The sequence below is a fragment of the Nanorana parkeri genome, unplaced genomic scaffold (genome assembly GCF_000935625.1).
Source record: "Nanorana parkeri isolate BGI_ZX_2015 unplaced genomic scaffold, ASM93562v1 scaffold364, whole genome shotgun sequence".
Lineage (NCBI taxonomy): Eukaryota > Metazoa > Chordata > Amphibia > Anura > Dicroglossidae > Nanorana > Nanorana parkeri.
Genome location: NW_017306632.1, coordinates 271,075 through 343,163, shown reverse-complemented (window position 1 = coordinate 343,163; position 72,089 = coordinate 271,075). Strand labels below are relative to the sequence as shown.

Sequence of the window (72,089 nt, the reverse complement as noted above, 5' to 3'; positions counted from 1 at the left end):
AGTAAATAAAAATTGACAGAAGTTCTAACCCTTCTCCTCTCTGCCCAAAGCTACACTATTTGTTTTTAGGAATCCCCTGCACTTGATGCAGACTTAACTAAAAGTGGAACTTTAACCCATGTTAAAGTGTAACTGAAGCCAAAACCTTTTTTTCTAGTCTCGGATAGAGTGGAGAGGGATTAGAACACCAGTCAGGTTTATTTTGCTGTCTTTTTACTCGTTAGGGAGATTCAACCTCTCTGTTTGTCACAGTGACAGTTACCACTGAAAGTCAAAGTAAAAGAAAATCCAACATTTTGGGTTAAACAGGGATAGGTTGTAAAGCTGAAATAAAAGTCAAAAGCTGATTTTGGAAGTAGAGTTGCAATCGCTCAACTATTCTGCAGTCTGGACATTTGACACGTACATGAGAAGTGTAGGATTTGGACAAGCAAATGGAAGAGGAACTCAAAAAGAAAAATGCATTACAGTCAATTGAGATGAAAAGGGCTGTGCCAGTATGCCATGCAGAGCTGTCTCTTGGCAGAGCAATACCCTGAGGAAAAAGCGATATCACTGATATACATTGTCTGTACTATTGATTGAACATTGTATTGCTGGTTAAAGTGGAACTTGAGTCAATAACAGTCTTTAAAGATTACAATATATTTGATTTAAAATGTTTTATTACAAATTTATATTTACATATGTTTCAGGTCCTACAGTATAGGTCCATGAACACCTTCCTTCCCATGTCCAAAGTTTCCTAGAAGTCACCATTTCTTTTTTTCAAATACAGAAGCAGGCAGAGAATTAATTTTCTGACTTCATGCCTTTGACCATGTATCAATTACTTGTGAAAAAAGGTTGCTATGAGAACACTCCTACACTTCCCCTGTACCGGGTCTTTTGAGCACTGCCTAGATCATGCCTGCCCTAAACATTCCCTGTTCTATGTCTTACCTGTGCTACCCTGCTGCATATCTCTCCAACACTGTCCTGTTGCCTGTCTCTCCAGCACTGCCCTGCTACTTATCTTTCCAGCACTGTCTTGCTACATGTCGCTCCACCACTGTCCTGCTGCATATCTCCAACACTGCCCTGTTGCCTGTCACTCCAGCACTGCCCTGCTGCCTGTCTCTCCAACACTGCCCTGCTGCCTGTCTCTTCAGCACTGCCCTGCTGCCTGTCTCTCCAACACTGCCCTGCTGCCTGTCTCTCCAGCACTGCCCTGCTGTCTGTCTCTCCAACACTGCCCTGCTGCATGTCTCTCCAACACTGCCCTGATGCATGTCTCTCCAACACTGCCCTGTTGCCTGTCTCTCCAGCACTGTCTTGCTACATGTCGCTCCACCACTGTCCTGCTGCATATCTCTCCAACACTGCCCTGTTGCCTGTCTCTCCAGCACTGCCCTGCTGCCTGTCTCTCCAGCACTGCCCTGCTGCCTGTCTCTCCAGCACTGCCCTGCTGCCTGTCTCTCCAGCACTGCCCTGCTGCCTGTCTCTCCAGCACTGCCCTGCTGCCTGTCTCTCCAGCACTGTCCTGCTGCATGTCTCTCCAACACTGCCCTGCTGCCTGTCTCTCCAACACTGCATGTCTCTCCAACACTGCCCTGCTTCCTGTCTCTCCAGCACTGCCCTGCTGCCTATCTCTCCAACACTGCCCTGCTGCCTGTCTCTCCAACACTGCCCTGCTGCATGTCTCTTCAACACTGCCCTGCTGCATGTCTCTCCAACACTGCCCTGCTGCATGCCCCTCCAGCACTGTCCTACTACATGTCCCTCCAGCACTGCCCTGTTGCCTGTCTCTTTAGCGCTGCCCTGCTGCATATCTCAGCAACACTGCCCTGCTGCATGTCTCTCCAGCACTGCCCTGCTGCATGTCTCTCTAGCAATGTCCTGCTGCATGTCTCTCCAACACTGCCTTGCTGCATGTCTCTCCAGCACTGCTCTGCTACATGTCTTTCCAACGCAGTCCTGCTCCATGTCTCTCCAACACAGCCCTGCTGCATGTCTCTCCAACACAGCCCTGCTGCATGTCTCTCCAACACTGCCCTGCTGCATGTTTGTCCAGCAATGTCCTGCTGCATGTCTCTCCAACACTGTCCTGCTGCATGTCTCTCCAATACTGCCCTACTGGATTAGTCTCCAGCACTGCCCTGTTGTCGGTCTCTTCAGCACACGCCTGCTGCATGTCTCTCCAACACTGCCCTCCTGCATATCTCTCCAGTACTGCCATGTTAGCTATCTCTCCAGCACTGACCTGCTACATGTCTCTCCAACACTGCCCTACTGCCTATCTCTGCAGCACCACTCTGCTGCCTGTTTCTTCAGCGTTGGCCTGCTGTCTGACTCTGTCTCTCCAGCACTGCCCTGTTACATATTCCTCCAACACTGACCAGCTGAATGTCTTTCCAGCACTCCCCTGTTGCATCTCTCTCATAAGGTGCCCATACACTGCACGATTATCGTACGATAATCGTATGCGATCGGTTTTTCGTCCGATAATCGAGCAGTGTGAACGGAGACGTGCGACCGTTTCTACTGTACGGTCGCACGTCTTCTGTCGAACCAGCATGTTCGAAAACCAGCCGGGAATCGTACGATTCTCGGCTGGTTAGAACGGTGCTCGGAAGACAAATGCCGAGCGGGCCAGCATTGCGGTCATCAGAAGCCCGCCCCTCAGGCTTGCGATGATCGAGAGTGCGATCTGCCTGTCCAAGATAGGCAGATCGTACGTTTTTTTAATCCCTGTACAACCATCGCAAGACTAAAGTCTTGCGATGGTTGTAGAGTGTATGGCCACCTTAAAGCTGTCCTGCTGCTGTTCTCGTTAGCACTGACCCACTGCATGTCTCTCCAGCACTTACCAGCTGCATGTCTCTCAGCACTTAATTGCTGCATATTTCTCTGGCACTGACCGGCTGCATATTTCTCCAGTACTTACCCGCTGCGTGTCTCTTCAGTATTGCCCTGCTGCGTGTCTCTTTACTGCCTGACTGCTTTTCTCTGCTGTTGTGCCTCCTTTGTGTGTCTTCTGCAAGGTGCATTTCTTTCCTTACTGTGCTGCATAAGGATAGATAGTATCACATACAGTATATTTTCATTTTTTGACTAAAGTCCTGCTTTAAGTTTTAGCAAACAATTAAGCAGCATTTAAAATGATGGCCATTATAGTTTAGTAAAGAGGAGATATGGCAGCTGGGTGTCAGTTTGGACTCATAAAGAAAGAAGAACTGTATGAGTCCAGAAATGTCCTCAGGTTTATTATTGCAACATATGCATTGTGGGCACTGTAATCTCTAGCTAGGGGAGACGATATTAAAGAAAAGTAAACCACTTTTTTTTTCAATGAATATATCTGTTTTTATGATTTTGTTGTAAAACATGTGACACATATTCTGCGCTTTTCACCATTTCTAAAAGTAAAAAATCTGAACGTTTTAGAGCTCGAGTCCACAATGATATTACTCTTTAACATAAACTTAAACACATTAAAAAGATGTCTGCAAGCATGTTTTTGTACATCAAGTAAGCAAGATGATTGTACATGCACTTTGTACATGCACTAAGGTACTAGGAGAAAGCAACCCTTATTACAGCTATGTTTACATCATTTACTATAACAGTGTACACCATGCTTTGGCCTTTGCTATTGCATAACTTCTATAGTGGGTTAGGCAAGTCAGAGTGATTTTCATGTTTTACTATCTTGGCTCTACATGTTACTCACTTCCCAGAAGTTGCCACTCCTTTTCCACACGCTGTGTAAACATACAGGAAAAAATAAATCATAGCTCACTATGACTTATACAGTTACACAGTCTTAGCTGGATTGTACTGTAGAGAAGGGTCAAGTATTTTTTTGATTCACAATTTGGATGTGCTAACTATGTAAAAAAAATTGCCAAGATGCTTTCCAGCATAATTTTAAAGGAGCCTCATGACATTGTGTCTTCTTCTACATGTTGATCTACCTTCTTACTTGAAAAACATATTAGTATAGACCTGAACAAGTGGGTTGAGCTTGTAATACCCTATGCAATACATTATACTAATATTATACAGCAACTGAGCCAAAAAGATTCCCATTTTAAAGCAGAACAACAGCAGAATTTGTTTTATTAACCCTTGCAGTGCAGGGGGGCACTGCAAGAGTTAGCTGCTCGTTTGTGTCTAGTTGTACAAAAAACAAAGACCGGCTTCTTCTTAGACCGGTCCCTGGAATGTGTCTCCCCCTCCTCTGCAGGGGTCTAAGGTCCAGTAAATCATCACATCTATACACTGTGCATAGAAGCAATATTAAAGTCAAAAGGTTTTTTAAGCTATTTCAAATACTGATTAATTCACTTACAATGGAAGCTGCTCCTTGATGTTTAAAAGTTTTAGTTTCCTGTAGAATACAAACAATGTAAGGAAGACAATACAGTCACAATACAAATCAAGCCAAGATGGTAAGGAGGGCCCTGCTCATGAGAGCTTACAATCTAATAGGATTTATGTATATATTTCTTTACATCAGTTTTATTTTAACTGAGAGCTTGAGTGAATGATTGACTGCCTGACTGATTAGGACACTGTAGCATTCTGCACAACCAACATGGCAGAAAAAATATTTTTATCTCACTTCAAACTGAAATTTAAAAGAAATAACTATTGATGCAATTGACTGTTTAAGTTGATTTATGGTTATATTTATGTTTATGTTAGGGGGAAAAAAACATACACACGCATTGTCATGTGTATATAATATGAATTAAAGTAGTATTAAGGTCTGGGCGTTTTTTACCTTAATGCATTCTCTGCAGTCGTAAAAACTGCCCAGAACCTTTTTCTCCCCCAGTCCCCCCACACTTACCTGTCGGCGATGCTCGTCCCCGCCACCGGTCCCGAAGTGATTCTCCGGTCCCTGTACTTCCTGGTTGCAGGGTGAGGATACTGATGGCAGAGGAGCCATAGGCTCCTTTTGCCATCAATCAAAGTGTTGGTCAGAGAAGGGGCATGGCCTGCCACAGGGCTGTGTGTGTCTATGGAGGCACAGCCACTGCGGCCATGAGCGAGCACGGGTGTCTCCGTTAGCCGATGGAGGCACCCGTGCAAGGGGCGAGGGGAAGAGCGCTGTGGGGACCCACTTGAAAACAAGAAATTTTAAACTTTTAAAGAAAAAGAACAACATCCTCAGGCAAAGGTGGGTGTCGTAATAGCAACTATTTAAAAAAAAAAAAAGAAGGTTTAATATCGCTTTAAGGACAGACTTTGTAAGGAAATTCTGTTGATTTTTGACTGCACAGGATTATTGTGCCACTCGAAGGATAAGCAGCAAAGTCCTAAATCTCCTAACTTTGCCAATAAAACGTTTGGTTTTACGTCAACCTCAGACACACCAAGTAACTAAGGACATTCACTCTGACCGTACTTAAAGGAGAACTACAGTAATTATAATGATTTTACACACATGCATAAAAGACATCAGCCTTTCAAGTTTAATTAATGTTATGGTAAGGGGACATTTATAAAGGAATATGGATACTACTATCCGCACTCCAATGGTCACCGTAGTTTTTACTCCACACTGTGCCTGCATTTTATAGTTCATTCATAAAATGCAGGCCTAAATCTTGTGGTTTCCATTGCAGTGCACTCTGCATGAGACAGGTCATGTGACTGAATTCTGCTCCTCCCAGCATGTTTTTGTATCCATTCATAAAAATGAATAGGGCTTCACAGTTCTGTGTTTCCTAAGGTGGCATTTTTAAAGCAGCATTTTGGTCATGGCAAAGCCACACTGCTGCTTAGTGGCCTATTTAAAACCGAGGGTTGATATAGCTGGGCACCACAGTTTGTACACTGTGCCTGTATTTTAAGAGAATTTCATAAAATGTAGGCTGCATGACACTTTAGAGTACGTTGGGGAGGGGGGCCAGTCATTTGATTTTAACAGGTCATGTGACCAGGCTCTTCTCCTCTTGGCACTTTTCTGCCATTGATAAAAACACATGGAGCTTTGCTTGCTTCAGGACAGTGCTGTGTTTTATAAATGTGTGTTTTGTTTTTGAAGTGATATTAAAATCAAAAGGTTTTTAATCTATTTCAAATGCTGAATAAATAACTTGCAATGGACGCTGCACCTTAATGTTAAAAAATGATAGTTTCCTGCAGAATTAATTGGTCTCCTGAGCACTGGCCCTGATATCCTGTTTTAGGGTGACTCATTCCTCTTGCAGGGTAATATGGAGCCACCCTTGTGTGTGCTAGTAAGCTATGTATGTCTCCACATACACACAGGCTCAACAAGGCAAGACGCTCTCTGATCCCTGATCCCCTCTTCCTTTCTCCAAGCTAGTAGATGGTCATCTGCTGGGGATTGTGCTATCACCTGTGATCTTGTACTGGACAGGAACTTCAGGAAAGCCGAGCTGACAGAGTTGGAGCCAGCTGCTAAGAAACATGATGATTGTAAGTGCTTGGACAAAAATGTAAAGAAATACTTTGCTGGACAATGTATATTTCTTTGATCTGGATTCATTATTGGAAAAAAAAGTATGAGAGTTTAATATTACTTTAAAGCAGTGCTAAGGCCATACCACTGCTTTAGAACTGGGCCCCTTAGATTTGGAAGTCATGACCTTAAACATGCAAGTTCTAATGTTTAGTTTGCCTAGTCCATGGTAATAAAGACTGTTTCACTTTGTTAAGCCAAGTGGGAATGTGATATGCTGCTGACTTCCAGCCCTGGATACTGAACTTAGGTTTTCATGTTCCAACCCATTCATTCCTTTCAGCTTTTATCCCAGTGCCAGTAGTTTACTGTAATATCTTTTAGTTTGGGTGTAGATGTATTTTTCCAAAAATACTTTCTTTGTGACATAATCCTTTGCAAATAAGGACATGCAACTAAAATGACTTCTGTGAGTTTCCAACAAATTTCCAACAAATGGATACAGATATTCAAAGATGAACTCTATTAAAAAGAATGTTTTGGGGGCTACAGCAGCAGTCACATAAGTTAACTCTAATGAAGAATCTCCTATATCCTGCTGACAGCTAAGTTACTGTAAAAATATCACTTCAGTGACACCGGATACTCCCCACGGCTGTGATCTTCCGGTGCTGAATGATGTGAGGTGCGACTGTGAAGGGATCACATACAGTATATGCCCTCCCCTTCCTTTTTCCTCACCCATTCACAAAATCCCTTGTATTGTTTTCCCAGACTGCAAGGCATTCTGTGAATGGACAAGGATCTTGTCATTCTTCAGCCCCTGGCCCATTCACAGAACAACTTGCCCACTGAGAAAATATAAGAGAACTTTGTCAAGTTTTTATTGCCATCTCTGCTGGGGAAAATTGCCCCTTAGTTTTGTCAATAGAACACCTGTTCTTAGGCAGGAATTCTTTTAATTAATCCTTGATTGCGGTAGCCCCACCGCAAAAGTTAAAGGAGAACTGTGGGGTTAAGGCTTTTCCCCATAGTTCTCCTTAGGGTAACGGGAGGACACAAACTAGCGTCCTCCCGTCACCCTAAGCTCAGTATACCGCAAGCTGTAGCTCGCGGTATACTGAGACGCCGCAGTATACCGCAAGCTGCTGCTCGCGGTATACTGAGGCGCAGCAGCTGAAGCGCATCCCGACAATTATGTCTGGATCCGCCCAGCTGCGTGACTGACAGCTGGCTCTGCCTATCTAGAGGCAGAGCCAGCTGTACCCGCCCCCTCCCTCGTCCGTTCCGCCAGTCGGCGCTGGCGGTGAAAAGCACTCACCTCATAGTTCTCCTTTAAAAAAATAAAATCCTGGAGTTCTTCTTTAAAGCTGTGAATTCTGTTTGCTTTGGAGAGATTTCCTCTCATTTTCTGTTACATCTACAGGAGAGGAAATGAAGGGAAATCTCCCCAGTGGGGCACAGGCAACAAAACATAACCTGATAGGAGCTTTAACCCTTCCTTACTCTTTCTAAAACACCTTTCTTTTTTCTCTACATACACTTTAAAACAAATTAATAAAACTCTTCCACCAAAACTCTTTCAAATTGTGACTTGCAACTGTGCATTTTGCTGTAGCTCCCATAACAAAATTGCCAAACTATTTCAACAATTGTATTAACGTAACACAATCAGTGAAAAGGGAAAGTCATCATCAATTACATCAGGGCATAGTGATACAACTACGCACCTTGCTTGGCAAGTTAGAGTTTAAAGTCACCTGTTTCTAGGCTCTGTTTACTGGAAAGAAGGATATGGAAACAGAGAATCTCTAACCCTTGCAAGAACGCACTTGTAACATAATGTAATGCATTATAGCTGACTTTTATTACCTGTCAATGATTTCTCTGAATCGGTCGATATTTATACTTGCTGCTTACGCATAATGGATTTGTCAGGCTGGACTTTCTCAATTCTTTTGCGTAAGGAAAATGTTTAATTGGCAGAGCCATTCCTCCATTTTTTTAAAAACAATATATACCATAAACTATTATTATACAAGACATACTAAAGTAAGCACTGCACTAATGATACATCCATTTATTGGTACTGTGGTTTGCAGTGCATTGCCAATCCACCTTGATGCATTTCTTGCTATGCAGATGTGTATCCTGATACACTGTCTGACGGAAAATGTGCTTCCAATCATTCTTCCAGCTAGTGATGTACAGTATATTATGAGGCATTACCTGCCAAACAATTGTTTATCCTGGCACAATGTCTCCTGGGACTCGGAGAAAGTGTTTCCTAGTGGTATTCTAACCAATGATATGTGTTGAAAAGCATGACTTGCTTAACATGTACAGTATATTCTGACACACTGTTTGCTAGGTAGATGTGTATAGTATCTTCCTGCATTTCTTGATCGATAGAGGTGTAACATATTTTTCCCCTTGCCAGATGGATGGATATACATACACACTATATGTGTGTTGGATTGTAGAGTTGCATACCCTACTGCACTGCCTTGCAAGTGCTTTATTGTTAATATTATCATGCAGCTTGGATCAGATAAAAGTCATTTGAAGCATAACTAGAACCGCAGCAGGTTCCTGTAACATGTATCTTAATGCATATACTTGCACATTATGGCAGACTTACCTCCTAATTTGTCCTCCTCAACAATGCAGGGTCTGCACTCCCCACTGCAATGTTCTGCCCCCCTTTTTCTAGCCCTGCATCTTCTACCGTTGCCCATTGGCAGGCCACTGATGATGTAACTTCTGTGCACGGACCAGCATGTGAATATATTTCACTAGGAGTGAATATATTTAACCAGGAAAGCAAATCATGGCATGAACAACACCAGTAGAGCAAATCTGCCACAATTTGCCTTGTTCTTACTAACCTGTTTAGATCTTTCTTAAAGCCTATTTCCAGACAAAATCTGAAGTCCTCCCTCCTGCTGTCATGTAATCCAGTGTAGCACCTCTTCTAAGAGTAATGCACAGTTAAATGTGCTGCATTCCTGGTCCCCCCGTAAGGACCAGTTATTTTGCTACCCCTCTTTGTGATATCATCACACCACCACTGGAGTCTTTAGGACCTGTAAGCACCCCACCTATAGATAGCTAGTGGGAAATATCCACATCACCAGGGAGCAAAGTGGGACCCCCAAAGAAGGACCGCCCACTGTGTAGTCCATTTTAACAAATGTAACTATGGTATTAGCTAGAAGGACTGTGGATAAGGTAAACTTTATTAGGTGCATTATTTATTACAGGTATGTGTATAACACCAACAATTTACGCAGCACTTTATATACTGCACATTCACATCAGTCCTTGCCCTATCTAGGTCTAACGTCCCTATCTCATATACATTCAAACTTATGACATGTTTCCTTAACCAGATCCTCGCTAACCTGTAAAGTATACAACATAAAGTGCTCCATACTTATATGTTGCCTAAACCATATTCATACTTTCCTCTGAAAAGTCCTTCCCTGTCTATCAAAATAGGGAGTGGTGTTTAATTGCATACAGCTCCAGAATTGGGGACTTCATCATCTCAGAGGCAGCCTGAGAAGATGCGCTATTAGCATAGCGGGGAAGCCGGCTGCGCATTTTGCATCGCCACCGCTATGCTAATAGCGTATCTTCTCAGAAGCTGCACACTGCGCGCGCCGGTTTAAGTAATAACCAGCACACTCTGTATGCAGCTTCTGACAGCGAGGGAGACGGGAGGCTGGGTTTGTCAGTGGATCCAGGGATCAGGTGAGTATTAAAAAACAAAAATGTTTTATTTTATGTACCCGGGGACATGTAGGGCTCATTCACACTGGAATTGGCCGGCATGCACAGCCGTATCGGGCAGCTCCCGGGAAGGACAGGTGCTGCGTGTGATTAGTACGCAGCCCCTTCGCCACTGAGCCATAGTCAAATAAAATTGTCATGTCATGTCCAGCATACTGCAAAGAAAGCATATTACATAGAAACCATTAGCATTAGCTGGCAAAAATGTTTTAGTCGAACATTACTGTATTCATACTTTTTTTTTACTATTCCATATCGCAATTTAGATTTATTGCAATTAATAAAAACAAATAATCTCCACCTATATATAAATTTAGAAGATTAAGAATAGAAGATTATTGATTTAGGAAAGTCTCACTTATGAAATTGTTGGGCAGTTAGACAACAATAAGAGAATAATCTCTCAACAATTACATATGTTTTTAACAATAGACACGCTTTGAAACATTTTCCATATTTATTAAGCCTGTTTTGTTTCAAATGTCAATATATGACATACTTCCACTTGTTGCCTTGGTGGAATCTACAGACAGCTATACTCTTCAATAAGACACAGATGATGGATTCAACATAGCTTTACTTACAATAAGTACAGTACAGAGGAAGTTTTTCAAGTCTTTTGAAGTGTAAGAAGACAATGTGAAACTATAAGGAACAGCATAAGGGGCCAGAGTGTGTCTAGCTAGGGACTGTATTAACTACCGTGTTTCCCCGAAAATAAGACACTGTGTTATATTTTTTTGGGCTCAAAAAAACACACTAGGTCTTATTTTCGGGCTAGGTCTTATTTTTTCTTTTTTTTTAAATGTACAACAATCCCCACTTATTCATGTAGACAAATATGGTGATCAGGGCAATCATGGGTGCCGTACCTTTCCAAGAGCAATTTGCTAACCAATCGCTGGCCAGAATGAGCGAGGCACACTTTCACTATCGATTCCTCACAGGCAGAGTGCATTTGGTATCACTCCACCTGTGACATGAGCCGGCGCTATAGAGGATGCATCGGCCTCCAATACCGCCTCGCTTCCTCTAGCGCTGGCTTCATTGGCACCGCTGATTCTCTCCCGCAGCTCTTCAAGTTTCCCCTTATGCCACCACTGGCCCTGGGAATGGTCACAACTAGGTCTTATTTTCGGGGTAGGTCTTAAATTTTAGCAATTCCTCAAAATAGTACTAGGTCTTATTTTCGGGGTAGGTCTTATTTTCGGGGAAACAGGGTTGTACAAAATGGGAAGGGGAACTGGATGCTGTGGGAGCACAAAGACCATTTAAAGGCTGGATTTGCCTGTGCACTTACTAGCCTGAGGCTTATTTGCTATAGTCCATCGAAAAACTATGTTACTCATTATACTCATAAAATATGAAATTCAGGTCTCAGTAACATTCACCATATTCATAATACAGTAAATGTTACCTCTGCAGGTCCCAATCCGTTTTTAACATTTACTGTTGTCAGATGGCAAGTGATTGATTTTAGCAATAATTCACTATTGATTCCAGTGGCAGGCCTGCTTCCCACATGCTCATTGTCAGACACGTTCACTGAACACTCACATTTTCTTTTGCTTATGCCAGGATTTAACCCTTTACACCCACTGCAAAAAATAAGGGCTAACACATGAGGTTAAATGCAAAGCACAATATGTAATTGGGTTGGGCCTTAGTTTAATGAATATTCCTCTAGGAGATTTGTTTTCAGTTTTAAACATTTAAAATGGCCTGTGTTTTCTAATCTGAGGAAGCTCGGTAATAGTAAGTGATGTTACATTGGAATAGAATGCATTTATTTTTTAATCTCTGGGTAATCAAATGAACATAAGAAAAGGGATACATTCACATAATGTACAAGTATTTCTTAAAATGTGCTAGCAATACTGCTTAAATTGGTCAGGACTAAATACAAATCAAAAAATATTTTTCCTAATTTTTTCAGTCAGGTAAATACGAAATATTTCATTTGGATGTTTTGTATTTTCTATTTCCAGCCAGCAGTTGGAGCTCTAGACCTCTATTTATAATTTACAGCCTCCTTAGCTACTTTGTTGAAAGTAAACCTTTTTTGTATTCAGGGCTCAACAAAACATACACAATCATCTAAATTACTTAAACTGACTCTATCCCCTTATTGCTCTGTTCAGATAGGACTGTGTAGCGCTCACAGTCCTATCTGCCACTGGCCCGTTTCCTCAGCTCCAGCAATACCAACACTTCTAGGATAGAACAGCCTCAAATTGTAGGGTCTTTTTATTATTTATTACTCAGTAATAACTCAGGAGAGAGGATTACGGTTGCAGGACACCCAAAGAAAAAAAATGGAGGACTGTGTCTTCACTAGTAGCAACAGATAGCAACAGGTCCTATGAGAGTGACCAAAAATAGATAGTAGCACCAGAGAGCAGCCAGGAACAGTCTATGACTCTGAAGGAGAACAGTCACGGGACTTATAGTACACTAACCGGCTTCTCTTCTGTGTAATGTCTGAGTGTAGGGTGAGGGATCTCTTACAGGGTCCAGACGGCAACTCTCACCAGCTCCTCTGTGACACTCCTCAATAAACAGATTCTTCCTCCAGCTCAGCGTTCATCAGGTTTCCTCTCAGTAACATCTTAGGCCTCTGGGCCCCCAGCATCTGCCACATGCTAAGGCCTAGGTCAAACTTCTTGCAGCACACAGACCTGTTTCCAGGGAGAAGCCCCAGAGGAGAGAGAGTTCTGGAAGGTGTTCCCAAATATTTATGACATTTCCCCCCGCTATACCTCTGAGTGAGCCTTCTCATGGATTGGTCAGAGTCAGATGCATATTCATAATCTGAGGATTGATCCTCCGACAGTGTATGCTGAGGCCCAGCCCAACCCAGCAACAGGAAGAAACAATCAATCCACCAGACATAGGGAATACCTGCAGAACTCACAATAATCAACATCCAGACTGACTACAGTCTAGATATCAACACTACATTTAGTAGCAACATAGCAGAGGGCACTACAACTTTGAAAAGTTTCAATCAGAAAGAGAAAGTCTTCAGGCAATCAGCTTCTGCTGTTCTCTCTCTTTAGAAAACCAAGAGTGTAAATCCCATCTCATGGGTTCATCCTGTACTAAATGTTTATTTCTAAATGACTTTATATTCATAGTAAAAAAAGTATATATAAAAACAGTTTCCAAATGTATTAACAAAAAAATTATTAAATAAAATTGACCATTATAGTTTTTCTTCAAAAGCTCTCCAGCCAAAATTGGTTGGTAAGTTCCACCCAGGAGCAAGGACACTTGGGATTTAACCCACTATGCCGCATACAGTAACAAAGAAATACACCAGGGTGAGCTCCAGTAGGTCATAGCCACTTCAGTTCAATGTTTTGTACATAAACTACTCTAACCAGAACAGCAGAGCTTGAAGAGACACTGTCACTTTGTCCATGCAGGGAAAAGTGAAAGCGTCTCTCAAAATGGCATCCCTAGACCCCCATATACTCACCTTACTTGTCCTCCCTCAAAGATCCTTGCTCCTCTGCAGCCAGCGACACTACACCACAATTCCTGGTACGCAGGGCCGGTGCTAGGATTCGTGCCTACACAGGCAAAGTGCATTTTTGCGCCCCCCTCCCCGACCCCCTGTAAAAACAGGGCATTTTGACAAGTACTTACAAACATCGGGGCATTTTGACAAGTACAAGTACTTGTCAAAATGCCCTGTTTTTTCCGCCCTCACCCTGCAGCGCCGTAAGGCAGCCGCCTGACTTGCCTTGCGGTAGCGCCGGGCCTGCTGGTACGGAGGAGCATGAGACCTGCTCCCCTGCGACTGTGCCCAGGCTTGGCACCCAATCAATAGACTGCCCTTTCTAGTGACACTGCCACTTTTCCCTGCATGGGTGAGAACAGATTAATGGCATAATAGTAGAAAGGATTTTGTAAACTTAAAAAAAAAGGACACATGATCAATGGTCCTCTATCATCCATATAACAACTTAAGGAGAAATACAACTGTTATAAAACATCTATCCAAAATGTGATTATAGAAAATAACAGATACATATAAAAATAATAATAAAGTTAATATGACAACAATACTACAATATATATATTTTTAAGATCCTAATTGTTTTAGGATAAAAACAGGTAAAATAATTCAGTGAACGGAAAGGAAAAGTATAGAAAAACTGCCCATAGAGAATGACACAGCAAAAATGTAGCAACATCAGCAAATTAGATGATGATGCATACAGTGAATCAAGGGGAGGAGTGGCTGCTACAAGATTCTTGCATGCTATATGTTTTTCTGTTTCATTTTGTTGTTACATGACTGCTGAAGCATGTCACTGAATAGGTATGCTTACATAGATAATATTAGCAGAATGTTAATGGTTCCTACAGTTACACAAGCAGTATAAAAGAAATGAAAATCATATACCGTATTTTGCGGTCCATAAGACGCACCGGACCATAGGACGCAGGGAGGTTCAGCGCGCCTTATGGAGCACTCGACAGACTGTAGCTTCTGACACAGCTTCTATGACAGAAGCTGTGACAGAAGCTGCAGTTAGTGACCGCTGAGACAGGTGGCGCTGTGATTACAGCGCCACGGTCTCAGTGATCACACAGAGCAGACGAAGAAATTCTGTTCTTCGTCTGCTCTATGGTGATCTCGATCGTCGCCGCTGCTCGGTTTTAATACGAGTGATCTCATTAGATCACTCGTATTAAACGAGCAGTGGCTCCTACTGCTGAATACGATCGCCGCTGCCGCTGCTCGGCTTTAATACGAGTGATCTCATTAGATCACTCGTATTAAACAAGCAGTGGCTCCTACTACTCGCCCGGCGCCCGAAACTGCATGTCTCGGGCGTCGGGATTCGCTCCATAAGACGCAGGCACATTTCCCCCCTCCTTTTGGGGGGAAAAAAGTGCGTCTTATGGAGCGAAAAATACGGTAGTTTTTTATATTATTAGGTATCAGAATGAATACATCCACTATCCAAATATTGATCATTTTCTCATACTCAGCACATAAAGATTTGCTGTTTCAATGAGAGGGGTGTCCCAATCCTTTTGTTAATATAGTGTAGACATTATTTACTTATTGGAGATTCCCCTAAGATGTACTTAATCAATGCACTGACACAATTTCACTCAGAACTTTGAATATATACCTTCTTGTGTCACAACTCACAGAACCTGCCTCCAAAACCCCAACTCAACGTCTGAACTTCACAGAATGTAAAATCATCATTGGTTGCTGGAACAATGCATGATGGGATATGTAGTCTTAGGAAATTAAGATTGCATCACATCAAGCAACAGGGAAAGAGTCACAAAGCACACTGGGAAGTCAGTAATTTGTTGAAAGTGATGGGCAGGGGAAAGGTAGCACTTACTACATAAAAGGGTTTCTTTTCAAGTATGCTTTCACAGCATTATCAAAAACAACTCTAGTCGGTATTCCTATTACAATGCTGATGTTATACCAGGATAGTATATGCTGGTGCTTTACAACTCCTTTAATACATTTCACTGTTTTATTCAATTTCACTGTTTGAGCTTGGTTGTCACTATGTAGTCCTACATATCTGGTCAAGTCTGCTCTGCAGTATGCCAGCACGCGGTGTCCTAACTCTTCAGGAGCTTAAATAGATTAAAAGAAGCTGTTTTGGGGGTCCCCCAATTTCCAGTATATAACATTGTGTTCGATATCCTTTGGACTTCCAGAAAAACAAAAGAAAGATGACACATAGAGCAGTATAGCTCTAGTTCATGCGTCGCTGCACCAAATCGGTCAAGCAAAACAAACGACAAACGCACTCAACAATTTGTTACCAGTTATACAGTAAGGTGCACACGAAATGGGCTTTGAACAGTAGAACAGTAGAAAGGCATCATGGCACACTCACAAACCAGCATGTAAAACAACTTGTCTCACCACTAAGGATAATGACAGAGGTTTGGATCCCCGCACATCCTGGGGATCCCTGCGTTTGTCATTTGTTTTGCTTGACCGATATGGTGCAGCGACACATGGGGTTTCTCAGCTGCCATTAGGATGTGCGGGATCCCTTGTGTGTTTCTGTGCCTTTAAGGAGGTTGGGCGTCCTCCTGACAAACCTGCCCCCAATTTGATATCTTCTGCCCCCATGTGCTCCAAGATGGAGACTCTCATAGTTTAGAGTTAGGACCGCACTATAAGAGGTGCCTTGGCGCGGCAGTGCGGCTTTCACATCCTCCGCAGAAGACGTGCATCCAAACCTCTGTCATTATCCTTAGTGGTGAGACAAGTTGTTTTACATGCTGGTTTGTGAGTGTGCCATGATGCCTTTCTGCTGTTTTACTGTTCAAAGCCCATTTCGTGTGCACCTTACTGTATAACTGGTAACAAATTGTTGAGTGCGTTTGTCGTTTGTTTTGCTCGTCCATGTTCAGTGGGTCGCCGTGTGACTTCCCCTTTTCTAGGTGGGAGTCTTCCCGCTAGCGCAGCACTGTCAGTTCTCGCGCCAAGCAGCCATTCAAAATATGCTGCCCAGCGCTGAGTGTCAGCTTGAGGTGGGGTGGGCTGGAGCTATGGCCGCAAGGGAGCTCCATCCATACATGCATTGCTTACAGCTCCCTCGCATGTCCTGTAGAGGTGCCTGGACCGGAGTGACGTCACATTCTGGCTCCCGACATGTCTACAGGGCGCGTAAGGGAGCTGTACATGCAACGCACATATGGATGGAGCTCCATTAGAGCACAGCAGCCCACACTGGACCCCAGGCTGAGGATCCACTTCAGTTCTTGTAAGGTGGTAGGGAGATTGGGTGGATCTTAAAAAAAGGAAAAAAAAGAAACTTTTTTTGGGAGTGTGAATATATGTGTGAGATTGTGTCTGTGGTTGTGTGTGAGATTGTGTCTGTGGTTGTGTGTGTCTGTCAGTGTTTTTGAGGGGCATTCACACTAGTACGGTGCGTTAGTTGAACAGTCCTGTGCCATTAAAGCACTGTACCACGCAATTGCACCTTCTATACGTTCTGGTGCAGGAGGTGCGTTGCGTTGCCATTTATTTGAATGGCACCCCAAACACACCTCCCGCCCACAATTGAATTGCCCGCAGTGGAACGCTCTGTACCACAATGCTGTGTATTCCATTGCAAAGGTGGGTCCTGAGGTTGGAACCCTGGTCTATATGACCTCACTCATACAGGCGTACAGTTTACACACACCACTGAAAGCGATTAATGGTGGATGCTTTCCAGAGGTAGTATAGAGGAGGTTCACAGGAGTCCAGGAGGCCATACTGCTGCCTCCTGAAGGGGAATTTTACATTGACATAAGGCCCCACAAACACATGCCTACCTTTTGCCATACAGTTGTGTTGTGGTCCCATGGATGTCAAAAAAATCCCAAAACCGTTTTTGGGTCTCAACAAACTTTCACCACACCATTTCCTGCATACAGAATTAGATTGTAAATGGTCACCATGTACAACTTTATGTAAACCACAGCTTTATTGCACAATCATATAGCCATCAATTAAACACCAATTGGGAAAAAGAGGTAACAACCCCTCATAAAACACCATGGTAGTATTAACCCTTTCACTGCCAAGGTATTTTTTGAATTTTTTTCCACACATATTAATCCAAACTTTAGGCCTGAAAATTACTTAAAACCCCCAAGAGTTATTTATCTCCTGAAAGCACTGACCCTGTAGAATTAAATGGTGACAGTTGCAAATTTTTACACATGATATTAAGACGTGCGACCGTACAGTAGAAACGGTCGCATGTCTTCGTTCACACTGTTCGATTCTCGTACGATTGCGGGATTTCAGTGCAGTGAAGCAGTGTATGGGCACCTTTATGGTGGAGTCACGGTGTGGCAGAAATCAGGCCTGGGTGTGGCTAGAAAAATTGAACTCAGGTGTGATAAACCAGACTTATGTTTTAACAGGGTGGGGGCAAACACTTTTTCACAAAAGGCCATGTGGGTTTCCCTTAATAATAAAAACCTTCCTTTAAAAACTGCATGTTGTGTTTACTTGTGTTATCTTTGACTAATATTTACATTTGTTTGATGATCTGAAACACAAGTGTGACAAACGTGCAAAACAATGAAAAATCAGGAATGGGGGGGGGACTTGAATTTTTTTTATTTTTACATTTATTTAATTTAACTTTATTTTTTTTTACTTTTTATTTAACTTTAGTGCAATCACATAGGGGGGCTCACAATCCCCTATGGGATAGCATATTAGTGGTGACAGGTTCTCTTTAAGAGCAAAAAGTTTACCAGCACACTCACCAGCCAGCATGCAAAAAAACTCGTCTCACCGCTAAGGTTAAAAACAGAGGTTTAGATACACGTCTCACAATCCGCTATGGGATAGCATATTAGTGGCGACAGGTTCTCTTTAAGGTGACATTAGGGGTCTATTGGATCCCTAATGTCACCTTTGCACTTTAAATACCCTGATCAAGCACAGATCATGCTTGAACAGCTTCTTCCCTGTCTTCTCCAGCTTTTAAATGACAGCTGAAAAGTTGGAAGTGATGCAATCAGTGTTGCTTTCTGTTTCATTCAGCAGAGAGGAGATCAGTGAACTGACGTTTGCTGGTCTCTCTCCCGGCTTTTCCGCCAACACCCAAAAAGTCGGTCCTCTGCCCATAGGAGGGGCTGCAGAGCCCGGGAAGCAAGGCAGGGGGTGTTGCCAGGGGGAGACCACTTTACTGGCTCGTAGATGCGATCTGGCGGCAGCTCAGCCACCAGAATCACTTCCAGTGTAAAGCCAACAGTCAGCTATACACAGGTAAACAGAGTCCTGGCGCCTATAGGTGCACGCAGCCAGCGCCAGGGATTCAGTGCTGGCAGTGAAAGTGCCTTCCATTGTACTGTATAGTATCTAATAGTCACTTAACAAATAGTTAAACAAATGTCCCAGTTGATGGAATACGTATGAACCCTATATTTGATATTCCATAAACTTTTACAGTTGATCTCAGTATCCCACAGAGAAAGGCCAGTGATTAAAATCTTTCATTTGTAGATATCCAAAAGTAGAATGGTTGGGTGAGTATTACATCTGCACAACCAGACGATTACTATTTGAATAGACATTACTATGCGCCAATCAGTTACATAAACCAGTCAAATATTTGACATTTGGGCGTGCATTAATGTGTGCTAATATAACATGGCAGGATGAATAAATATGTATCACAGTTTAAAATTCTAGCGTGTGCTGATATAATGTAGCAGGATGAGCATTATATATTTAACTTCAACAAAGAGTTGTATCATGATATCTGTCCATCTATGTCCTTCCTCCCACAAGTCAGCCAGGCAATTGATACCTGAAGTCCACACTCACAGTGATCTCAATAAAAGCTCTGCAAACTATATTATCACATAGAGAATAAAAATCCCCTATGTGATATCAAATTACAGTGACAGGTCCTCTTTATGGAGACATCAGGGGTCTCTAAGACCCGTAATGTCACCTAGGGACCCCCAAAGAAAGGGGTCTCTCTGGCTTCTGTCGCTCGAGAGTGACAGCTGAATGCGGAAGTTATGTAATAAACATCACTTCCTGCATTTACAGAACGGGGAGGAGATCAGAGGGAGATCATGTACTGATCAACCTCCGTTCTCCCTGTACAGAGCCACAAGGCTGGTCCCAGCCCACAGGGAACCCAGGATTATCGGCAGCGGCAGAGGAGGAGGGATGGGGGGGCGCACAAAGGTACCATATACAAGGGATCGGCGTCTCTACAAACACCGGACCGACTGCATGTAACCAGCCATCGCTGGCTGTTTCAACTTTTGACAGTTTCCCGCCCGTCAGGCGCCACACACGAGAGGGCACGGGCACAAAGGACACTTTAAGACACCCATCCGCATCTACAAGGCTCCCGTTTGGCCGTTTTGCTACGTTCGGCAGATGGGAGGTGGTTAAAGAGAAGCAATAGAAACCAGCTTCATATACCACCAACGTCTGAACAAATACAGACAAGGCGACAGAATGAGCACACATCCCCAAACCCTGGGATCATCTACCCAATGTAAACAGGACAGATCCTGTGTTGGATCGGCTCATTCATCCATACTAGAGATGAGTGAAAGCATGGTTATATAAAATGACTAATCTTCATGTTACATCTGGAACATTGTACTCAACACCAAATCTACAATTACCCTAGAATTAGGTCCTTGGATGTATTACATGGGATTGTACTCCCCATTGACACCCATCATACCATAACAATAAACCTAAATAATAAAGTAAAACACAATAATGAATGTGGAATAACTATAGGCAGCGGCCCCTTTATTGGGTTTTAATCAATTTAACCAATAAATACACTTTAACCTTTATTACCATTAACAGACCAACATGCCTAGTCACTACGACTCAAGCAGCAATAACTTACACCAACCAAATTATCGTTCACCAACTACTGTAAAAGAAACAAAAGGAATTTTGAAGATAATCCAGAGGTGAGTTCCGCTGGTAGTTCTGAGGTAACTGCTGACACTGTCCACTGACAGGAGTGACTATAGAGGGGAAAGGTTAAACTCATTGGTCAGCTGTTTTCCCGCCAAAAGTCCTGTGCTCAGCTGACTGAAGGTCTGTCCAGCAAATCCTCCCAGCAACAGCAGGCAGCTTGTAACCTGAAAGACAAAGCAGAAAGAACCAGCAAAGCAGTACCAGAGAGACATGTACTTAACAGTTCCCCCACACCTCTATTTGAATATAAATAGTTTTTAAAAACACATGGGTGATAGGGGAGACAATCCCATGGGGCCACTTTTCTTATTTTGCTTTCGTGGCCTAACATGAGCAATGGCCTGTTTTTTTTTCACTACTATTTGGTTTTCACCAGGTTTTGGCAGAATGAATTGAAGATGAAAGTGATTGGACACGTTGGGGGACACGCATCAGATTTTGTTTATAAACAATTTGCGAATCTCTGTGCAAATAGAGGCAAAAACAAATGTTATTAGTGTATTTTCTTTTCAGGTAAAATGCAATGTGATGTAATAACATATTATAACCACTAGATGGGGTTGAGTATTTTTTTTTCTATGCTGGCCATTATAGTACAGACGCAGAATTGTGTGTTTTAGGCTAGGTTCACATATCAGCGATCCCGGGACACGCGTTCTGGGACCGCAAGATTGCACACAGCGATTGCCACGTGGCCCCATTGATTTCAATGCACAGGTACCTTTTTTTGTGTCACGCAACGCATGGTTTGTTCAACGCGTGTTGCCTGGCGCGACTGGCGTGCCATTAGAGAATAATGGCACCCCAGCACGATCAGCAGTGGTGTGCGATTCCATGACCGCACGGCCATCCCCATGTTTCGTGCACGATTGCCGCACGCTCACGGATCACCCTAGTGTGAACCTGGCCTCAGCCCAATTCACGCCCCCATTCAAACCTGAGCGCTCCCTTATTTTTATTGGTGCTTGCTCACGCCTGAGTGTTGTGTCGTCTGTTGCTAATAAAAGTACATGGGCTCTTTTGCAAACAGAATTGTGAGTTGTTGGCCCTGTAGACTTCAATGGGAGCATGCACAATGTGCCGCAATTTCACGCTTAACAACCGCCTCCTCCTTTTAGTATTTAGCATTCCATTGGCTAAAACAAAGATGCACAAGCCTAAAAACACCTGAAAAAAAAAACGCTTCAAAAATCATCTGAAAATGATCACACTCCAGTGTACTGGGGGCTTATGTGAGAGCGCTTAAAAAACGCACATGTTTTCAAGCTTTTTTTATCACCCCCATTCTCACCTCACGTGTGTATGCGCATTTGCTACACATTGCCCATAGAGCAGACTATTCATTTAAATGGCTGCCCTACTCACAAACAAAAGCGTCAAAGAAGCCTGTGCACCTTCCTGAGCTACCAGCATTTTTTGTGCATTCGTTGCGCGCTTTGCTTGGCACGTTTGGGGTCCCATTATCAATGAACTGCACTGTAAGTGTGACACGCGTTTTTCACAAGTTTTGGAACACGTGAAAAATTGTGCAATTTTGCATCTGGTTATGCGCTACACTACTAGGAATGCGGGATTAAAGTTTATGGGACCAAAGACTCACATTCCCAATAACAGCTTTCTCGAGCTTCACACAATAAGCGACACAGCGCTCAGGTGTGAACGGGCCCATTGAGAATAATGAGATTCTTTATCTTGAGTGTTTACGCGCTTCTGGAAATCATGTGACAAAATGCTCAAGTGTGAATGGGACCTAAGAAGAAGGCGGGTGTGTTTTCTAACACAATGGTGTGAACGGGCCCTTATGCTGGGCACACACCTTACAACCATCGCAAGACTTTTGTGTTGCGATGGTTGTAAGGTACTTAAAAAAACGTACGATCTGCCTATCTTGGACAGGCAGATCGTACTTGCGATGATCGCAAGGCGCGCCCCCCTGAGGGGCGGGCTTCCGATGACCGCAATGCCGAACGGGCAGAGTGCGATTGCGCACACCGGCCCGTCTGGCTTTTATCTTATGAACATGCTACACACCCGCCTAACATCGTACGATGCTCAGCGGGTTTTCAAACATGTTCGTAAGTGAAAAGTCGTGCGACCTTACAGTAGGAGAGGTCGCACGGCTTCCACACACCTTACGATAATCATACGATCGCGGGATTTCCCGTGATTATCGTAAGGTGTGTGGGCACCCTTAGGTATGGAGCCATCAATCAATTTCAGGGATCTCAAGTCTCCCTGATGTTCAGGGAGTCTCCCTCAATTAGACAGCGGCTACCTGACGTCAGTGAGAGAGGCATTTTCTCCCTGAAAGGTTTACTCTGAGTAAACCTTTCGCTTGGCTCTGTCTGAGAAGGAAGAAGCTACTTGGCTACTTGCTGCACAGAGAGGGCAGACATAGACTACTATTGAGAGCAGGTACAGGCACTGAGATCTACTGCTACAGGGTTGAGAGAGTGCTGTTAACCCTTTCTGGATATTATATTATCAATTATATGTCCTGGTTGTCTAGTTCTAGAGAACATTTATTTCATTTGCTGCCCATAGCAACTAGTCAACTGTGTATCAGGGATTTGACTCCTCAGGGTTTTTATATACATATAATTATCATTATTATTTATTTTATATTCTGACGACGGCCGCTGTAAAAAAACAAAAAAAAACAGAAAGGGCACCTCCCTGAAATGAGACGGGAACCTCCCTGAAATAAGGTTTTGCAGGTTGGGATGTCTGCAATTTTGAAACACTATAGGGGGATTCATAAAAACTGGAGCAGACAGAAGTTGGAGCAGTTGCCCATGGCAACCAATCAGCTTCTCTCTTCAGTTTGTTAGTCTGAAAGGGCCCGTTCACACCATTATTGGGTAAATTGTATTGGGTAAACTTTGTCATTGAAAGCAATTGGATCAATGCAGTCGATTTTTGGACAGAATTATGCTTTTAGGGCCGGGCGACACCCCACCGCGCGGCATAATCGTGCACACGCGGTGGGGTGTTGCCGTGTGGTCAGGAGTCGCCCAGGTGTGCACCAATCGCGCTGTGGGTGCCATTATTTTACAATGGCACCCAAGTCACGCTGGGCGGATCGCTCGGTTTCCCGCCGAGATTCCGCCCATGCTTCTGAACATGATAGAGGCTGAAACAGCCTGTGTCGTGTTTCGCAGAAAAAAGGTACTTGTGGGATGTCGCCTAGGTGTGCACCGGCCCTTAGGCTGACCATACCAAGGGTAGGCAACCTCCACACTCCAGCTGTTGTGGAACTACAAGTCCCATGAGGCATTGCAAAACTCTGACAGACGCCCAGAGGCAGAGGCATTATGGGATTTGCAGTTTCACCACAGTTGGAGTGCAGAGGTTGCCTACTTCCTAATTTGATACTACTTTAATTGGTTTATACGGTTAGTCGTTATATAACATGGTAAAGCTAATGGAGATTGTTTATTCAGATTGTATAGTAGATAGTCAGCTCTATAGCGATCTGTGGATCCCATTAATGTGCAATACACCCATGCATGAGTGACATGAAATCTAGAATGCTGCATTTGAGCTCCCAGGGCACCATGCCTCCCTCACGCTGTGGCAACGACTATGTTAACTCCATAAAAGTGCCAAGTCATGGTGAGGAGGAACCCGGGACCCAGCCCACATCACAAACGGCAGCCGGACAGCTCAGTGCGCGTGCACGCTCTCCGCGCAGCCGAGAACTAGCAGCCATCGGACAGAGGCGGGGCCGACCAGTGTGACAGCTCGAGTCACGTGAGCCGCTCGCCGCCTCATAACACTCGTGGGGAGGAGGAGCCGCTTGACAACCGGCGTGAGAAGGGCTGCTAAGAGATCGGGGTGCGTCTTGCTGAGCCAGGGTTCATTAATCGCGGTGCTGTGCGCTCTCTGTCTCACTCACACACGTACAACATTGTCGGATCGGAGCCGCCCGGGCCATGGGTCTGCTATCTGCCGGCTCTCCGCTTAGCTGGGAAGAGACCAAGAAGTACGCGGATCACGTCCGGCAACACGGCATCATCCAGTTCCTGAACATCTACCATAAGGTGAAGGAACGCCAGAAGGACGTGCTGAAATGGGGCGATGAGGTGAGAAGAAGCGCGCGCTCGTGGGTCACTGGGGCTGTCAGGCCGGCAGTATGGAGGGCAGTACCTTCCCCGGTAGTCGGGGGCTGCCACACAGCCCCCATGTGACTGCCGGAAGGGAATCCCCTACAGTGTTGCCATGGCTGTTGCTGGGGCGCCAAGGCTCCTCTGATGGGCCCGAGTGCTGCACTTTGTACACATGGAGCACATGGTCTGTGTCCTATACTCCAGAAAGTTCTCAGTGACCATTTCCATGCTGTACTTCCATCCTGAAAATCCAGTTCATGGTGAGACAGTCCAGGGTTATCATGGCTGACTGCTGCGAAAGCATGCAAACTGCATACAACCTGACAGCGCTATGTTTAGACACCCTGGTGTATTCAGACTTAGCCTACGCTCAGGTGCCACCATATGAACAGAACATCTGTGTTGTAGAGATTCACCCTGACTACTAGGGATACTAGTATTTGGGCGAGTACTCGTACATGCTGAAATGCTCTGATACCTGAACTTTGGGCCAGAGGGGAGATCTCCCTCTGACTGCAAGTGCCAAGGGAGCATGGAGCTGGCTTCATTTCCAATCAGGAAGCCGGGTGGTGGGTTTTGACTCGCTTCCTGATTGGCTAGGAAGCCAACTTCACTTGTTGCTAGGCAGCCTAGCTTCCTGACCAATTGGGAAGCTGGGCTGCATGTCATAACTTGCTTCCTGATTGGTCAGGAAGCCAGGCTGCCTTGCAACAAGTGAAGCTAGCTTCCTAGCAAATCAGGAAGCCGGGAGGTGGGTCATTACTCACAATGGACAACCCCAATCAGTTGTGGTTGGGGCATTTCCCGCTACTTTTTGACATGCAGCTGAGTCGGCTTATCAGTGACAGTTTTGCACAGGCTTGGGCAATCTTTGCTCACACCAAGTCCTCCCGCACATCACATCACTCGTCCCAGCTTTCTGAGATGAAAGAAAGGTGCACCCCACTCCCCCTATTACACAGACCACCAATAAATTATACACCAGAAGTGACTGTTCAACCCCACACATGCTTTTATTTTCATCATTGCTTTCCTTTTATGCTGGCTTTTCAAATGACCAAATGCAATAAGTAGAAGTTAGATGATCATGGGTTTAGAACAGAAAACTAATTTGGTAGCTAAATACATTTTTATTAGGATCTGTACGTCAGACCAGAAAGAGGGACAACGGAGGAGGAAAGAGGGACGGTCCATCCAAACAAGCGAGTGTTGGGAGTCAGAGGAAACAACTCGCCTGAATTCTCCAAGTCTGAGATCTTGGGCGTTTTACATGTCTTCTGAGACTAGTAGTGACTGTTGGTAGGACAGCGCGTGAGCGCAGAAGCAGTGTTTACGATAACTGTTTGTCTCGGTGACCTCCTAGGGCTGTCTCTATAAATGAGGCAGCCTGAGGATGTTTCCTCAGGTGGCATCTTTTTGGGTCACATGGGGGGTGGTGGCAGGCAGAGTGGCATGTTGGCTCTGCTGCACAATAACTGCAGTGTGTCTGCTGCCCCCTTTCTGGTCTGAGCATCCCAGGTTGCTAAGAGATGGGCAGGGAGGGCCATACACTTGGCAACCTGGCATGCTTTGGTCGGCGTCCCACCCAGCTCCTGGCAACCAGTGACGATACTGATTGCCAGGAGCTGGGCAGGATGCCAGCTAGAGCGTCCTAGGTTGCTAAGAGATGGGCGAGGAGAGTCATGCACTTGGCAACCTGGGATGCTCTGGTCAGCGCCCCACCCAGCTCCTGGCAACCAGTGACATCACTGATTGCCAGGAGCTTTGTAGGATGCCAGCTAGAGCATCCCAGGTTGCTAAGAGGCTGCCGAGGGCGGCTTCACCAGCACAACTGTTTGCACCCCACAAATGCACACTGACTGCATGTACCACCCATGCCCCCACCTCAGGGGGGGCAATAAGACTATGGACAACCCGGGTGACTGCCTCCTGCTAGATAAACGCAGAAAGATATGGTGCACTCCAAATGGTTTCCTGCCTCTCTGTGCATGAGTGCTGTAGGGATCAATAACGCATGCCATGGTTCTAGATCTCTCAAATACCTGTAGAAAATCACCAGCTTCTCGTATGTTCTAGAGATTCTTTGTCAAAAAGCAAAGATATATGATCGCTGTAACCTGCACCTACTTCCAGCTTGCAGTGGTTGCTTGGGCCTCATTCAAAGCTTCTGCTCACCCAATTGCAATAAGTTGTTACAGAAAACACCTGCACACGGCACTGGTCGTCTGATAATTCATTTACTCATGTTCAAAACCCCATAAAAGTGCAGCAATAAACTCTCCTGCCAACACAATGAGACTGTCACAGGTCGGCTCAGTAGATCGGGAGGTGAGCGCACGCATACCGGGTTTGCTCACCTCTTGATCATGTCACGGCTCTCTGCCGTGACGGGGAGGGGCTGGATTCCCCTCTCCCCGCTCCGATCTGCCAGCGCTGACTGGCGGAACGGACGGGGGAGGGGGCGGGTACAGCTGGCTCTGCCTCTAGATAGGCAGAGCCAGCTGTCACACGCAGCTGGGCGGATCCCGTCATCTACGTCGGGATCCGCTGCGGCGTCTCGGTATACCGTGAGCTGTAGCTCGTGGTTTACTGAGCTTAGGATAACGGGAGGATGCTAGTTTGTGTCCTCCCATTACCCTAAGGAGAACTATGGGGAAAAACACTAACCCCCATAGTTCTCCTTTTAAAGGCTGTTATGGCTGAAATATGTTTTGTGTGCAGGACTTTTTGTAGAATCTTTTATTTGTCACAGAAGAAGGCAATGCTTTGCAGCTCTTAAGCCAATGCCTTAATCAATCAACAGGTATAGTAATAAAAGCTGTGAAAAGATTACTTCCTTCTGTGACAATAACAGAGGCTCGTTTAAGAGCTTATGAGGTGCTGGTGATCTCTACAACTACTCCCATATTCGGGGCCATGGCTATCTTTAGGCAGCCATGGCTCCAGTCTTTGTGGTTGTCTGGAGTGCCTAACTCTGACTAGGCAGTGTTTGGGTTGAGTGATGAGCAGTGTTTGGGTTGAGTGATGACTAGCTTTAGAGACAGGGACACTCTTAATATTTCTTTGGGCCACCTTTTAGCTTTGATTATGGCACATATTCGCTATGGCATTGTTTCGGTAAGCTTATACAATGTTGCAACATTTATTGCCGTCTAGAGTTGCATTCATTTCTCACCAAGATCTTGTAGTGATGATGGGAGAGTCAGACCATTGCGTGAAGTCTTCTCCAGCACATCGCAAAGATTCACAATTCGGTTAAGGTCTGGACTGTGGTGGCCAATCCATGTGTGAAAATGATCTCGTGCTTCCTGAACCACTCTTTCACAATCTGAGCCCGATGAATCCTGGCATTGTCACCTTGGAATATGCCCGTGACATCAGGGAAGAAAAAAATCAATTGATGGAAAAACCTGGCCTTTCAGTGTATACAGAAAGGCAAATGTCCTCATTTTTTGGGGGACATCATGTTGCTAGACCTGACCAACTGAAGCAACCCCAGATCATAAAAAATCCAGGTGCTGACTTTTGTTTTTTTGACCAGGCAGTATGTATTTTTATGAAGCTGGGGAGAAGGTACCAGTTCAATGAACTGATCCGGCTGATATCTTAAATTAGTTTTTGTATACATTTTACAGTAGTGTTCTTGGGGGTCTGGAAACGGAAATGTTGGCCATAACCTCTAATTTCCACAAACCATTCTCGTGCAAGATAAACATTACAAGAAAACATCTGGTTGATCTGGACAGCATCGCCTTTTTTTGTTCAGGCTTTTATAGATTATAACTTTTTTTATATGCAGCTTTTCATTTTACTTTCCCCAAGCAAGTAAACCTAGTGGTACTTTCATAAGCAAACTGCTCCATCCGATGTCCAAAACGCTTCTGCTTTCCTCTAAACATGTAGCCTGAATTAAACCTGTCCTGGATAATATAGAGGCTGCATTAGGTGACATGTCCTTTTGAAAATGCACTTTGACTATCTAATCTCTAGGAGAAAAGCAGAGGGCAAAGGGCGCAGTGACCTACATGCATTAAAAGCTGTTTCACAGAAAAATAGTATTTGACTCGCACATTGGAAGGAAAAGTGTCAGAATCCACAGAGGTGATGAAATAAATTGAGTGTTTGCTGTGGCCAGTTTTGGGGCTGTGTACATGAAAACTCTACTGGATCTTATAAAAGCAGTGGTACCACCAGATAGTAGATGGCAACAGTGTCCTCGTAGTCTGATAAAGCCATCACTTTGGGTAGCTAAGGGTTGCTGTGGCCTTCTTTCCCCTGAGGCTTGACAAAGGGGGAAGAGCCCCCAAACGCATGGCTCTCTTTGGATTATTTCATGTGAAGTAACTGAACAAATCGGAAAATAAGACTGAGATCCCATTGTTTGTAACAGAAAGTCAGATTCTGGGTCTTTCCCACCCGCATCTCATGCCTCTCTTTTTGGTCTGTATAGCTGCACACTACTCTGAAAGGCTACCTGTGGACTTCAATATGTATGTGGCTAGAAAGTGTCACTTCAGCCAGGATGACAGGCTGGAGCCTGTACCATGAAAACAATCAGCACTGTCGGCTTCCATCTTTGTCCTTGCATGACTATAAGCTTCTATAATAACTGCACTGAAAGGGGCAAGTCTAATTTCCCCTCTACATTTTGCCTGAAGCAGATCCAGTGTGAACCTATTTTGTATGCAATGGCTTGTTTATGCTCAAGATGCACAAAAGTGGCATCCATACCCAAAACATTGTAAAATGTGTGGGGTTTTTTTTTTTTTAAAGCGTCTTGCAGAATCAGTTGGTCCCCTGGGAAATGGCCCTGATATCCTGTTTTAGGGTGGCTTCATTCCCTTGCAGGGTCCTATGGACCCATCTTTTGTGTGTCCTAGTAAGCTGTGTGTCTTTCACAAACGCACATGGAGCAAGGCAAGCCAGTTCCCTTCACCCTGCTTATTCCTTTTCCGAGCCAGTGGGTCAGGGGTGGGCAATCCCAGCCCTCCAGCGGTGCTTTAATACATATCCCAACATGCCTCTGGGAGACATGCCTGAAACTTGCAATGTGTTATGGGACTTGTAGTTCCACAACTTCTGGAGGGCCGTAGTTGCCCACCCCGGTAGTAGATGAAAGTAGGGCTGCAACAACTAATCGACATAATCGATTATAATCGATTATTGAAAAAGTTGTCAACTTTTTCAATAATCGATTAATCGGCTACCGATCAGTTGGTCCCGTTCACTACTCCACACACGCTGCGTGCCGCACCTCCTCCCCACCTCACTCGCTGCTGCCAGACCCGCCCGCAGCCACGCTCTTCACGCCGCACCTCCTCCCCGTCTCACACTCACCGCCCACCCACATCCACGATCGGCAAAGGGACGCGGGGAGATGTAGTAAGGAGGAGCAGGTGTGGGGGGATGACAGCCGCCAATAGACAGGTCCGATCTCAGAAGCAAGTTGCTGGAAGACTGCTCAGGTAAGCCTGCACTCCCCCCCACATGATGCTCTATAATGTATTGCTGGGATTTGTATTCCTCTATAGCTGATGGTACATTGTGCTGTATATTATACATAGGAATACAAATCCCAGCAATACATTATACACTGTATGTATAATGTATTGCTGGGATTTGTTGTACTCCTCTATAGCTGGTGATATTCTGCATTGCGCTGTATAGAGGACTACAAATCCCAGCAATAATACATTATACAGCGCAATGCAGAATACCACCAGCTATAATGTACTATTGCTGGGATTTGTTGTAGTCCTCAATAGCTGGTGATATTCTGCATTGCGCTGTATAATGTACTATTGCTGGGATTTGTAGTCCTCTATAGCCGATGCCATTCATTGCTGTATAATTTTACACTTTCCATTTCACTATATTGCACACCACACTATTTTTTTTCTTTTTTACTTCCACCGCTCCAAGCTTGCTCCTGTGATGGACTGCAATCTCAATACAAACTAGTAGTCCATCACTGGAGCCATTTTTTAAAATTTTATTGTTTATCCGATTAACCGATTAATCGAACTTAATAATCGGCTAACTAATCGATTTTGAAAATAATCGTTAGCTGCAGCTCTAGATGAAAGGCTGCATGAGACTCCCCTGCCGTTTTGTGATCTTGTACTGAACAGGAAGTTCAGGAAAGCTGCGCTGAGACTTGGAAGCAGCCGTTTTAGAAACATGAGTGTAGGATAAGATGACTGTATGCTTGGGCAAAATTTTTTTATCTTTTTGCTGGGCAATGTATGCTGCTTCTGGATTTATTATTGAAAACCAGTTTGAGCGTTTAATGCTATTTTTATTGTAACATTCCCATGGGGTAAGTATGTTGAAACCTGAAGAAGGGCTTCCAGTCTGAATTCCACTATCTTGCCTGCATTAAAACCGGTCTCCAATACCTAAACCCTAAACAAATCCTGACTCCGTTAGTATTGTTATAGACCACATTGGATGGAAATGTTTGCATTCCACTTATTACAATGTGCCAGCACACAGTTCAGATCTTCCACAGAATTTCTCACTCTGCTAGACTAGCTTGTGTGCATTGTTTGTCAAGTGTTCCAGAATGTTATTTTAAAGTTGAGCTGGGATTCTCTCAGTAGCCAATGTTCCTGTTTAGAATGTGGCTTTACTTGGGAGGTGCATGATGGTGTTTAACAGAAAAAAACAAAATGTAGTCGGAATACTTTTTTAAAACCATAATTTTGTCGAAGATTTAATGAAAGCTTCTTTTTACTCCTAATTGGATGTGACTGGATCACAAGCTGAACTGTTATGGGGATTCATGCTTCACTGCAAAAGTTCTACACCAAGTGTTTTAATAAGCCTTGGGGTCTTTGATTTGAGTGGGTGAGGGGGGTAGGACAACGACATCTTGGAAAATGATCGTCTGATTTTTTTTTTTTCCAGTCAACAAAGTTTTTTATCTAAAACCAAAAAAGAAATGTATATCATTCGGCTCATCAGCCCTCAATGTGGTGACTGTATTCATTTTCTTTTTTCAAACTAAAGAATATTCTTAGCAAGTACAGAAAATACCTGTTGATCTTGCAAGCAATGTTGTGTCCTTTCTGTGAGATGGAAAATCTGCCAGTTTTTGTCTAAATCAGAAGTTTAATCTTAAAGATGCATTTAAGTACCTCAAGCTAATAACAGAAATGTATATTTGTGTATCACTCAGCTGTAGATCCTCCAATCATCTCTGAATTGGTGCTGACACTGTCCTTCCTTCTGGAGGGTGGCTACTTTTGTTCCCCATGGTACATGTGTGTGTTGTAAAGTAGCCACCCCTCCAAGATCATTCCCATGATTGACTACAATCTCATGTTTTTAGTTTACTAATCTTTAATCGAGATTGTAGTCCATCACGGAAGTGAGCTTGGAGTGGTGACTGCTTTACAACACACAGACCATGGGGAACAAAAGTAGCCATCGCTTCAGAGGGAAGGACAGTGTTGGTACCAATTCAGAGATGATTGGAGGATCTACAGCTCAGTGATTCATAAATAAGATACATTTTTGAAAAGGGTTAGTGTATTTAAATGCATTTTTAAGATTTAACTCCTGAGTTTAGTGTCACTTTAGTCCACCAAGTAATGGAGAGGAGTAAAGGCACATATGTTTTAAAGTCTAGCCTTAGGGCAGGATTTGTGTTCTTCGCAGCATTACTATGTGAATAAAGCCTGGGGGGGGGAGGATGTCACCTCACCTAAGGACTGATAAGCTGCAATAGAGAGGGAGATTGTGTATGTATGTAATTTTTAATTTAATTTTTCTTGGGTTTAGATAGCTATACTAGGTATGGGCAGGTTCAGGGTCTACTTTAAAACAAAGTGCATTTATCCTTTTTGCTCCTCTCGCCTGACCTAACCTCCGTGACCTAACCTCCCTTCGTCCCTCAATCCAACAGCCGCAGTTCCGCTGTCTTATAAATCGAGGTGCAAGACTTTACTGCACAAGTCCTATAGACTTTCATGGGATCGTCTCCGATAGTCACAGACCCGGTATAGGCCAGTATAAGGTAGGGATGCACCGATACTAGTATCGATATCTGTGCCGATTCCGAGTATTTGGGCGAGTCTCGCGAGGACTCTTACTCGCCCAAATGCTCCGATGCCTAGCACGAGTACTTCCGGTATCAGGAAGCCGGGCAGCATGTAATGATGTGCTGGCCGATCGGGAAGCTGGCTCCATGCACCTTCGTCCTCGTGAGGTAAGGTTGCCTTACCTTTTAGTATGTCCAGCCTGTCACCCCCGGGGCCTCTTCAGCAAGATCGCGGCCTTCCTCCGGTACCCAGCCGGAGCCGTCTGACCGTTTAATGACGCGATGCCCTGCTTTCTGATTGGCCGGGAAGCTGGCTTCATGCTCCCTCATGACGAGGGAGCATGGAGCCGGCCATTCGGAAAGCGGGGTGTCGTCATTACACGGCGCCTGGCTTCCTGACTGGAAGGCCGCGTTCTTGCTGGAGAGGCCCCGGGGGTGACGTGCTGGACATACCAAGGTAAGAGGGGACTTTCTTAATCAGGAAGCCGGGTGGCGAGTCTTTACACGCCACCTGGCTTCCTGAATGGGACTTCCGTTACTCGTTAATTGGTTTCGGCGAGTACCAAAAAAAAAATTCGGTACTCTGTACCAAAATACCGGTATCGGTGCATCCCTAGTATAAAGCTAGCCATACACTAGTCCTTTTTTGCCGTTTAGCCCTGTGGGCTGAATGAGAAACATTCTCTTTCTCCATCCATGCCCCCATGAATGCTAAACAGCAACCAGGTAGGATATAAAAAGTTCACGTGTCTTATCACTCATAGAACTCCTTATGGGGAATTTTGGTGTACACATGTCTTGATTTGTATGTGCGCTACAGAAAATATAATATAGACAAGTGTACAGGTTTATTATTATTCTTATTATAGTGTCTTTTTGTTTAATATAATGTGGGGGAAGTTTTTTTATATAGCTTCTCTCTCTCTCTCTCTGCAGCTGTCAATAGGCTGTTATTGAGAAGTTTGGGATAGAGCACTATAGCGCGGCTAATCATTTGTTTTAGTATTTACAAGACTTGTGTTTTTTTTGCTTAATTTTTTTTGTTTCTCCTCCAGGTGGAGTACATGTTAGTTGCCTTCGATCATGAAAATCAAAAGGCTCGTTTAGTACTCAAAGGAGGAGACATGCTTGAAACCCTACAAGACCGAGGTGAAAAAATAAACCCAAAGTACGTGCTCTTATTGCTCTCTTGGTTTAGAATGGCTGTATGGTGTCAGTTACTCTGCACTGGTTCCCCCTAGCTGGTAGAACACACACTTGTAAATTCACTTTAGTCAGGTAAATATAAAACGCAGCCTGTGAATAGAAGGCATCAGATGGCGCCCTAGGCTTCTATTTTACGTGTTCTCACTGTCTGCTATACTCCCAACAGCTCTGTATAATGCTTTAATCAAGAATAGAGAGCCTGGACAGCTATATGAAAAGTAGAAAATATATATAAAAGGTGTAAACACATTTATATAATGATGCATTGGTACTCTGCTAAATAAGGAAATCTTGTATACTAATGTTTTTTGTTTTCTAGTTCTAGCTAGCCATAGTTTTTCCCACTGGTTTCTTTACAGCCTGAAAAACAATTTGCCAACAAACCTCAATAACTCAAACTGAAATGTACACCTTTTTTTTTTCTTCTTATTGCACTCTATAAATGTGTGTGGGGTCTTTGTTGTTGGCTTATGTAAGTGGATGACACTGAAGTTTAATTTACATAAGAGCTCTGGGAGGATACAAATGTATTAACCCACAACGCAAGCTTTAAGTGCTTATTTTATGTTTACCTAGAGTGGTGAACTGGTCAGGAAGCCAGGCAGCTTCCAGAAGTGAAGCTGGTTTTCTTTTGATAAAATCAGGGAGGTGGGTCATGAGGTGCCGCCCAGCTTCCTGATTGGCTAGGACGCCGCCTTCACTTGTAGCTAGGCAGTCTGGCTTCCTTAAGCTGCCCACACACCTGCCCACACACCTTTCAATTTATCTGCAGATTTTCTGTGGTCAGATGGAAAAGGTGCAACAGATTCCTCTATCTACACTTAACTGTGTGGATGGAGTCATCTCCACCTGGGCCAATCTGTTGCACTTTTTCCATCTGACCACAGAAAATCTGCAGATAAATTGTAAGCTGTATGGGCACCTTTACCAATCAGGAAGCCAGGAGGAGGGTCATAACCCACCGCCCGGCTTCCTGATTGGAAAAGAAACCGACTCCATGCTCCCTTGGCACTGCCGGTCAGAGGGTGATCTACTAGCCCAAATATTTTGTATCAGCATTTTAGGCATCCCTAGCTAAAATGTATGGGATCTGTGCCACTAGAGATAATGAGGCCAACATGCAGTGCAAGTCCTGAAAGAATTTTTTATACACTTCAAAGAAACTCATCTTCTATAGAGACAAGTTGAAGGCAAAATTAAAATGCATTTTATGTACATTAAAAAAAAAAAAATGTAAAGGGGCTTGGGTAACCGGTTTATTCTTGTGGCAGGATTCCCAGGTGTCCATACAGACGCAGCCACTGTGCCCATTCAAGTTAATGACAGGATGACCGCACTAGCACCTCTCTGCAGCTGTCCGCATGTAATTGTATATGGTATGCAGCGTGCTGCATGGTACGATTTTTATGTGCGGTTTGCAGGATAGATGCGCCCAGGGACAATATTCTATCCGTAACCATGCCATATCTGAATGCGGACACCTGTGATTCCTGCTGTCAGGAACGTAGCCATGTCAATGGGGCCTTTGGTTTGAAGTGGGGTTAGAACCTTTTGTCAAGTTGCTGTCTGTGTCACTGTTTGGGAGATTCACTCTGACCGTAAGCGAAGGAGGCGAAATGCTAAAATTTTGGAGCTCTTACCAAAAGGGACACCCATTCTATGACCACTCTTAAGAGCCCTTTCACACTGCTTTTCCGATCACGTCCGCTAGTCAGTTTTTCTGGCCGAAGCTCAATGTTGCACGTCCATTTAGGCTGCCCATAGGCCATCGGTTTACATCTGGTTACCCATGACTCCTTTCAGGCCCAGAAAACACAAGTCCGTGTAAATCCGATTTCCCTATAGACAAACGTGGGTCTGGTAATTTTTTTTTTTTTTTTCTTTATCGCAAGATGGAGGTAAAAACTGGATGAACACGATGTCATAACGGTGACATTCGTTCTAATCGGCAGGGGATCTGTGCATGGGTCCCCTCCTAATCGGACGGTGTGAAAGGGGCCTAAGATGGGCATTCAATTTGAAGATATTTCCTCCATTTCCTGTGGCATTAGAGTTGTCACAGAAATAGGTGTCCCTGTTGGAGCATTTGCCCTTGTGTAGGTGGAACACAGGCAGCAAAAAATAACCAGATAGTGGCTTAACCCTCGCTATGCCACCAAAAAACAAAAAGCTGTTGACTTTGCTTATTTTAATACATGCATATACAGTACATGCAAACTTTATAAAAGTATGGAGTGTTGATTTCTGCAGTGCAAATGATGACCTAAGAAACACCCATGGACATGAGATGACTTTGGAGTCACTGTTGTAATGAATGATCAGACAATTGGAAAACCTGTGCCAATTGCTGCTGCTGGCCTGTTTCTTTACTCCCAATCCTATTTCAATGAACCCTACCAATCTCCCAAGACTATGATATGCTCTGCAGTGCTCCTTAGATAGACCTGGGTGCAACTAGAATAGATTTGTACAAATGACTGCCCCCTCTGATCAGTGGGCAGCTTTAGACTGCCTGCACTGGTGAAAAAGAACGGAATGGAGCTCTAGAGGTGACTGTGCCTTCAAATTAGGGATGCACCAATACTTTTCAGATACCAGTGCCGATACTTGGCATTTTCATGCGAACTACCAGGATTGCAGCGGTTGCAGCTGGGACCTGGCTCTGGTGCTCCACCACTGTCCTGAAATCATTAGTCTGTATTTTTAGAAAAACTGTCACATGACCATAAACAAAAATGTATCAGCAGGTGGAAATTTTTTTTAAAACTACTTGTCCAAGGGCTAAAGCGGGGGCCAAATCTACTATCCCAATACAAAAAATAGTTTTAATCAAAACTAAGGATGCACCAATACCGGTTTTTCGGTATCGAGTACGAGTACCGATTGTTTTTTTTTAATATTTTTTTTTTTGCTTTCGGATCTCGCCGACACTGAATACTAATACCGGTGCTTCCGCTGACATAGAGCTGGCTTCCCTGGTAATCGGGAAACCGGGCAGCAGGTAATGACATCCCGCCCATGTTCCTGATTGCCACGGAAGCCGCCTCCATGTTTGGCCTGCTTGCTTGCGATTGGCCAGGAAACCTGCTTCCCGGTCAATCGGGAAGCTGGGTGGCGAGTAATGACCTGATTGACCGGGAAACTGGCTCGATGCTGATTGGCCAGGAAGCCGGCTTTCCAGCCAATCAGCAAGGAGCCGGCTTCCCGGGCCAATCAGAAAACCAGGAGGCGGGTCATTACTTGCTGCACGGCTTCCTGATTGCACGGGAAGCTGGCTCCATGTTCCCCTACGGCACTACCAGTCAGAGGAAATTTTCATCTGGCCGTAAGTTCCAATATCGGGGAAGGTATCGGAGCATTTGGGTGAGTACGAGTACTTGCCCAAATACTCGGTATCAGTGCACCCCTAATCAAAACATATTTTACTGTGCTAAATAGCGCTTCTCACTGGTCAGCGCAGTCATCTGACCACGTTGACTAATGAGTGCTTGCAATTTGCGAGCGAAATTCAAAATGCATAGGGGAGGACTGCGCTGGACAGCAGTACGGGGACAGATAGTACAGCCATACTGGCGGAGGGGAGGGATTATTCGCCGAAAGATAAGTATAGCCAGGGGGGTGGCGGTTTGGGAGAGACAGGATCAGATTTCATCGTTTAATTTTTATTTTTCCATATTACCTGGAAAAATGAACTTACCCTTTAATGCACATTATGTGTGTGTGTAAGAGAATTCTGGCTACCACCATGGAATGGCGGCTGCAATCTCAAAGCACATGCAGAATGTCCTACGCATGCGTTTATTTACATGCAGCTGGCAGGGGCAGCAGGGTTTCATTTTTATTTTACTTTTTTCATTTTTTAAATCTTTATATATTTTCTTTAACTTTTTATTTTTACTTTTTCCCCTTAAGCCCCGTTCACATTGAGCGATTTATCGCGCGGTAATTCCCATGATATCGCGGCAAATTACCGCGCGATATCGCGCTCCAATGCATTTCAATGGGGCAAAGGGTCGTGTGCCGCTACAGCAGGACCCTTTTTGGAGCGGATTTAGCCGCGATTCAAGCTTGCTCAATGCAAGCTTGAACGCGATATCGCGCAATATGCAAATCGCGTGACAAACGCGTGATTTGCATATCGCGCAGTGGGAACGGGGCCTTAATGTTCTTCCTATTACATAAATTAAAATCCCTTATGTGATCGTTTGGAGGAGATAGGTTCTCTTTATGGAACCTGCCCTCCAACACAGAACAGCCGTTCTGTGTAGTTCCTGACTGCCGAGACAGGTGGCGCTGTGATTACAGCGCCACGGTCTCAGAACACACAGAGCGCGTAGAGCAGACATTTTTCGTCTGCTCTATGGCTGAGCCGTTGTGCCTTAGTTTTCGGGGTCCCCCGGGAGAGCCCGAAAACTACGGCGGGGGGTGCGGGCAGAAACTATCGCCGCTGCTCAAATTAATACAAGTGGTCTGATCAGACCACTTGTATTAAACGAGCGGCGGTGGCTCCACAATGTACATTCAGCTCTGCTTGTCCGAAGCCGGGCTGAATGTACTTTAAAACTACTCGCCCGGTACCCGAAACTGCATGTCCCGGGCGTCGGGCAATAGGAATTCCACACCCCTGATCAGTATTTGCAAAAATGGTATTGGTGCATCCCTTTTATTGATAAAAACAAAATCATACGTTAAAACAGATGTACAAATCCCAGGAGCTCCGTGTGCTCCTTACAAATGACAGCTGCCTCCTAACTTTTGAATTATTCTCTTGTCTAGTCTTGGAGCTCAAAGTATTTGTACTTGTACCGAGTACGGTACTTGGTATCGGTGCATCCCTAATTCGAATAAAACAGAATTGTGATGTATGAACATATACTATGCCAATTATCCTGCTTGGTGAGGGCTCAGAAGCAGATCTGTGCATGATTATTTGGTGCTTCTATATCATGAGTTATTATAACAGGGATAGGTAACCTTGGCACGCTAGCTGTGCTGAAACTACCATTGCATTCATGCCTCCTGGGAGTCATACCTGTGGCTCAGTCTTGCAGTGCCTCATGGGAATTGATGTTCTACAACAGCTGGAGTGCCAAGGTTGCTTTCTCCTGACTTATAAAATGCATGCAGTTCCTTCTGAATATCCTCTTGGACTCGAATCCTTTTAGTAATTTATTCATGTGTAATCCTACTATGTAATTTTACAAATGCCAACAATGTATCCAAGCAACTAATAACGCTTGCACTTACTTGGCTTCAGGGGCATTTCAGGTCAGTCAAGTGTGCCAAGCAAAATGTCTTGTGGTATTTTGTTGGCTGTGTGTTTTACTGCATGTGCTTAATGAATAAATACACAAACTGTGTGGACATGCATCGTACGTTCTGCATAAGGGGATAAGTACTGTCCCAAGGCAAATTTGAGTGCGATTGGAAACTGGTCTGGTATTGGACTTTTATGTGACCCGTAGTAAGATTTGACCTGAAAATGTGAGTTCCTGGGCTAGTCTGCTGAACTTCAGTGCTTTGAGTAACCCTGGGACAAGTATGCTTGTCAGGAGTTCTGATTTCATTGACTGCATATTTGTTCCAGGTCCAACTCCAATAACATCGAAGCCATCCGGTCATATGACGGCCAGAAAATTGGCATTCTTGGTAGGTGGGTCAGCAGTGGTAGCCCAATTTTCTTTTACCAGAGGTTTCTTTTAGAGATCTTTGTCGCAATGGGGTTTGGGGTTCATGTCCCACAAGGGAGCACCATGTGCAGGAACTTCTATTTTAGGTTTGTGAACCCCTCCAAGAGCTCAAACTTTCTTGCTTCAGAAATGTACTGGTATCACTGTGATGGGGATGTAAAATGGGAAGCTTCTTTAGGACCTTGTTTGTGAACCGTTTGAATATGACCTACTTTCAATATTACACATCCCAAATTTGGAGCCACTGTGTGACACTGAAGCTGTCGCATGTCGGCTCTGTAGCTCAAGAACTGAGCGATCAAATACCTCTGCTGATTTAGTTCAGAATCTTGACCCTGCACAGAGCATTGACTGATGTCCCCAGAGCACGTGCCATTGTCACCCGGGTGGCATGTGGCTCTCTGCGGGCAGTGGCTATGCTGTGGAGAGTTGATCGGGATGTTACCGGCTCCAGCGCTGGGCTGTGCTGTACGGTGCGGTGTGGGGCTGTCCATGGCTGTGCCTGGGCTGTGAAGGAGAAATGGATATAGAACCAGACAGGCACTGCCATGGACAGCTACTGCCAGGTCCCCAGCAGGCTGCCTGAAGTTCCACAAGCGCGGTTTAAAATTTTTAGAGGTGCACCGAAAATAGAAATTTGAAAAATGATCCCGAAATAAATAAAACAAAATTGTCAGACCGAAACGGAATTTTTTTAATTAAATATTTTAATTTTTTACTTTACTTTTAGGGGCTTTGGGTAAATATTAGGGGTCTAAACAGACCCCTGATATTTCCCTTTTTTTAAATGGAAAAAGAGAGCTTGAGGACAAAGTCCTCAATCTCTTTTTCTGTGTCCCCTGTTATCAATGAACAGGAATCCTCTGAGTATTCCTGTTCATTGATAACTTGAGAATATAGTGTATTTACTATAACCACAATCATGAATGAACAGGAGACGATGATGTAGATCACTTCCTATTCATTCATAATTGATGGTCTAGTGGACATGCTATGTCCTCAGTCATGTACAAACACTCAGCGATCACTGTTTGCTGAGTGTTTGCTCTCGCTCTCCTCTCTGACGTGCTGTCACAGGAGGCAGAGCTCAGCCTCCTGTGACAGTGTGGGCTGTCTCCGCCCCCACACCGCTCTGCCGGACTCTGATAGGAGGCTGAGTGGTGTGGGAGGAGAGACACCAGCCGCTCACAGCGCTCCTCCCGCAGCGCTCGGCCGGCTGTCACTTTCTCTCCTCCCCCCGCTGGGACACAGAGCAGCGCCCAACGGGGAGGAAAGAAACCTGGGATGTGCCGATGTATATCGGCAGGAAAATTGCACTTTCGGCATTTAGCCAAAAGTGCCATTTTTGGCCGATATGTTTCGGCGGCCGATATATTGGTGCATCCCTAAAAAACATTTAAAGGGTCGATATCGGATTTAAGAATCGAGGTATTGTCACGAGTACACGGACATCCCTAGTTGTAATCTAATCTGTGTTTCAACCCATCTACTTAACGTGCTAATGCTAGCCACACAACAGTAAGAAAAAAAAAATGTATTTGATTTTTTTTTTTTCCCCCCAATAGTCAGTGGGGTCAAGTCTTATCATTAGACTGCAGCTTGAAATGCAATCATTTTACCTGGTTTGTTTATCTTTGCATATATAGTCACCCAACCCTCTGGAGACCAGAGTATGGCAGCTACATGATTGAGGGGACACCAGGACAGCCCTATGGAGGTGTGATGGCAGAGTTTAACACCGTGGAAGACAATATGCTGAAACGTCGGCAGGAGGCCTCCTTGCTTCTACCAGACAACCAGTCCATATGCACTATCACCTCTTTTCCAAGGTATCTACTGATTATATTGTCATTGTGGAGATTTAAATGTGTTTTATGTAAATTGTTCTCGTATGGGAGGAAAAAGGTAGATAAAGTGTGGTCGTTTCAAAACTGTTCTTTATCCTAATTGTGAAGCCAGTTCTGCATCTCATGCTATACTGTGGAGGAAACATTCTAAGACTATCCAAGAAATATAAAACAGTGGTTAAACCCAGCCCGCCAAATCTGGCCAGTGCTCTCATCCCAGAGGAGTGCAAGCAGGCAGTACCTACATGAGTAACAATGCTGCTCTGAATTCAGGAGCAGTGCAGCAGCATTGTCCCCCAATGGAGGGGAGCTGCATGAGGTGTCTTTAGCAGGGTAAACACTTTCCAAAGGGACAAGGGGGGTGCACTTGTTTTAATGGGAGGCCACTGCTTCTTGCCACTAATTGGATGTGGTGGCTTAATTAGTTTTCACTTCTTGGGCTAAAACTTTCAGCAGGCACAGAAATTGTTTGCCTAAACTACTGTCTCATCAGTTCACCATGTAACAAAGATGAACAAACACGCATGTTTTAAGTCTAGCTGGTTTGTAAATCTTGCTCCCTGTATAGATGCAGTGGGGCAAATGGTAGGGACACAAAGTGTGTTCATAGTATTACTAGGTAAAAAAAAACTGCATCCAGCCACTAAATCTAAGCACTGGTAAGGTCTGTGACACTGTCTGTGACTGACTTCTAGTGCATTCCAGTACTGAAAACATGGTGCTGGGTAAGATTTGGCAAACAGAACCACTTTGGTGCCATGTAATATGTCTATGTATCTAGTGTTATATACTAAATAGTGGTTGGTCAGCAGTGTTTCATTGTGTTGCAAAATGTTTAACATCTAGTGTTTTTTTGTTTTTCTTAGATTGGGATCTCCTGGATTTACATTGCCAGAATTTCCACCTACCCCAGTGGAGAAGGGAGCATCCAAGTCACTTTTCTTTCCAGATGAAGCTATCAACATGCATCCACGATTTAGGTGTGTTTGCATCTTTTAACAATCTGATCTGCTTAGAGGCGGCATCCTTTTAAACTTTAAAGTGACAAACTCAGTAGTTAAATCCTAAACATACATTGAAGTACTGTTTTTAACCCCTTCATGACTGAGGCCTTTTTTTCATTTTTTGCACCCATGTTGTATTCCACATTTTAGGCCTGAAAATGACTTTAAAGCCCCCCATTAACATTATATATTTTCTGAATGCCAAGACCCTATAGAATAAAATGGTGGTAGTTGCAAATGTTTATGTTGCGCAATATTAGCGCAACTCCTTATTAGACCCCAACATTTAGTGAAAAATTTTATTAAATGCCCCAAAACACAACAAAATACCCATTTGTTAAATGAAATATAAAAGATGAGGTTACAACGAGTAAAACGATACCCAACATGGCCAGGTTACAAATTGCGTCCGTCCGTGAAACGGCGAAAAACTGCAGTACCCCAAAAAGTCCATAGACGCTTTAAAGGCCCCCACAGGTCATCAATTTAGAGATACCCTAGAATTATTGCTCTCCGGCGTGCGCGGCGATACCCAACATGTGTAGCGCGTTCGTCGTTTTCATATGTAGGCGCACCCGACGCGTGTTTACGTGGCGACGCGCGTGCTCGCGGGGGAATTTTAAATGTTTTATTAGATTTATTTTAATTTAGATGTTGGTGACAGGTACTCTTTAAGGTGATGCTGGGGTCCAAAAGACCCCCAGTGTCACCTTTACACTGGAAATAAGCTATTGAAGTGCAGATTGCACTTCAATAGCTTAAAGCTGGGCTGCAGGAGCCCAGAACTGACAGCCCAGGGACCGGAAGTGATGGCAATCTGCATCGCTCCCGGTCCCATGGGAGGGGGATCGATGAACGGAAGTTCGTCGGCCTGCTCCCCGCGGACACCAAGGAAGCCGGTCCTGGGCCCGTAGGAGGGGCAACGGAGCACGGCGGGACACAGAAGTGATCTGGCCCCAGGTAAGTCGCCAGAATCGCTTCTGTTGTAAAGCCGACAGTCGGCTTTACAAGTTTAAACAGAGTCCCGGCGGCAATAGCCGCCGATGCTGGCGACGTACACTGTACATCCGTCCCGAAGGGGTTAACTAAACAAAATGTATCTTATTTGTGATTCACTCAGTTGTAGATCCTCAAATCATCTGCTGACGCTGTCCTTCCTTCTGGAGGATGACTACTTTTCACCATGGTCCCTGCGTTGGTTGTAAAGTAGCCACCACTCCAAGCTCACTTTTGTGCTAAACTATAATCTCAGTACAAATTAGTAAACTAAACCTGAGATTTGTAGTCCATCAGCGGTGGCTACTTTACAGCACGCACACAGGGACCATGATCAAAAGCTGCCCCCTCCGGAAGGACAGTCTCAGTATGAATTCAGAGATGATTTGAGGATCTACAGCTGAGTGATACACAGATGAGATACAGTAAATTGTTAATAGTTGCTACTTGAATGCATTTTTAAAATGTAACTCCTGAGTTTTTAGTGTCGCTTTAGTCCACCGTGTAATGGAGATGAGTAAAGGTACATATGTTTTAAAGTCCTCCACATATCGCCCTTTTTAGTAAAGTCTTTGTAAACGTGAAGATCTTCTAATTCAATCTTCTCCCTTTTTAAATTAAATATGTTCTATAAAACAAGTTGAAAAGTTTCCTACAGCAAAACATGATTGTCACCTGTGGAGAGGAGGTATTTTGCAGGCTTGCCTGTGCTACGTCCCAAAAAGGGCTTCATGGGTATTAAATGCTTTTCCAAGAGGAGCTAGGTGTAAACCTTCTTGAAGCCCAGATATGCAAAAAAGGAATCCTTATTTTTTTCGTTTTTTTCTCCCCAGTACATTGACCAGGAATATTCGGCACCGGCGTGGAGAAAAAGTGGCTATTAATGTTCCAAGTGAGTGCATCTGGTCATATACAAAAGGACGCACTGTGTAATGACAACATCTGACCGCTCTTCATTTTTTGTTCTGTGCAGTTTTTAAAGACCTGAACACTCCTTCTCCTTTTATTGAGAAATTTCCAAATGCTACTGGTGATGATGCAAAAGCCGCAATGCCTGATCATATTTACATGGATGCTATGGGTTTTGGGATGGGCAACTGTTGCCTTCAGGTATGTAACACAGCACTTACACATCTAATCACTGAAACATGAGCTGACCCCTGTGTTCTTGCCTAGCTCACATGTATTTCCCTTTTTGAATTAGGTCACTTTTCAAGCTTGCAGCATTGCAGAAGCAAGATGCCTGTATGACCAGCTGGCTACTATATGTCCAATTGCGGTAAGAGCTATGTACTTATCGATACAATGGCAGAACACTGGTAAGGGGCTGGTCTGGTATGACCATCTTATCATTCTAGTTTGTTGGTTATTCTTGCATCATTTTGGCATTTATGTACATGTCCCATTTATATCAAATTCTTTCAAACCTCTTGAACTGGAAACGGTCAACCGTGTTGACGGAGGATGATGCATTAAAAGAACTAGATTGTAAATCCCCTTTACTTTCTCTTAGATGGCCCTGAGTGCTGCTGCTCCTTTCTACAGAGGATATGTGTCAGACATTGACTGTCGATGGGGAGTTATTTCTGCCTCCGTAGATGATCGAACGAAAGAGGAAAGAGGCCTAGAGGTATACAATAAAAATATAATTATGTATGCTTTGCTTTGCATCTTGACAGTCTAACGTTCTTCTGGTTCCTTTTTTTGTAGCCTCTGAAGAATAACAAGTACAGAATCAGTAAATCTCGATACGATTCTATAGACAGTTATCTGTCTACCTGTGGTGAAAAGTACAACGACATTGATTTGACTATTGATAAAGAAATCTATAGCCAACTAACAAGAGAGGGTAGGATGTCAATTTCTTTCATGTTTACATTGGAGGGTTGTACTTCTCAATGCAATGCCAGCTCAGTGTCCTTTGTCCTCATATACCCTGTAGAGCTATTTGTACGGTCACTCCTTTTTCTCCTTTTTTTTTTTTATTTACTTCGGCATGTTCACTACAGAGGGATAATAAAAATGTACTTTGTTCTTTTGATGAATGAGAAAAAGGGCATATGTGATTCCACATTCTCATCACCTGTTTGATTGGAAGCCAGACTCTCTCCTCTTATATTCGGTCTTTTGCCTTTTTAGATCTGCTCAGTGTGCGTGTGTGAATAGACATTTGTCATGCTAGTTTCTCACTTCTTTGTGAGGACACTGCAAGTTCCATAATCATGCTGAGCCTAGTATTTGCAATCTCTATAATTATCGAATCTTTTTTTTTTTTTTGGAAGGTCCGATTGGGAGTTATAACCTTCTTGACTGGGTACATCTGTGGGCTGTCATGGTAGGAGATATGAGGCTGTGGCTGTGTGGACTTGGAAGTTGTGAGCAATGAGAGGAGAAGGGTAGTGTAGTGGGCAGATGGAGGGTTTGGGAGAGGGACAGTTAGTTGGGGGTGGAGGCAGCATCTTTTTACAGTAGAAAAGGGAATGGATCTGCATTACAGGAGAACTCCCTAAGCCATCCAAAAGGGCGCTTTTTGACATGGCTTAAATAAGATTATGGCCCTGAGTCACTGGCCTACTTCCTGCCTTTTCAATTTATCTGCCATTTTACATCCTCATACTGGGCTATTCCCTTCCTATAAATTGAACTAAGTACTGATTTGCTATTTTAGAAAAAAAGAGCTATAGTGTTAGAAAAGGGCAGATATGGTGAGGTTGTACGTGGTTCTACCAGTGATAAGTTTGTTTACTTTTGAAAGCATAACATGGAAGGTCTAATCTAGTCCTGGGGCCTCCACACAGTTTTGACTATTGCTATTCCAGCACAGCCAGCAGTTGGGAGTATAGCAGCCTCGGCCCCCATTCAGCATATTAAACCGTTAATGTAAGCAACACCAACATTTTCCATAACCTGGTTTGTTTGCATTGTCCTTCCACAGAGGTCACCTGAAGTCTGAAACTTGCTGGCATGTCCACTGTCTCTTATTGTACACGCCGTACTTCTGAAAGTTGCATTGTGTGAGATCCGATAATTCATGGCCGTTAATTTTCAGTTTAGTTAACCTTTGACCCTCAGGCATTAAATACAGGCTAAATAGGAAAATATTATTTTTTTTTTTTAGAAGAAAGTCTTTGTTTGAACTTGTGTATTAAGCAGAAATGTGATTGGCACAGTTAAACAATGTGTAGTTGCGGCTTCACTAGTGAGGTTGTGGATTTACCATAAAGCCCTGATAACTGCAGGACATAACTGCGTCCACCTTTCCTCATACATACTTTGCAGTGTATTTTCGCTAGGACTCCAAGTTCTCTATCAACAAATACACAGTTAATCGATGGCTTCATCTTGCTTTGTATGTATGAAAATATTGTCTTTTACTCTTGTGATTTTAGGTATTGACCCCCTCTTGGCCCAACACATTGCACATCTCTTCATCAGAGATCCTCTGACATTGTTTGAAGAGAAGATACATTTGGATGATGCAAATGAATCTGACCACTTTGAGGTTTGTATGTGACTGAAATTTGTATAAGTTCCTTCTTAAAACAAAAATCTTGTTAATAGGAACATTGGGTGCAGACATGCATACAGCTTGTTTTTCTTGTCCTTTTTCAAGGCTATTATTCAGTAGTATGCACGTAGTAGTCTGTAAATGTGGACAAAAGGTCTTGCAGGTCTTCCTTTTTGTTTATTGTAAAGGTGACCATATATTGTACAGTCTTCCAGATCTACCATCAACTATGTAGTTCAAGGGTCTGCCTGATAGGACACACCTTTACAATACATTTATCTGTACCCAATCAGTTTTAGTAAATCTATACGAGACTGTACATTTATCCAAACTGTGTAATGTGAGTACCCATCTTAACAATATATCTGTAGCCAATCGCACAGACCCTCAAACTATATAGTTGATTGTAGATCTGCCAATCATGTTTTATAATGCATGGCCAGTTTTAGTGCTGGCTTGTGACCCAGAATAGCCGACGTGTATTTTGCACTGAAAATAAATTGTTTCCATATGATACCGTGGTTTGGAGAAGATATAAAGTGACCTTTTACCTGAAAGTATAATCTTGGGGCATAATTTCACCCTTTGCTGAATATAGTAAGTGAAATGCATACAGACCACTTGTGTTTTAAGTTGCAGTTTCTAGAGTCTGGTCTTGCCAGACAGTGGTTCCATCATTCTCCCCAGCTGTTCACACTGCTTACTTTCTACTATCTTCCTGGTCACTGGTCTTCAACAGTGATGTCAGCAGTCTTCCTTCTCCTAATCTCTTGTTACACAATGACCTGACTTCTGAGAAGTAAGGAATTTGTCCTTTTGTGCAGTCGGAAGCATTTCTAATATTGCACGTTCCCATATGCGTATTGTGAGGAATGCAGAGCATATTGTGGACGTGACGGTGGCACTAGCAACCCAGGTGTATAATCCTGTTCAGTAGAAGCTGAATCTTCATTTCAGACAGTGTTTATTTAATGGCAATCGTAATGCAAGGGTTTTTTGTTTGTTTTTAACGACTTAAAGCTATGAAAAGAAATGGCTTAACTTTCTGTAAACTGGATGCAAGCCAGGCACTCTGTACTTGGCAGCTTTTGATTACATAATCCAAGAAGAGCATGTTAGTACTATATTAAGTCATTCTGCTTTCCCAACTGATGGTCACCTACCCTTTTTATCATTTCCTCCTCCAGAATATCCAATCCACTAACTGGCAGACAATGAGGTTTAAGCCTCCTCCACCTAACTCTGATATAGGGTGGCGAGTGGAGTTTCGTCCTATGGAGGTTTGTATTCATCTATTCTATAGATCGCTTTAAAGCAACTTTGTGCTTAAAGATTCCATAGGTTAATGACATGGTCAACATTCTGTAGGGTTTGTTTATATTTGAAGACTATCTAAACTCAAAAATAATAAAATAATATATTTTTTAGGCTTTTTTCCCCCCTTTATTTTCAACTGCTGATCCAGCCAGTAACACACTTCCTGTCTTAGGGTGGCTCCGCTCTGGAGGAGCAATGGAGCCACCCTTGGACAGCAACATTGTCACTTTTGTGGGGAGGGTAGTGTTGGATGCTGTACCAGATTTTATATGGACTTGGCTAATGAGCCTAACTGCAGCTTACACTTTAGGAAGTTACAGCAGCAGCAGTTTTTTTTTTTTTTTTCTTTAACCCCCATTAGGGTTAATGATTTCATGTAAATGAATAAAAGCGGACTATTGTAAGCCCCCACGTCAGTGTTAAATGGTTTTCCTCTAACCTCCTAACTGACACTTTTACTGAACAGCTTGGACTGGTAAAGGAAGTAAAAAAAAAATAAAGACTTGTTGGTTGGATCACAATGTAAAAATAAAGGGGAGAAAGTCTATTAAAAAAAAAAAAAAAACGTGAATTAATGTATTTACTACTTTTTTTTTTTTTAAAGATTGCTAAGCTGCAATATTTTAAAATGTTTGCATTTTGGTTTAGATTCACTTTAAATGGAAGATTTAAATCCATCAGTTTAAGGACACAATATGACTAGTTTGTTGTGTGTAATAGAAGTAGCGTGTAGTCTGAGCATGTTTTTCACTATCACTTTTAAAGTCCTATTTTTTTTGTATCTATTTTAGGTCCAGTTAACAGACTTTGAAAACTCTGCCTATGTAGTTTTTGTGGTGTTGCTGACCAGAGTAATACTTTCTTACAAGTTGGATTTTCTTATTCCATTGTCAAAGGTATAAACTCTCACAGGGATTGCTTTTAACAGAGACTATCTTTTGAGATGCTGTCATACATGATTTTCTGGCTGCACTTATAAAGATTACCTTAACAGTTTTCTGGTGTTAGATTGTGATAAATGGGCTGACATTTTCTGTGTATTGCATGTCCTCCGCACTCTTTACAAAGTAAGACGGCTACAGGTGATTATTCCAGGCCAGAATATAGGTCTGGTCTATAGAGCCAGTAAGAGATAAACGCTGTACTTCCTTTTTTATACATACATACATACATACATACACTTTGACTACTAATATCTGGTGTGTGTGTGTGTGTGTGTGTGTCCGATGTACAATGGCTCTTTTCCCCTTTTTAGGGTTAAAAGTTTTCTGAATTTTGTTTTTGTTTTTTTCTTCAGGTTGATGAAAATATGAAAATGGCCCAGAAACGTGATGCTGTGCGTCAGGGAATGTTTTACTTTAAAAAGGATATTTGTAAAGGTACTTCATATAATGTTTTCTAGTCAGTCCTCTCTTTTTATCACAATCATTCTGTTGCAACTAGCACATGTATCCATAACATTGATCAAAATGGCATGAGTAATGTGACCATTAAAGTTATAGGGAGATGGTAAAAGGGAAAACCATAGATGTTCATAAGAAGTAATAATGTAACTCGCGAGTCTATACATTTGATTAAATATTAACTCATTTTAATCAAGGTTTTAGGAATGGTTTGTTTGCAAAGATTAAGAAGTTTCCTAGACACCCTCTAATAGGATAGCCTGCATCCAGAGGAAAGGTGACAGGCACTGCAATATGCAGTATGCCACAAGACCCTTGGTTTTCAGATTTTTAAAACTATTCTTAAGGGCAAGTCTTCTGTCACATTTTGGCCACTTCATTCTTCCTTCAGGAAAAACCTGTAAAGGGAAGTAGGCATTGTGGAAGATCCTAGAAGGCTTTTCACATACATATACAAATGCATTCCTAAACCTGATCATGGACCATTGTGTAGAAAACAGTTTCCGGTTCTCTGTTCCTGATATTTAGGTTTGCTGTTACTATAAGTCTTTGAAAGGTGCGGCCTGAAGTGGTTTTCTTGACCGTTTTTGATCTTCAATTGTGGCCCGTTTGGTCAGTTTTATAGTGTTAGGCCGGATACGAAATGACTGTACAGGACACCCTGAAGGGAAATGTTTATTGAATCTAATGGGATAAAGCTTGGTATATTCTTTCAAACGCTTGTGAATTTATGATTTTTGCAGTTGGCATTGCTGCTGTTGACGGCTGTTATGCAACACTTAATGGTACAGAAGCTGAGACCGAAGAATATACTCTTATGAGTATTGATACTATAATCAATGGCAAGGTGAGAACTGCTTTCAGTGTATACTAATGTTTTACTTGTGTATATACACAATGTGTTAATCAGGTATTCTTGTTTACTCTTTGAAGGAAGGGGTTTTTCCAGGTTTGCTTCCCATTCTTAATTCTTACCTAGAAAACATGGAGGTAGATGTGGATACACGCTGCACCATACTAAACTATCTCAAACTTATCAAGAAGCGAGCATCAGGTAAGACCAGTGTTAAAGTGGCATCAGGACATACCTAAAGTAATTTAAGACAAAGTACAAGTACTTTCCCTCAGTTACTTGCCGATACCAATTACTGATACTTTTTCTTAAAGGGACATGTGACATTTTTACTAAAATACTGATGATTTTAGGGTAGCTTCTCACCAGAGCGAAATAAAGATGTTACCAGAAATTAATGTAAGTTCCCATCCCCACACCAGAATTTTTACCAGGCTGTGTGCCAATCTTGCCCAGGTGACATGTGGATCTCTGGAGGCAGTTGCTAGGCTGTGGAGTGTGCCATGTCTGGGGCTGTACTGTGCCTGTGCCGAGTAGGAGATATTCAACCGGACAGGCACTGCCATGGACAGCTACATGGAGGTCCCCACAAGCGGTCAACTCGGACCGTCGTTGCGGTTTGAAAATGTAAAAGGCCAGTATCTGCCTTAAGAATCAGGGCATTTTCACGTGTACAAGTACTCGTGAAAATGCCTGGTATTGGCCCCGATACCAATACTAGTATCTGGACATCCCTAAATGACTTGATACGTAAGCTAGTTTGGATTAATGATGAGACATGTCATTCGTGACAGATCTGATTTGCAGGTAGATGTCTGTTTAAAATAACTCTAGCGTCTAGTGTTTAATACCTTGCTATCGCCCAGATGTTTTACTCTTTTTGGATCGACATGATTTTTATTTTTTCTCAGCTGTGTGCTTATTCTTCCGGCAATGACCGTCCTTTCTTAAAACAATTATTTTTCTTTCTTAGGGTTCCCTTTAAAAAAAAAAAATTAGGCTGGGCATAGTTTCCAAGCAACTAGTTCTGCTGTAGTTATGAATTATTCTAATAAGGTCTATTTTTAAAGTGTATGTAAACCATAAATCTTTAATTTTTTTCAGGTTTGTCATCATACCCCACTGCATGAAGCTTTTTTCTGTTTTGGATCTTTTGCAAAGTTTCTTACCTGGAGAACCAGTAACACTTCCTGTGGCAGGCTCCCATCTATTTGCCAGGGGTCGCCTAAAGGCATCCCAACTCTCACGGACGCTCCGGGAGTCTCCCGCTATCTGATAGCGGCTCCTGGCGGCCCTGGAGAGAAACTCTCTCCCGGAAAAGTTTACTCTGCTCGATCGAGAAGAGTAAACCTTTCCCTGCTCTGGGTTTTTCTTTTCCCCTGACTGGCCGCCGTCAGTCAAAAGAAAAAAAAAAAAGCATAGGAATGCATAGCTAGATTCCTATTGGCTATTTCAAACTTGCTACTGCACACGCCCGCCGCTGCTGTCAATCAGCAGAAGGGGGCATACAGTTCTCAATCAGGTCCCCTTCTAGTGATTGACAGCAGCAGAGGGCTGGTGCAATAGCCAGCTTGCAAATTGAAATAGCCGATCGGAATCTAGCTATGCATTCCTATGGTGGGGGGGTTTTTCTGACTTACGGCGGCTCCGATGTCGGAAAGAAAAAAAAAAAAAAACCAGAGCAGGGAAAGGTTTACTCTGCTCAATCGAGCGGAGTAAACCTTTCCGGGAGAAAGTGTTTCTCTCCCGGGCGGCCGGGAGCCGCTATCTAATAGCTTTCTAATGGTAGCAAAATTACAGCGATGAAGGAGCAACGGAAATTTTACTGTTGGTCACCACAACTTGGGCATTGTTATCAAAGGGTCGCGGCACTATATAGGTTGAACCGCTGTCCTAGATAAAGGTCTGGCATGGTTTTTAAGGGGGAATCCATGCAAAAAATTAAGTTCCCCCTTCCCATCAGAGTTGCCCATTCTGCCTTCAGATCAGATTTCCACCTTTTTTATATACTTCACAACCGTGCAACTGAGGCAGCTTGGCGGGAGGTGAAGCAGGGCTGGACAGAGGTGGACTTCTGTTTGTCTTCTGAATGCTGGAGGAGGTCCTGGATTTAGCATGCACTAGATTAGTCTCCTGTGTTTTCATGGTACTGGTGCCCTGATCGCCTGCACTATTTAAATGCATGACTGCAAAAAGTTAAGGGACCCCAGGCTTGTCTAGCTAATAGACTTAATAAGGAGCTCAATTGCCAAGTGGAGGCCCTTACACAGAGGGCTGACAATGCTACTGTCAATTGAGAGGCAATGGGCTAGTACAGCCAGTCTGCAACAAAGTTCTGTTACTGGTAAGACCTCCAAGGTAAGAAACTTTGCAACAGATTCACACACAAAAAAAAGATTAGCTCGAGAACACATACTGAAAAATCAATTTTGGGTTTACATACATTTTACGTAGGACCATTGCTGACCTCAATTGTAGGGGAAGTATGCCTAATTGGTAGTTGGAAGTCCTAATCTCCTATAGTAACATTCATTGGAAATGACTGCCTTTTACGTTTCGGGAAAGCTTTCTTTAATAACATTATGCTTCGAGGTGTTTTGCTCTGTGCACAGAGGGCATCAATTAGACCACATACAGGCTGTACAGGAAAAAACGATAACAAATGGTGTCTTGACAATTGCATGTTTTTGACATTCATGCTCCTAAAGCTTTATTTGAGGTTGAATAACGGCTACAATTCTTCATTTAATAAGGATTCTTGTTTTTACATGGCATCATGATTTTCATTTCTTTTTAGGTGAACTGATGACAGCTGCTCGATGGATGCGAGAATTTGTATCAAACCATCCAGACTATAAGCAGGACAGCGTGATCACTGACAAAATTAACTATGACTTAATGGTTAAATGTAACCAGATAGCAAATGGACAAACGGGTTGTCCAGGGCTGGTTGGTTTTACAACTTCGAAAACAAATCCCAGTGGAAGCAAGACGACTGTATGATATGTTATATGGTCCACCGGGGTGTAGTGTGTGTGTCAGTTGAACTGCATTTTATTGATCTGAAGACCAAACCGTAACACTGCACAAAAGTATGGGCCAATGAGCTTTTATCCAGTGGTAACTTCCTTAATGAATATATAACTATTAACATTTATACAGTGTATATGTAAATAGTAAACTATTTTTATGACTAACAATGTATTGAAATAACAGTGTATTACGTTACTGTGAAAGCGACTTACATTTTTATGTATACAGTGGGGAAGACCATGTTGTCCACCAATTCCTGCAGTATGGTATCAATAGTAGTATTTAATAATTAAGCATTTTAATCCCTTTTTTTTTGTCTCTATGTTCTAGGTATTTTGTATTTGAATGTATTTTGTAAGCATTGAATTGGTTACTAATGACTTGACAAACCTTATACTTGATCATTGACAAAAGCATGCACAAGAAACATCACACAGACCTGCCGTTTGCCTAGTCATATGGCCAAAATAAAGAATCGGTCAGCTGAAAGACATCTGTGCTGAAGTCAGCACATTTTGCCTGATGCTGGACTGGCAATGCCCAGGGGGAGATGAGATCTGCATTCCATGCACTGTTAAAGCATTTTATTCCCACAGTAAGGATTCCCTGATCATATGCACTGCCTGCTTTAGGACAAAGCTGCTGAAATCATAATTTCTTCATAAATTCAAATGTCTTTCAAATCCCAATCCGTTAAACATAAACTGTGACTTTAGTCTACTGAATCTTATGCAGTAGAGTCTACTGCTCTCACAAATCTCAACATGTCCAACCGAAAATAGCAATGGCCTTATCTGGATAACGCTTTCTTTTTTTTTTTAATGGATTAGTCTGATTTTGTGTAATTGTCCTATAATCTGTACATATTGCTTGTAATCACTTGTTAGTGCTAGAAGATAACCACATCATATTCAGTATATATGAATGCAAATAAAACTCCAAGTGTATTTTATTAACAGTGAAAAGTGTGGATTGCAACTATTGATGCATATTAGCAATTGACCTCTTGAAACACACTTTGTCTTCTAAATACCGTTCCACTTTTCTGTATTACCGTTTTAATCTTGAGTTTAAATGCAAATTTGGTACCTACTGACTTGGGGGGGAAAAATAAAAATACAGAATCCACGTGTGTGGGGTTTCTTTTTTTTTTTTTCTGTCTTATTCTATTCAGTAATGTTTAAAGTGACTGTAGAGTATATTTTTTCTTGCTACGCTAAAGTAACTTTTTCCCAAGTCAGCAGCACATCACAGTTAGGGAAAAGGGAAGTCCTTCTGCTGAACTGGTGCTGCATTGATTTTCTTTTTTTTTTTTTTTTCTCTTTTCCTGTCTGGAGAGGATGCATTGCTTGGAACTAGGGCTGTAATCCATAATGACAATAGCTGTCAACTATTTGTTTTTTCAGTTGGTTGGATCCCCTAGCTCTCTCCTCCACGCTGGGAGGAGGGCACAGCAAGCAGTGGGTGGGGTGCAATATCCTCCACACTGGGAGGAGGGCACAGCAAGCAGCAAGCAGTGGGTAGGGGTGCAATAGCCAGCCTGCTGTTGCAATTTGAAATGGCCAATAGCAGGCTGGCTATTGCACCAGCCCACTACTTACTGTATTTACATTTGGCTGTGGAATCTTGCCACTGGCAGCTGTTATTCCCTGGCTGAAGCTATTTAAGTGCCATGTGCTTACAATACAATAAAAAAAAAAATACAAATTATAAAAGGTGGGAAAAGGGTAATTTTCAGTTTTGGCCTGAAATTCTGCTGTGGGAAGTGTTGCAGTGCCATTCATGTTAATGGCACCCCTAAACACGACCACCCACAGTGTGATCGCCTGCACTGGAATGCATGGTACGCCAAAGCTGTGGTGCAATTGCAAAAACTTGTGTATGCAGTTTTTATTCCGTAGTAAATTTTGTTTGTAACACTGCATTTATGTATTTTCAATTTAAGGATGGCTTTTATTTTTAAATCCGATGTATCAAATAATGGAAAATTTATAATTGGCCAACTAGTCTTTTTTTTTTATTGAAATCATTTAGTTGCAGCCCTACTTGGAATCTGGTGGAAGGCGGTTCCCTCAATTTTGTGGGTTTTTTGGTCTGTAGTACTCTTCCAGTCCACCCCTTTTTTTGCCTCATAGTTCTTGATGGTAGGGCTCTCCATTTTGCACCCCAGTCCTTTCCTCTTTACAGGCAGGAAGAGGTCTGGGCCCTATCATGTGTCCCCTTCTGGGTATGTGCCAGGTGAAATGCATTTGACCAGTGGCCCTGGGCTGCCAGATGGTAATATCACAAATCACATCACTGGATGGGGGCCTGATGCTGCCTTTTCCAGCCAAGTCCACAATATAAATGAGTTGTTTTTTATGGATTTGCACTAGCTTTTTAAAGTTACAACTTCCCTACATGACCAATGTGTATTGGGGTTTTCCTTTTAAGGGTGTTATGTATGTTTTACACCCTATTTTGTTTCAGAACAGAAATGGCAGTAGACAGTAATGTTTATGTTTACCTTTTTAGATCTGTCCATGTTGTATATGGCACTGGACTCTCCTTTTATTTCTTAGCTGATACATTTTTTTCTTTCCCCCTCTTAATAATTCCAATTTAACTGCTAACTGGCTGTGTTTTCCTCATGGATGTTTGGCCTCCTTGATTGCACTGGTTGCAAACTCCAGGCTGTTTGCTACTAGCTCAGGATTGCATTAGTTCCACTCCACTTGGTCTCCGAAGCCTTATAATCCCATGAGATCAAGACCTGTTAATGCTGTTTTTATTAAATTTCTCAGCCCATAAGGACCTTATTAGCTATGGTTGTCTTTTACTTGGGAATGGGCACTGTGACACACGGCTTTACGTAGAGTTCATTGCCATATATGTGCACTGAAATGGAGATCTGTCTCTTATAGTATGACTTTGGCACAAGTCTGTCTTGCAGACCTATAATAGTGTTTTTAAATCTATTGCCTTATGTGAAGTAACAATTTGTTGTGTGATTTTGTTTATGCTTTTGGTTTTAAGTCACCTGCGCACACACAATGTAGGCATATGTTATTGCCAGGACCCTGCTCCAGACCTCTGCTTTCTCTACTTGAAGTCTCTGCATGCTCCAGGAGTTAGAGGATCACAGGTTAATAAACAATGACTGGGTGGACAGGACTCGTGTGTGGTGCACCTGGACTCTTCTATGAAGCCATGCTGTTTGCATTGATGCAGTATGCGGTTTAGTGTTGTCCTGCTGAAATATGGCAGGCCTTCCCTGAAAGACTATGGGAGAATATGCTGCTCTAAAACCCTGGATATATCAGCATTGATGGTGCCTTTCCAGAATTGCAAGCTGCCCATTCCATATGCACCCCATAACACCAGCAATGTAGGTTTTTGTAGTGAGCTCTGATAAGCTGGAAGGTCCCTCTCCTCTTTAGTCTGGAGGATGCAGTGCTCATGGTTGGCAAAAAAAAATTCAAATTTTGATTAGTCTAACCACAGAACAGTCGTCCCCGTCCCCCCCCCCTTCACTTTGCAACAGACCATTTTAAATGAGCTGTGGCTGAAAGAAAACTGCAGCATTGTCTGATCTGATTCTTCTTTGCATGATGGAGCTTTAGCTTACATTTTTTTTTTTTTGGGTGGCATGACAAACTGTCTATATTGATGGTATAGATGATACAGGCCTGGTGCTACCGCAAGGCAAGTCAGGTGGCCGCCTGAGGGCGCTGCAGGGTGAGGGTGGAAAAAACATGGCGTTTTGACAAGTACTTGTCAAAATGACCCGATGCTTGTGCTTTTTTTTTTTTTCCCTTCACTTACCTTCGGTGCGGGAGAGCAGCGGCGCGGCGAGTCAGTGCTGGTCTGGTGGGAGGAGCTCCAGGTGGGGTCCTAATGCAAAAATGTAACTGTCTGTGTTGGCAAAAATCCTAGCACCGGCCCTGAGATGATATAGACTTCTATAATTAGATTTATTAATATGGGTGATATACTGTAGATATAGATGAAATGGATCGTGTACTGTGCAAAAGTTTATTTATTAGGCTGGTGTGAAAAGCTCCAATGCAAGAATGCTTCCAAAAAAATATATATTTGCGTTTTGTAAATTGACAAAAAAATAAAGTGAGTGACCAGAAGAAACATCTAAATCAAATCAATATTTGGTGTGACTACCCTTTAGCTTCAAACCAGCATCAATTCTTACACTTGCACAAAATAAGGGATTATGTAGGATTAACCAGTTATACTAAGCAGGTGCTAATGATCATCAATTTTATATGTAGGTTGAAACAGTCATTAACAGAAACAGCTGTCTAAAAGGCCTAAAACTGGTGAGGAACAGTCAAACTCTGCTACTAAGGTGAGGTTGTGGAAGACAGTTTCATGTCAAGTCCTACACCATGGCAAGACTGAGCACATCAGCAAGACCCAAGGTAGTTATTCTGCATGGGCAAGGTCTCTCCAGGGAAAGATTTCAAAGCACACTGGGGTTTCAATATGTGGTGTTGTAAAGCTCTTTTGAAGAGGCACAAAGAAATGGGCAACGTTGAGGACTGTAGACGCAGTGGTTGGTCAACAAAACTTAATGCAACAGATGAAAGACTCATCCTGCTTACTTCCCTTCGACTGCAGAAGATGTTCAGTAGTGTTATCAGCACCGAACTGCTGGAAACCAATGGGACCCAGGTACACCCATCTACTGTCCAGAGAAGTTTGGCCAGAAGTGTCTTCATGGAAGAATTGTGGCCAAAAAGCCATACCTCTGACGTAGAAACCAGGCTAAGCAACTCAACTATGCACAAAAACATAGGAACCTGGGTGCAGAAAAACGGCAGCAGGTGCTCTGGACTGATGAGTCAACATTTGAAATATTTGGCTGTAGCAGGATGCAGTCTGTTTGCCAAAGGGCTGGAAAGCAGTACAATAATGTGTCCTTGCAAGTCTGCATGACAAACGTGCATTTCTGCCCATGGAGTTTAAGATTTGGTCAGGATCAATGTGCCCTAAATGCTAAGAAATACCAGCAGATACCAATCCATCACGCCATACCATCAGGGAGGTGTAGTGATTGGCCCCAAATTTATTTGGCAGCAGGACATCGACCCCCCCAAATATACAGCCAATGTCATTAAGAACTATTTTCAGTGTAGAGAAGAACAAGGAGCCCTGAAAGTGATGGTTTGGCCCCCACAGAACCCTGATCTCAACATAGTCTGTCTGGGATTACATGAAGAGACAGAAGGATTTGAGGCAGCCGACATCCACAGAAGATCTGTGGTTCTCCCAAGATGTCTGGAACAACCTTCCTGCAGAGTTCCTTCAAAAACTATGTGCAAGTGTATATAGAAGAATTGATGCTGTTGTGAAGGTAAAGGGGGTCACACCAAATATTGATTTTGATGTGGATATTTCCTGTTCATTTACTTTACATTTTGTTAATTGATAAAAATTCAACTCTTACTTGTATTTCTGAAAGCATTCTTACTCTATAGCATTTTTTTTTCACACCTGCCTAAACTTTTGTACAGTAGTGTATGTATAAAGTACATATGATATACATATACAGTACATCAGAGCTCAAAATTTCAAGTCCCGAGCCACTAGCAAGGCCTTAAGTTACTCACCACCAGTTGCCCCACCTAACCCCTACCCTGCCCTGTCCTTAACTCCGCCCCTAAACACACCTTAAATGATCTTATTCTTATCTTATGATAGTTGCGGCTTGTAAATGGCAGATTAGGGATTCCTTTGCATTGAGGAGGCACAATCCCTGGTGATCCAGTGCTGATTGGTCTGGTGCAGACCTTACTAATCCATCCTTTCGGCCGGAGCTCAGAACTGTCAGCGCCAGCAGTGACGGGAGCAGCTCTGCGGTCTGCATCAGACAGAGATGCAGACCATATAGCTGCTCCTGCAAGTCAGTCAGGTGACTTGTCAGCTGGCTGTGTGATGGTCCTTTTATTTCCGCTCGCCGAGCAGGTGAGTGGAAATTGTAAGCCCTGTGGTACATGATATAGATATCCTGTAGATCAGTGATCACTAAATGGTGGCCTCCTACCTGCGCTGGATTATGGCTGGCTGACCGTGCATACATTGGCCTCTGAGGCTGATGCTTTCTCTTCCAGCAATAACTCACCACAGTTCTTTTATGCTTCAGTCATTGGCTGCTAGGACTGCTTGCTTCCTAACAACCAATGACATCAGACAGACAGGGCCAGCACCTCCAACTGCAAGTGCTCTGCATGGCTGTACAGCTACTCAGTTCACTTGTACTAGTCATGATCGTGCCACTTGCCCCCTTCTTGTAACCCCTACGCTGTGGTACCCAGGACCACAGTACATTGTCAGAATAGAAAGTGGGAGCAGACCAGGGAACATCCATTCAAGGATCTGCTCTGTGATCACTGAAGCAGGAAGTGCTGCTCTCGGGGCTTCAGCCAGCTGTGAGAAACTGGATCAAGTGACAGGTAAACACAAGGTGAAGCACATTCCTGTGCTTCAGCACCTGAGTTGGAGGCATCAGGAGTCTATTAGACTCCTGATGTCTCCATAACGATAACCTGTCGCCTCCAAATGCTGCCACGTGGAGGCTTATTAGCTCCTTTTGTGATGGCAAAAGTTAAGTGGTTAAAAAAAGGTAATGCAAAAGTAAAAACTAATAAAACAGGTGATAATAATGGTGTCAAGTATAAAATAAAGAAATTAAAGCCAACCCTGCCACCTGGTTTGAATGAAACCATACACGTAACGCATGCAAGTGTTTGTGTGTAAGCGGGGAGGTGGAGAATTCTAACAAAAACTTAAACAGTGGGATGTGCATTAGCACTGTGCCTGGGAACACACACCAGCAGCTGTGCATTGTAATGCTGGTGTGAATGGAACCTAAATTGTGCACTGCGCTATGGACACGGACTGAGCAACCGTTCTGTCCAGACCGCAATTCGGACCTTGGCTCAATGAAAACTTTATTTGGGGACCTCCCTATATTTGTCATGGCTTCTTGTCCCTCCTTGTCCATTTGAGCTGCAGGTTCAGCTTCTGTGCAGAGTTCCTCCTATATGCCCTCTTGATCAAACCCATAAACTTCATCATTCTGCGACTACTGGCAAACTCCTGGCTGCTTCCTGGCACTGATAATGCGACTCAAGTTCACTATATAATCTGTCTGTTCACTTGGTTTCCGCCCTTGCATTTGTTCAGACCTACTAAGTGCTCTCTGCTTGTTTCTGTGCTCTGTGTATGATCCTGACTTTGCCTACTAATCTCCTTGTTTCTGATTCCGACTATTGTACTGTCATCCTGCTCCCTGCGTATATCTGGATCGGCTGACTACCTGCTCTAGGTTCTGACCCCTGGCTCGGCTCTAACTACGTCTTGGATTTACCTATTGCTTTGCTATTTTGTTTATTGTCGCACAGGCACTTTTTGCTCTGCTATTGCCTGTGACATGCAGGTTTAATGGAACACTGCTCAAGTTGCCTACCATGTGAGAGTTAGGCAGACTCTCTCTCAGACTGTACAATAAAGTTCCCAGTACACAAGGCATCTCTGGTAAAGAACGTAGAAGAAAACTTAACCCTTACAGTGGGGTTATCCTCACCACTAATCTTTAGACTCTCGAACCATCTCTGAATAGGTGCCGACACTGCCCTTCTGCAGGTTGGCTACTTTTGTTCCCCATGGTCCCTGTGTGTGTTGTAAATTAGCCACTGCTCCAATCTCACTCCTGTGATGGACTACAATGTCACGTTTTAGTTTACTAATTTCTATTGAGATTGCAGTCTACCACAGGAGAGAGCTTGAAGTGGTGGCTACTTTGTAACACACACAGGGACCATTGGGAACAAAAGTAGCCACCCTCCAGAAGGAAGGACAGTCGGTACCAATTCAGAGATGATTTGCGTATCTACAGCTGAGTGATACACAAATAAGATACATTTTTGTTAATAGTTGAACTTGAATGCATTTTTCAGATTTAACTTCTGTGTTTATTGCCACTTTAAGTGCTTGTTTTGGTCTAGGGTCTAAAAGAACTAAGATACACTCACCCGATTCTCGCTACTAGACTTGTCCTCCTGCAGGGACCAGTCTAGCAGCCAAGAGCGACTGAGGTTCTGGTAAGTACCGTGTTTTGCGCTCCTTAAGGCACACCTGACCATAGGACGCAGGGAGGGTAGGGTTCTGTGGCAGCTGTAGTTAGTGACAGCCGAGACAGGTGGCGCTGTGATTACAGCGCCACGGTCTCAGTGATCACAGCGCCACGGTCTCAGTGATCACACAGAGCAGACTAAGAACGGACATTCTTCGTCTGCTCTATGGTGAGCTCCTATGCCGCGGTCACGCGTCCCCCAGAGAAGCGGCGGACAGGAGCACCGCTGCTTGTTTCCTACAAGTGATCTAAGCAAATCACTGCGGCGAGCGGCGTCTCCACACTATACATTTAGCTCTGCTTGTCAGGAGCAGGGCTAAATGTACAAAATAAAATACTCGCCGGGCGCCCGAAACTGCATGTCCCGGGCGTCGAGCTGTAGGGGGAGCTCTCACACATTTGCTCCATAAGACGCACAGACATTTTTGCCCGCCTTTTGGGGGGGGGGGGAGGGGAGTGTGTCTTATGGAGTGAAAAATACGGTATGTCTTTTGTTATTCTAGATCCTAAGCAAAAACAAGCACTTTAACTCCTGCAGTTTGGGGGTGACCCCGCTGCAAAGGTTGGTTTTTCTTCTTACAGAGTTCTTCAAGACTGGACCCCATTCTGTAGCAGACTTTTAATTAAATGTATAAGGCAGTGGCGTTTTCATTAATGTGAGGTAATTCAGCAGCAGGGGCTCCATGCAAAAATACTATAGCTTGTTGGCGCTCAGTATTTGTAGTCACTTGTCCTCGTACATTGCTTGTTCAGCTGGATATTATCAAAGGCATAATCTATTTACAGCTCCAGTTGCAAAATTATGTTGTACTTTTGCTCTACTGTTTAGACCAGGGGTCAGCAACCTTAAACACTCAAAGAGCCATTTGGACCCATTTCTCACAGAAAAGAAAACACCGGGAGCCACAAAACCCTTTTGACATCTAAAATGAAGATAACACGGCATATATAGTTGTTTTTTTTTTACCTTTTATGCTATGTATAGCATGTATATAGTTATATGTGAGCTTAGTAACGCACTGAACTTACCTGAGACCCTGCAGAGCCCACCTGAGAGTGACCCTGCAGAGCACACCATAGATCCTGCACAGCCCATCTGAGACTCTCTGGTGGGCTCTGCAGGGTCCCAGGTGGGCTGGTCGTCTGAGTCCCTTTCCCTGTACCTCCTCCCAACATTACTTACCTGCTGCTGGGGCGTGGCCTCCACCCCCTCCTCTGCCATGCCGCCCATGGTACAGCTGATACTCATGTAAGAGGCCCCTCTGGCTGCCCAGACCCCTCACATGAGTACCGGCCGTACACCCCTGATGGCGGCGTTCTATCAAAGTTTGTGACTACGTTACAATGTGTGACCGGTGATGTGGTCACACATTTCAATGTAATCCCGCCAAGTTTTTTGGCGCTGGAATGTGTGGCCGCCAATAGGTCAAGCATTCCAACTCTTTCTCAGCTGTTCCAGGGCAGATCGGCATCGTAAATCGTATGTGCAGGAGAACTGATCTGCCCTGGAACAGCTGTTCGGTCCTGAAATGTCACTTCTATCCGAATCTGTGAGTGCAATCTCACATACCACCCCAAACTCAAAGTCAGATAGAAGTGACAATTCAGGACCGAACAGGTGTTCCTGGGCAGATCAGTTCTTGTTCTTTTTCGGACTCTCCTGCCAAGCCTCACAGCAAGCATACCAGCCAGACAGTGTGCACTGCAGGGGGAGGCGCATGTGACACACTTCTCCTCTCCCGCAGCCTGTTACTAGGGATGCGGCCGGGAGAGGAGGTGGGTCGCAGGACCCACCCCTTTGCTAAGAAGCCCGTCGGCAGTGCGGACCCCCGGGGCCCTGTACTGCCGCATATTCCACCGGGGGGGAGTGCCCAGGACCGGACCACACTGGCCCTGCCCCACAGCCTCAGGCCCCAAGGCCCTGGCAGTAGTTCTGCCCCTGGACAGGGAGTTGCAGCAGAGGAATGAAAGAGCCACATGCGGCTCTGGAGCCGCAGGTTGCTGACCCCCCTGGTTTAGACAGTCACAGCATAGTATTTGACAGCAGGCTTCTCCAGCATGGCAGTTATGTTAGTGTGTCTACATAAATGTTACAGTTCTTAGCCGTATCCGTATCTTGTATTGTGCCTATGCAATATTTTTAGGGTGTTTTTACCCAATACCGCAGTATAAAAATCTTGCATGACGTCCTGTGTTGATGGTTATCTAGTCTGTTGCTGCAGAGTTTTATGACGTTTATGTAATGTCTTATGCATACTTGCACCATTTGTTTTGGGCATTGTTGCAGCCAGTTAATGTAACAACACTAAGCCCCTTTTGATGTGTGGTTCTGTAGAGTAGTGGGCAGGATTGAGGATTGCAGTATGCCAATCTGCCGCTAGATGTCCCCATAGGTAATAGTGAGTGACTGAGGGAGTCACTGTATAGTTAAAGGTAGCTCTGCCCTGAGGGAACTCTATGTCCAGGGAGAGCCAGATATATAGTTTTGGGTGGGGCAGCCACCCAGGAGATGAAGGTACGTGTGCAGTTGGCACAGTACAGTTAGAATGATTGACTCAAGGCTGGTCCATGGGAAGGCACAGGACAAGGCCTGTCACCATGTAGTCGCTGTGGGTATCTGTCAGCTTCCCCTGGGGGGGAAGCAAAGGAGGGCAGGAGCAGCACTATTTGGATGGGACTACTCGCATCCCTGTAGGATGCAGGACTCTGGGCAATACCTCGACTGACCTCCTCTCTGCTATCCGTTGGTAACTACTCATGTGTGCTTGAAGTAATGTGCTGTCATCAGAGAATGGGATGACTGAAGCTTGTAATATATTCTGCATAAGAAGATACTGAAGTAAAGTTACAAAAGGCTCTCTGTGTGTGGACTGATACTTCCCCCAACCTCTATGATGGGGGTTCTCCAGGAGGCAAACTTGTGGTGGGCTGGACTGCTGCTGTAACCATGTAAAGGAATGTATGTGGGGAGAGATCAAGGTAAAATACTGGTCAGGCCAGGCACAGGTTGCTCTCAGAGGTGGGCTCCGCCTTGAAGAGGCGATGTGCTGAAATTCCGCCCGAGGCCATGAGTACCTTTTTAGAGCCTAGTGTTCATACGGTAGTATTCCAGGGATCTGAGCCACTACAAAGCTAACCAGGGCAGCAAGGAGTTAACGGATGTCTGGTGATGTACAGCAGAAACACGGGTGCACACAGACCAGCACGTGACCACTGCGGTGATCAATAGGTGGATCCCGCTACACAACAGTTCCTATGCCATTTTGGTGGAATCTATTCCTGCACCACAGTGTAAAACCATCTTACAGGACTTCCTTTGTAGATGGTGTGATACTATGTTGGTCCATTTAGGGCATTTCTGTGCTTACATTGCAGGATGTTTGTGCAGTGTTGCAGTCAGTTAATGTCACAGGTTTCTTACTTATACTGTCCATCTTGTGCACGTCTTTATGTTGTGATTATTGTATTAACAAATCTATACAGTCCTCGTAACATTGTCTTATCTAACATCACTTGCTCCTATAATAGCGTTGGAGCGATTGGCGTATGTGTGTTTCTGCAGCAGACCCTTCTTTTCTATGTGCTAATATAAATTATGGGATGTGGGGGTATACTGTACCTCCAGCACGACTCAGACCTCAATTAGGACTTTCAAGTTCTGGTGAGGCTATACACAATTTCAGGCTGCACTGAAGACTTCATAAAGGACTTTCTTCAATAGATATGCAGGTATTGTATAGACTTTTTCACATATGCAGAATATGCTTGATGATATATGTTATACTAAAGCCCAATAGATGGTTCAATAAATTCTTTTATTACCATTTTAAGTTCAGCCACACAAGCTACATGGTTTGTATATGTTCTTCGTTGTCATGGTTTATATATGTTCTTCGTTGTCCAAGTCCTTGGTTTGGTCTCCTTATTGGAATATACACTGATTAGTCATAACATTATGACCACCTGCCTAATATTGATTAGGTTCCCCTTTTGCTTCTAAAACAGCCCTGACCCATGGAGGCATGGATTCCAATAGACCGCTAAAGGTATGCTGTAGTATCTGGCACCAAGCCTGCAATAGAAGATCCATTAAGTTCTGTAAGTTGCTACGTAGGTCCTCCGTGGATTGGACTTGTTTTTTCCAGCACATCCCACAGCTGCTCCATTGAAATGAGATCTGGAGACTTCTGGGGGCCATGTCAACACCTTGAACTTATTGTTGTGTTCCTCAAACCAACTTGGCAGGGTGCATTGTCATGCTGAAAAAGGCCACTGCCATCAGGGAATACCATTTTTCATGAAGAGGTTTACTTGGTCGGCACCGTGTTTAGGTAGGTGGTACATGTCAAAGTAACAGCCACATGAATGGCAGGACCCAAGGTTTCCCAGCAGAACATTGCCCAAAGCATCACACAGCCTCCGCAGCCTTGCCTTTATCCCATAGTGCAGTGGTGGCGAACCTTGGCACTCCAGCTGTGCCAAAACTACAAATCCCAAGATGCATCTGCCTCTGGGAGTTATGTCTGTGGCTGTCAGAGCCTTGCAATGCCTCATGGGACTTGTAGTTCCAAAACAGCTGGAGTGCCAAGGTTCGCCATCACTGCCATAGTGCATCCTGAGACACTCTCGGAATAAGGTGAGTTTTGTAGCCAAAGCTTGATTTTTCTTCACACAGGTATACTGTAGATATGTGTGTATCCGAATTTTCCGATTCCGAAATTCGTTAGCGGTAGTCTGTATGAAATTTCGTTTGTTGGACAAAATTTTGTTGCAGCAAAATGACATTTGAGGAAAAAAAAAAAGTTTTCCCTCAAATGTCTTTGCTGCCACAAAGGAAAACGAAACGAACTTTCGTACAGATTACCACTACCAAATTTCGTCCGAATTCCGAAAAGAATTGACTTTCGAACCGGAATCCTGAAATACGAAATAACGCAAAATCCGAATCGAAACAAATTTTTTGCTGGTGCACATGTCGAGTATACGGTAACTTAATTTCCATTTCTTTTTTAGAGGCAGAGTAGGGATTTAATACGGTGCTTTAACACTGGTATATGGTGAGCAAGAACACAGGGATGGATAGGGTAAATAAGTGCAGAATACGTTGGTGTTTATTACCCTTTAGCAAGTGTGTACATTGTAGCCCATCTAAACTTAACCACCCTGTTGTCCTGTACCAACCTTCAGTAAAATGAGCATACCAGTGTCAATATTTAATGTTGACATGCATTCTCTTTCATGAGTGTGGTGTCATGATCTCATAGTTCAGAGAGGGAGGGGTTCAAAGCTGAATTCTGGTCCAGCTCCAAGATGTAGTCACAGATGTAGGGCAGCTCTTTATCACTTAGTTAATAGCCAATGCCAAACTTTGATTTAGCTGCCTGTTCCTTTTTCCCCAAAACAAATAATTGTACATTTGTCTTTAGAATAAAGCATTGCTATTATTACCAGTTGTTCTACGACAAGCTGGAAGACCTAGAGCAGGGGTCAGCAACCTTTTACACACCGAGTGCCATTTTTGCAACCATCAGACAACCGAGTGCCATTGAACAATAGTGCACCATGGTATTAGCAAATTTCAGTTTTTGTACTCATAGTTGTACTGCTAATAATAAGTTAAACTCACTAATTATTTGAATGTGTTTATCTTAGCAGCACAACTTCGTGATTGGACGGCGGCGGACCGTAGTGTGCGGCCGCCGGATACCTTACACCGGCGCCCGCAACTTCCCCACAGGGTCACCGCTGCCGCCCCGAGGCCGGGCCTCGGTGGCCTTGTGGGAAATCCGGGCCTGCGTGCCAGCCGATGTGGCCTCGCGTGCCAAGCCGGGCACGCGTGCCGGGGGTTGCCGACCCCTGATTTAGGGTATTGTAAATACAGTATTCCATTTTAATTCTCGGATATTTCTTCTTCCAAATAAGGTACCTAAACAATGCAGCCACCTTATGAAAAAAAACATAAAGGCAACCATTAGGGGGGCTGTTGTGCAATATATAACAATTGGGGCATCCAAATAATTTTCAGGAGTTTGGTACCGCCCAGCACTGACAGGAGTAGCCGACACCAAATCCTAGACTGAGACTGTAATTTGGAGATCAGGGGTGAGAAATTCAGCGAAGGGTACTCCGCAATATTGCGAAAAACTCCTAGATACTTGATATGAGGCGTTATCTTAATAAGGGCTAAATAGTGGATTAAGCGGTCTAGAGGAAGCAACTGAGACTTGTCCCGGTTAATCCGCAGCCCTGCATAGTCACCAAATTCTGAAATCAAAGACATTGCCCCTACAAGAGAGGAATTGGGGTCTGCAAGAAACAAAAGGATGTCATTCGCATAGACGGCAACTTTCTCTTCCAGCAGACCTCTTCGGAACCCAACCACCTCCACAGATTGATATAGCAGACAGGCTAAGGGCTCTATCGCCACTGCAAAAAGGAGCGGCAACAGAGGGTATCCCTGCCTGGTGCCACAAGCCAAAGAAAAAGATGGTGAATGATGGTTATTGTGTGGAATGTGTCAGATTTGGCTTTTTTTTACTCAACTTTTTTGTGTCATACCAATACAAACAAAAGAAATAAACATGAGAATGCCTAAACATTTGTAATTGCAACAATTTTCTTTGCAAAGTGGTGCATTATCTGACAGAAATGCAGGGGTGCCAATATTTTTGGCCGTGACTGTATATATGTGTTTACAAAAGCTTTTTAAATGCACATAAATGCATCTAATGGCACATGAGAATGAAGCCTTATATTCATTATTTCAAAATTAATTTTGTCATGTAGCAGTTCAAGCAAATGCTTTTGCAGCAGTGTGTTGCACAGTATGCTGTCAGGTAACCTACATATATGTATGAAAGTGTATGAAATGCCTTTGGAGAAGCCTTACATTAACAACTAACTTTATAAATTCATATCATTATGTACACTTTACCAAGGCCTCCCTGGCTTCCTTGCACTCTGGGAAACTCTGTTCTTATGTTGTTAGCAATTTTCACTTCAAAGTTATTCTTTACAAGAGTATTTCCAGAAAGTTCTGTATTCTTGCATAATGCTTATCCTCAGTATTCCCTCTTCAGAGAGACCTTCTGAGTTACAGTGTCAGTCTGGACCGGTCTACACTGCCATCTCCCCTAGCAGGGCCCTGACCACTTAGTGTCTTTTACAAGCACTTGTAGTTGACAGCACTGGATCTTTTGTCTGCCCTAGTGCTTTTTCTTGGCATCACTAGTGTTGGACACTTAAGCCCCCTTCCTTGAAAAGAATCACTTATCTGGACTCTGATAGCTTGCATTCTCTCAAAGTGTCCAACTCGTGCACGTTTTTGCTGGTTAGAGCCTTACAGATGTCTGGTATTAGTAACTCAAGGTGAAAAGCTTAGATCCTTGCTGAAGCAGTCTGCACTCTGCACCCTCTGGTTTAATGGAACCAGATGATATTCCCCCCTTCCTCCCATTTAGGGGCAAGCCGGGTAATGGGGGAGTAACCCTATTTATATCATAAAGGTTGAACTTGATGGACCTGTGTCTTTTATTCAACCTCAAATACTATAACTATGTAACTATATCCAAAGGAAATCTCACCGCTCCAATTCCTTAGCCACCATCAGGACTCCCCAGGTGCTGATCTAATAGGTGCGTCTCCACCTTAAAATGCAGCAGTATACGAACAGACCGCACTATACAGAGATTCCAATACTGCAGACTTTATTAAATTCACAGCAAATCCAGTATATCAGTGAATAAAAGTGTATAAAGCAACAAATGCCAGCATTTGCTTTATATACTTTTATTCACTGATATACTGGATTTGCTGTGAATTTCAATAAAGTCTGCAGTATTGCAATCTCTGCATAGTGCAGTCGGTCTGTTCGTATACTGCTATGTAACTATATTGCCTCTCCTTCTGTTAACCTTTTGTTCTTCCTTATCTTCCTCCATGGCATCTATACTTGAGGCAAGACATGCAGGCAGTCTTTATGGATCTAGTGGTCCCTGATTTGAACCCTGATTGACTCCTTTCTCCCATCGTGAGCAGACTCCTGTCTCAGGGCTGTCCTCATGTCTGGAAAACGGGTTCAGTTTCCAAGAGCAATGGGGTACCTTGGGGATGCTTCTTTGGGGGATTCTTTAACTCATTGGACGTCACTTTGGTGCTGTAAGACCTTCACCTACAGAGGAAGGCTTGGGAATTATTCCAGTGACATGGTCCCTATGCTGGAAGATATTCAGGATGTTACACTCAACCTCACGGTTCCGTTTGAATGCACCATTCTTGCCTTCTGTGCCTCTCCATCCTGACAGAGACACTGTACAAAGCCAATCCCAACTCAGTAATATGTGATTGCTGTGGTAACTCATCACAGCTTTCACAATGTTACCGTTTATATTCAGGATCTCCCCTTTCTCTTACCACAGAGGAAGGAGAATTATATCAGTAAACTGCGAATGGGAGAATCAATGAATAACTCAGAAGCAGCAGCAGCTGATGAGTCATTCTGTGATTCTCAGTGACTCAGATAATTTTAACCCCTTCTCTGCTCCTTATCTCCTAAATGACTGAATTACTGAGTCTGCCTCTGTATTGTGACCTGTATATCAACCCCTTATCCTGTAACATTAACCCCTTCATCTCCATGCTGTCTCCGTATGTGACCTGTACGGAGACAGCATGTCTCACCCATTCAGCTTCTGATCCATCTGTGTATGCCTGAAGCACTGTGTCTAGTTCACCATTACCAAGCTCCATGGTTCAAAGAAGAACTCCATGCATTTTAAAAATGAACCCTTGCAGTGTGGCTACCACTGCACTGCAAGGGTTAAGTGCTTGTTTTGGTCTAGGGGATAAAATTAAAAAGGTATACTCACCTGATCCTTGGTCCTGCATGGCTACTTGGCTGTCTTGGCTTTTTTGTTAACAGAAAGTAAGGAAACAGGAAAATTCTTATTATACTTACCATCATTTTCCTTTCCTGACATGCTCCATGGCATCATACGAATAGGGGTTAACCCTCACCTCCTGTATCCCAATAGGACCGTTGACTAATACATTTTTGTGACCCTCACACTGACAAGTCGTTACGTATCTTGCTGCTCTGATCGGATGGGATCATATGCTGCCATGGAGCATGTCAGGAAAGGAAACTACGATAAGTATGATAACAATTTTCCTGTTTTCCTGACAGCTCCATGTCAGCATACGAATGGGAAATAACTTGCAACACAGGGAGGGATACTGCACAATTTTAATCTTAATTTGATACAGAAGAAATTACTTTTTGACCAAACTCTGCTGTGGTCAGAGTGGCTGGTTCTATACAATATATAGTCCTTATTAAGTTCTATACAATAGTGTGAAATAAAGGTGTTGACTGAGGACCAGGTGGCTGCCTTGCAAATGGTTTTGCAGAAGCTCCCTTAGCTGCCACCCATGAAGTAGACATTCTGCGTGTAGAGTGCGGTCTAACACCTTGTGGTACTGCCAACCCCTTGCCAGTACTGTATGCCATCAAGATCACCTTCACCATCCAGGCTGCGATAACTCTGCTTGAAGCCTTGTTACCCTTCCTGGTGCCCACAGGGATGACGAAGAGGTGATCTGTCTACCTGAAGTCCTTTGTAGCTTGGATGTATAACTGTAAAACTCTCCCTACATCGAGGTGGCTCAGTTGACCCCCTTCTGCTGTACTGAAGGATGGGAGGACTATTTCCTGCCGGATGTGAAAGGATGGCAAGCCTCTCAGTGTTCAACCCAGCATGGGCACCAACACCACTCTATCTGGGAACAAGGTAGTAAATGGTTCTTTCACTCCCAGAGCCGCCAGCTCTGACACCCTTTAACTGAGGTGATCGCCACCAACAAGGCCATTTTCAACGAGACACATCTCCCTCAAAAAGATCAGAGCCTAAAAAGTCCAGAACTTAGGATAGGTCCCATTAAGGTATTAGCCCTTTCCTTTGTGGCCTTAATCTTATGGCTTTGAAGGATTGTGCCACCAACTCATTTGAAGCCCACTGAACCTTAGTGAAGACTGAAATTGCTTAGACTTGCCCTCTGAGGGTACTCAAGCTTTGCCCCATGTCCAAGCCCTTTTGTAAAAAGTCCAGTAAATGGCTGACTTGAAGCTCAGCCGGCCGAAAGTTCTTCTCACTTACCAATTCTGGACATCGATTCACTCTCTCCAAGAACCTTTGCCTTTAAAGATCCAAACCATATGCATAATTTCTTGGGAGCTTGATGTACCATTGAACCGTGCAAC

General features: G+C 43.7%; 1 protein-coding gene across 2 annotated transcripts; it reads left to right on the top strand.

The window, feature by feature from the left end:
- The first annotated feature begins 24,578 nt into the window (after nucleotides 1-24,578).
- On the top strand, nucleotides 24,579-53,946 carry GCLC (glutamate-cysteine ligase catalytic subunit). Of its 2 annotated transcripts, XM_018558868.1 has the most exons (16): nucleotides 24,579-24,775; nucleotides 33,899-34,011; nucleotides 41,386-41,568; nucleotides 42,453-42,566; nucleotides 44,420-44,478; nucleotides 44,560-44,696; nucleotides 44,791-44,865; nucleotides 45,100-45,216; nucleotides 45,297-45,435; nucleotides 46,976-47,088; nucleotides 48,282-48,374; nucleotides 49,203-49,307; nucleotides 49,709-49,790; nucleotides 50,558-50,661; nucleotides 50,748-50,868; nucleotides 53,465-53,946. In XM_018558868.1, the coding sequence occupies exons 1-16, from the start codon at nucleotides 24,626-24,628 to the stop codon at nucleotides 53,668-53,670; spliced, it is 1,911 nt and encodes a 636-aa protein (XP_018414370.1). In that variant the 5' UTR covers nucleotides 24,579-24,625; the 3' UTR covers nucleotides 53,671-53,946. The 2 variants fall into 2 exon arrangements, with proteins under 2 accessions (XP_018414370.1, XP_018414372.1); XM_018558870.1 differs by lacking the exon at nucleotides 42,453-42,566.
- Nucleotides 53,947-72,089: the final 18,143 nt, after the last annotated feature.

Coding starts and splice junctions, on each gene's coding strand:
- GCLC (XM_018558868.1), top strand. CDS start 24,626: ATGGGTCTGCTATCTGCCGGCTCTCCGCTTAGCTGGGAAGAGACCAAG. Junction 50,662..50,747: donor ATACTATAATCAATGGCAAG/GTGAGAACTGCT, acceptor TACTCTTTGAAG/GAAGGGGTTTTTCCAGGTTT. Junction 50,869..53,464: donor TATCAAGAAGCGAGCATCAG/GTAAGACCAGTG, acceptor ATTTCTTTTTAG/GTGAACTGATGACAGCTGCT.